This window comes from Rosa chinensis, chromosome 4 (genome assembly GCF_002994745.2).
Source record: "Rosa chinensis cultivar Old Blush chromosome 4, RchiOBHm-V2, whole genome shotgun sequence".
NCBI lineage: Eukaryota > Viridiplantae > Streptophyta > Magnoliopsida > Rosales > Rosaceae > Rosa > Rosa chinensis.
The window spans coordinates 24,106,951-24,179,039 of NC_037091.1; the positions used below are offsets into that span (position 1 = coordinate 24,106,951).

The following is a 72,089-nucleotide window of genomic DNA, read 5'->3' on the forward strand; positions in this document are numbered from 1 at the left end:
CGTATCGCCTGCGCCCTCTCTTTCCGAGGCTCCGTCTCGCTCGCCGCGCCGGTCCTCGCCTGAACAGCGGGCAACCCGTCACCACCAAGGTGGGATTGGTGCGGCATTGGCAGCACCACCGGAACCTCGGACGGGCTCAGCGCCAGCGTCTCCGGGTTCACCACCGTCTTCTGAGCCGCCAGCCCAGACGCATACATGGATTCCAGGAAGTTGTTGATTTCAACACGGTCCATGGCTTTCACGAAGGCGTCGCGGCTCGCTTTGTTCCCCGGCGGAGTTTCTAAAACAAAAAGAGAAGTAACAAACCAATCAGCATGGCAATATCACCAAGGGTGTGATATAGCGAAGGGTACTTACCAACGGCACGAGTCAGTTGCTGATCCACCAACAACTCCCACCCGGTAAGGAGACGGAAGTCCAGCAAGTTGCAATTCCGCCAGCAAACCCTAATGCGTGCTACGTGGCACTCTTCCTCACGAGTCAGGTTGTACCGCAACCCCGCTGCACAAAAACAAAAAAAAAAAAAAAAAGGTCATTATCAGTATAGAGAAAAAAAACAGAAACCCCACCAATCGTGTTCAGCGGAAACGACAAACAACCTCGGATGGACTGAAACTCCGACTTAATTTTAAATGTCGGCTCCCCCTCGTTGGACCCCACTTGGTACTCCCACCCCGCCGTGGCAATGCAGAAGGAACCCCGCCAATACGACATTGAGTCCCTCAGATTCTCGATCAGCTTGGGCGCTCCTTGGCGACAACTGAGGTTTACTTGCCCTCTACAACCCTGGCGCTTCACGTACACCAGTTCGTAGAAGTGTAATACCTCCGCGACGGTCAGTCCTTCGCAACCAGACAACCGCCACAACGAGTTCAACGCCAGTAGTAACCGCCACATGTTGGGGCACACTTGCCCAAAGGCGATGCCGAACTCACACACAAGGATCTGTAGGTTGGGCACCAGCGGGGAGGTCACTCCCTCACGGAATATAGCCTCGTGCACCGCGGCGTGGCCCGCTGGCAGGATCGAAGCCTTCTCCTCTACCGTCGGCGGACTTAGCTTCACCACGCCGGGCAACCGGAACACCCGCTTCAGCCAGTTGACGGCAACAGCGGTCATCCTACCTCCCGCCTCGTCAACAGGGGTGCCGTCCTCGAACAACCAGGCCGACTCCGTATCCTCCCCCGCTACACCTCCCCCCCCCCCAGCGGAACCGCTGGCGGCACTATTGCTTTCTAGGCGCTCTTCGTGCATAGTATGAGCAGTGGCAGCCTCCCCCGCCCTAGAACTCTCCGGACGCGATGCACGACCCATAACTACGTCCCACGGTATGGTCTGTAGCGGCTCGACCTCTAGCGATTCTGGCAGTGAGGTTCCTGCACGGGCAGACGGACGCAACGAGTCAATAAAATTTCTATCCGCCGCGCTGAACGATACTTCAGATCCGGAATCCTCACTGCTCGAAATCTCTATGACGTCGGCCATCCCAAAACCCTAAAACCCAAATCAGTTAGCTCACACAAGATCTAACCTATCCCTATATCAGTCAGTGCCCAAGAACATCAACAACACTCAACCCAGAAAATACCAAAACAAGAACAAACGCACTCAAACCCAGATTCAACCATCTAGAAAATCCCTAAAAACCACAATTCTGTCAAACACAGCAACCCATCCCCAAATCCACTCACACCCTCACAGGACATCAAAGAACATACCACAGGAACACCCAAAACCCAAAAAATCACCATGGCAGACATCCAATGAAACAGGGATATAAGTCAAAATACCAACCTCAACGATGGAGTCTCTGACAGCAGTGAGCACTTGTCTTCGCAGCCGGAAATCATCGGTTCTTCCACGTACGAAAACTCGGCAATATCGCCTCAACCTTTTTCTCCGATCTCAGACGCAGAAAGCTTGAAGACGACGAAGCACTATTCAAAGTTAAGAGCAAAGTGCCAAATATGCTAACTTCCCCCCCCCCTTTTATGTCAACGTCAAACAGTCCTACGCCGTCCATTGAAAAATGACATCAACTGTCAGCCGTACATGTGTCCCACAACTACAGTTACTCTCCAGATTAACCGAGTAGTCGCCTCGGTTACGAAATCCATCATTACTCAACATTAATGGCGAGGAGACGGCTAGGCGGAGGAGACACGCACGCTAACCCTTTAGGGGTTCGCCAGTGTCAACCACCATCAGACGAAGCGTCTGGTAGAAGCCACTACTTTTGGAAGGAAGGCGCCAATCTTCAGCGAAGTCCGCTGAGCGAAACCCCGCTAGCGGAACTTCTCACTTGTCATCTTTCCAAGTGTCGAAGTCCGCTGAGCGAAACCCCTCTAGCGAAACTTCTCACTTGTCACTTTCCAAGTGTCGAAGTCACCGCTGTGTGAAACCCCGCTAGCGAAACTTCTCACTTGTCACTTTCCAAGTGCCTTAGTCCGCTGAGCGAAACCCCGGTAGCGGAACTTATCACTTGTCACTTCCCAAGTGTCGAAGTCACCGCTGAGCGGAACCCCTCTAGCGGAACTTCTCACTTGTCACTTCCCAAGTGTCGAAGTCACCGCTGAGCGGAACTTCTCACTTGTACCTTCTAAGTGTCGAAGTCTCCTATGAGCGAATCCCCGCTAGCAGAACTTCCACTCGTCAACTTGCAAGAGGCAGCCTCAGCTACACGCGACACTGCCGGCAGAACCCCCTCCATCTTGCAAACCCCGTACGTTGCAGAGCGCAACTCCGATCAATAACCACCACCGAACACGTCTACGCGACGCTGTTTCCTGCTACATCCAGCGCGGGGTATCCGCCAGCGGCGAATCCCGAGGCTACGCCTCACTCTGACAACGACCACCACGTGGCTTTACGGTCAAATCGTCCCTACGGGACACGGGGACTTGTCAACAGTCTACGACAACCCTGATCAGGTACGTTGACCCCCGTCACTTGGGTACTAAGATTGGGCTCGCTACCCAACACCCTCTGCTCCGCACAGCTTCCCCTCAACAAACAATTTACCGACCATCCGGAGGTCCGTCTTGGCTAGGGAGTGGGGGACTCCCTGGAGGGCCTAGCAGTGGCCCACCCGGAAGGGTATAAAGCGTTCGCTCAGTAAATCCATGGTTGACAACGCACTGACGCTAATTATGTTGTTGCAAGTCTAGCGGAAGTAACGCTTCACACCGCCGATCAACTCCCCAACCAAGATTGCCCTCCTTGACTGGGGACTTAGGGGACTTGTACCTACATATGCCAGAACGAGCATAATTAGCTATAATGAGCCACGCTTATTGTATTGCCAGAGGTACCGACTCCCAGCAAGGGGATGACCTGCGAAGGCAAGGCCAAGCAGGCTACCGCTTGAGCCCTGGACCGCCCCCAGATCACCTCTGATGCGCCGTCACGCGCCGCGTCAAGATAGCATCAGAAGCTCCAGACGCTTAGAATCGAAGCACATCAGTCCCACATCGGAAACAAGAAGAATATCAACCTCTTCATCAACTATAAAAGGTTATCTCCTCTCTCCTCATTAATTATGCAATTACTACTCATTTATTGTTATGCTGCACATATACAGTGACTGACTTAGGCATCGGAGAAGTGAAGACTGCCCAACGCGGTCTCCCTTTGACGCCCTGTCTCTCGTGTTGCAGTAAACGGAGATCATCTAATCCTCGGAGTAGCGGTCCGCCCACCGGACCCTCGTTAAACAAGGATTCGGCTACCGCCGGACTTGGGCATTAACATGCACTCATCTTCGCCGCTAGGCGCCTCTGCCAGTACTTTCAAGCCCACACAATTCATGTCTTGACAAATCAACTGCTGAGGCAGGTAATGCAAAACCCTGAGCACTCGGGGCGTCTCAGCAAATGGGCCATCGAGCTCAGCGAGTTCAACATTGACTACAAACCAAGAACTGCTATAAAGGGCCAGCCGGTGGCGGACTTCATTGCTGAGCTCACTGAGCAACAGGTTGAAACCAACATAAAGGCTGAGCCCAGCACAGAAATGATAACAGCTGAGGGACCAGCCTCCCAGAAGTTGGACTGGACGACTTCGCTTGTGCCAAGGCTAGTGGCGCCGAAGTCATCTTGACAGGGCCAGGGGGACAGCACGTAGAATACACGTTAAAATTCAACTTTAAGTCCTCAAACAACATGGCGGAGTACGAAGCGCTCATCACAGGCCCTCACCATCGACTCAGGAGCTGACAATGTCAACATATTCAGCGACTCCCAGCTTGTCGTTAACCAGGTTAATGATAGTTTCCAGGCCAAGGACCAACAGCTGGCAGCGTACTTGGGATACATCAAAATACTCCTCAAAAAATTCAAATTTCACACCATCACACAGATCCCCAGAGAAAAGAACGCCAAGGCTGATTCACTAGCAAGCCTAGCAACCGCTCAGCCACACCAAAGTCCAGCGGACACAAGGGTGGAGTGTCTTGACAGGCCTAGCATCACAAAGACCCTAACGGAGATCTTCAACATTGAGGTCAATCCTAGTTGGATGAACGAGATCATCGAGCACAAGCGCAATGGAACATTGCCAGAGGACAAGGTCGAAGCACGACAGCTCAGAAGGAGAGCAACCCACTACAACATCCAGAATGGCAAGCTTTACCGCCAGGGGTTCACCCACCCCAACCTCCAATGTCTAACCCCAGAGGAGGGAAAGGTCGTTCTGGCAATGATACACGGCAGGGAATGTGGAAACTACTCGGGCGCTAGATCCTTGGCCAATGGCATAATGCGACAAGGCTACTTTTGGCCTACGCTCGGCTACGACGCCAGAAGGATATCGAGATCTTGCCACAAATGTCAGCAGTATGCTGTTCTCCTACATGCCCCGGCGGAACCACTGTCGATCATCATTGATCCATGGATTCACTCCAGATGGGGCTTGGACTTAATTGGAAAATTCCAAACCGCCAAGGGCCAGTTCAAATACATCATTGTTGCAATCGACTATAACAGCAAGTGGATAAAGGCGGAGCCACTGATGGCAATCACCACCGCCAAGGTAATTCGCTTCCTCTGGAAGAACATCTATTGCCGCTATGGTGTCTCCCACACAATCATCACAGACAATGGCACACAGTTCAACAACAAGGAACTCATATCTTTCACCGCTAACCTAGGCACCAGGATGAGTTTCGCATCTGTCGCTTACCCCCAAACCAACGGCCAAGTCGAAGTAGCAAACAAGATAATCAAGAAACTACTAAAAAAGAAACTCGACGACGCCAAGGGTTTTTGGGCTGAGAAGCTTCCGGAAGTTCTGTGGGCCATCAGAACTAACCCAACTTCCGCCACTCGTGAAACACCATTCTACATGATGTTCGGAACTGAGGCCATCCTACCCATTGAGGTAACTCAACCTACCGCTAGGGTCGAAGGCTACTGCCCTGAGACCAACGGCGAGGGCGTCAACCTCAACAGAGACCTCCTAGAGGAAAAACTACACAAGGCCCATTTACACAATTTGCAAAACAAGCAACGGGTATTGCGTTTCTACAACGCCAGGGTCAAAGCCCGAAACCTCCAACTGAGGGACTGGGTAATGAAGGAAGTCATTCCACCGCCAACAACACTCCGCCCAACTTGGGAAGGTCCATACAAAATTGTGGAAGTGCACAACGACCCACCCTTGGAATACCAAGCACCTTCGATATTACTACAAGTAGTCATACCGCTACCCTAGAGCATCTTGGCTTAGCTAAATTTTTGACTCAATATTTAACTAAAGGAAGCTACCCAACAGGTACAACCCCGCTTTTTGTAAACGCTGACATATCAGCTATCAATGAAATGAGGAATTATTCAAACCATTGTCGCCAAGTCCAAGCACAAGAATCAACTGGCAACCCCAACAATATTCGACGGACTACGTCCGCTACATCATGCACTTAGAACAATTTTAATCCCTTTAATGTTTTATTGAGTCACAAAACAGCAGTCAAAACTCTAGCGGTTCAGAAATATGCAAACAATGCAATCAGCAAACGCATCCACACTTGGAAAAATTTCAAAAACAAAATACCAATTGCATTTTAGGGGTCGGGACTCCCTGCCCACCCAAGAATATTGTTGAATACAAAGGCCTTAGTGGCGCAAAAAAAAAAAAAAAAAAAAAAAAAAAAAAAGAAGATAAAGGCCTCAGCGGCACTACTTCAGGCTGTGGAGCTATCTTCATAAAGCAGGGGCATCAGCGGCAGTCTCACCCTCCGACGGCTGTTGTTGCTCAGACTGGCAGCTCGTCTGATTGGACCCATGAGCGGTAGGGCTCGGCGTTATAATGGTACCATCCGCTCGTGTGTGGGCGGCCAGAAAGCCAGCACGGGAGACCTCGGACTGAGTAGGAGGCGGGGTTTGCTGAGAGTCATCCGCCGGACGCACACCGCTCTCCCTACTACCTGAACGGGCAACCTCAGCCTCTGCGCGAACAATAACCTGCGCCGGCAGTGCGTTCTGACTGGACAACCCAACATGCTGGGACGCCTTGACCCAGTCAATGGCACCCTTTTGCTGCAGCAGCTGCACGTTGGCAAGAGCAACGGCCTTTGCCGCCTCAGTCAAAGCTTTCTTATACTCCGCCGACTGCTGGAACTCCTCCACAGCGGCAGACGCCACACGATTCCCCTCCGCCCCTAGACGAGAAACCTCATCCTCCAGCCTCTTCACCGCAGCAGACTTAGCGGCTGAATCCCGATGAAGAATCTCAACCTTTTTCACCTTTGCCACCACTTGATCCTTTAGCAGGGCTATGTCTTGCTCCAGCCTGGAGACGTGGTCATTCCGCTCAATGGCGATAGACAACTTGCCACAAGCATCAGCGGCATCACATTCTGCCTTAGTCAGGCGCCGCTCCGCATCCGCCAACCTGTCCTTGGCCTCCACCAACTCCCTTTGGAGACCCTCGACCTCCTCCCTAAGCTGCCGCTCCACCCGGGGCTGCTTTGAGGCTGCCAAGAACATCTCATGTAGCCCAACGGACAAGCTGTAGGGCGACTGCTCAATGGCGGTTGAGCACACGATTCCCTCCAGCCCGCCAAAACCCAGCCACTGGCAGAGGTCGAAGATAAACTCCCGCTCAGGCTCCGTCAGGAATTCAGCATATAAGGCAAATGAGTCGAGGTCGCTCGTATGCACCTCCGGCCCAGCGGTCACAGTGGCCTTCGAAGGGGCCTGCCTTGCCTTCTTCCGCTGGCGGACCCCAATGGTCTCCACATCGGTCGCATCATCCTCGTCGACCGGGTCATTTTGGCAACAACGGGAATGTCACTCCCTGGAAGAAGATCGCCTCATGCACGGCAGCATGCCCCGCTGGCAGGAACGACGCCCTCTCATCCTTCAGCGGCGATCGCAGTTTCACAACGCCTGGCAGGCGGAACACCCTCTTCACGCGGTTGATGGCGACCACCGTCATCGGCCCTCTCGCCTTGTCAACCGCGGTACCGTCGCAGAGAACCTAGGCTGACTCAACCTCTTCCCCGCTAGCCTCTCTCACCCCATCAGCAGAGCCGCTAGCGGCGCTATCACTCGCCAGCCTATCCTCCCGCCTTTTACGACTAGAGGCATCCTCTCCTGCCCTAGAACTCTCAGGACGACCAGCACGACCCATGGAAACTTCCTAGGGTATGGTCTGTAGTGGTGCAATGTCTAGCGGTTGGGACCAAGAGGTTCCTGCAGGGGCAGACGGACGCAACGAGTCAATAAAACCCTATCCGCCATGTTGAGCGACTCGTCAGACCCGGAATCCTCACCGCTTGAAATCTCTATGCCGCTAGCCATCCCAAAACCCTAAAAACCCAAACCAGTCAGTTCGTACAAGATCTAGACTGTCCCTTTACCACTTACACCCAGGAACATCAAGAACAATTGCCCGGAAAATACCAAAATAAGAACAGAGCACCCATATACTCGAAAACCCAGATTTGACCATCCAGCAAACCCCTAAACCCCAACTCTCTACCAAACACTAAAACCCATCCCCAAAACTCACTTTACACACCCAGAGCACTCCGGGGAGGAACAGAGTACCCCAAATCGGAAAAACCCCAGAAACCGACAAAAGCAAACACAAATCCAATAAAACAGGGATGGGATTCAGAATACCAACCTTAAAGATGAAGACTTGGGTGCGACCAAAGACGCTTGTCTTCACTAATGGAGATGTTCGTGCTTCAAGGATTGACAACTTCATGGAATCGTAGCAATCTTCTCCTCGGAACCCAGGGTAAAGCTTGAAGACGACGACACTAAATAAAAGGTACGAAGTGTCAAACCTCCGGGTTTCCCTCTCTTTTATGTCAACATCAAACTAATCCATGTCGTCCGCTGAAAAATGACATCACCCCACAACCGTACACGTGTCCCACAAACGCACTTACACCCTGATTAACCGAGGCAATGCCTCGGTTACAAAAATCAATAATTACTCGCATTAATGAAGAGGTGACGGGCGTGCTGAAGAGACGTTATCACACACGCTAATCCAATACATGTAGGCCACGTGTCGGACCCCATCACATGAAGCGTCTGTCCAAGATAACCATCGAGAAGGAAAATAGTCAATCATCGAAGCACTAAGCTAGATAGTCTCCGCTATGAGCAACTCCACTAGCGGAACTTCACCCTTTCCATCTTGCAAGCGATAGTCTCCGCTAAGCACAACTCCGCTAGCGGAACTTCTCCCTTTCCATCTTGCAAGCGATAGTCTCCGCTAGCGGAACTTCTCACTTTCCATCTTCCAAGCGAGCCAATCTCTGCTAAAGCGCAACCCCGTTAGCGAGAATTCTCCCTCAACGCCGGGGAAGACCGGCACCGCTGACAGCAACGCCATGCACCAGGCTACCTCCAGGCAGGTCCTCGCGACATTTCCGGCCACTTATCATCAGCGGAGGGACTTCCGCCAGCGGCGATTCCCAAGGCCACACCTCACTTTGACAACGACCGCAACGCGGCGTTGCAGTCAAAACATGGTCCTCCGGGACAGGTAGGGGGATGCGTTAACATTCTTCGACTGCCTTGATCAGGCATGTTGACCCCCGCCACTTGGGTATCAAAGATTGGGTTCGTTACCCAACACCCTCTGCTCAGCGCAGCTCCCCTCAACAAATAATACACCGGCCAAACGGAGGTCTATCTTAGTCGGGGAGTGGGGGACTGCCTAGGGGGCCTAGCAGGGGCCCACCTAGAAGGGTATAAAGCGCTTGCTCAGTAAGTCGATGGTTGACAACGCACTGAAGCTAATTATGCTTTTGCAAGACTGGCGGAAGCAACGCTTCGAACAGCTAGGCAACTCCCAAACCAAGATTGTCCTCCTTGACTGGGGACTTGGGGACTTGTACTTACATAGGAATTTGCAAGCATAATTAGCTATAATGAGCCACGCTCATGCTACCACTAGCGGTACCAACTCCCGCCAAAGGAGTGACTTACAGGAACACAGCCAAGCAGGCCGCCTGAGCCCCGGCTTGCCCCCAGATCACTGCTGACGTGCCGCCACGCGCCGCGCTAAGACAATATCAGAAGCTCCAGAAGCTGGTGACTGAAGCATATCAGTCCCACATCAAAAACATGGAGAAGATCAGCTCTCTCCTCACCTATAAAAGGTCATCTCCTCTCTCCTCATTAATTACACATTTAATACCTACCTATTGTTACTTTGTCAACATAAATATATTGACTAACTTAGGCATCGGAGAAGAGAAGACCGCCCAGCGCGGTCTGCCTCTGACGTCCTCTATATTTTACTTGACAGGTAGCGGGAAATGAGAATATCATAGGTAATGGTCCGCCCATCGGACCAGCGTTAACAAAGGTTTAGTTACCGCTGAACTTTAAGCATTAACAGATGTCATATTGATGCCTCTATTTGATTCATAGGGATCTCTGGAAAGAAGCATACTTGGGTTCATAGTGGTTGATAGTATAGCAGAAAAATAAACATGAATTTGGAATATACTAGATAGTAATATTTGCTTATTTATTTAGGTTGGCTACCTATGATCTATCTGAGCTGCAAATTGAAGGTGATGAAAATTAGGTTCAATACCAGACATATATGACACCTCAATTTATTTGTTTGCTTGGATTAAGTCAAACATACTGCACCTATGTTTTGTAATATACTTAGTCAACATGCTACAGTTTCGAGCAATAGCTTATCAGTTTTTCGCAATCCAGATTACCATAAGCATGTTAGAAAGCAGGTATGACTGATCAAAGGCATCTACGTCATTCCTCATTTTAGCTCTTTCCCCTGATAGGCATTTCTTTACCTTGCATTAGTTACTGTTCGGCAAAACTAATACCAGAATTTTCAAAACAAAATAAATAGTCTTTGTGAGCTTAAGAGTTTTACACTATGATGGCAAGCAAACATTTATCAGATATTCGAGTGTTTTTTCACTTATCTCAATGTTTACTTCACCGCTAACAGATCACTTTTAACTTGCTTTCAGACACTGCAATTTCTGAGTTGCTTTAATTTCACATTTACCACACATGTGATTTAACATATATCCATTATTTCAGAAATTAGTGATCAAGACAAGGAACATGATGAGTCTCTCTTTCCCTGCATACGGACTTTTAAGAGAAGATCCATTCATATATGTAAGCGCGCTCACACACACACAGAGACTAACGTGCAAATTTCATCAGTTAAATTATCGCCTTAAGCAGCAAACACATCTCACTTTATTTTATTTCTTGGCAACAGTTTACATTTCAATTGGCAAAATAAATATACATTTACAGTTCATCATACCTCTTCTGATAACATATCTGATTCACATTTTCTACAAGTCTGCTTTTCTAGTTGATTATCCAGGTTTGACGAATCTGTGAATGTCAAGCAGCTTGAGAACATATTGTGATCCATTTCAACTTCCACTATCAGATACCCTATCTGCAGCAAAGCGCGGACACGCTTTCTAGTCACTATTACACAATGGAGAATATTGATGTTGTCCGGGCAGAGTGGGCAAAGTATGTTCTTAAGTTCAAAGATAACTAGTGTGTAGGTTAACTAGTAGTTGGAGATATGTAGTATCAACTTTTGGACATGCATAGTTGATATATACATATATATATATTAAGCCAGATTTTGATTGCAGTACTGCTAGCTATTTTGCTATGTTTAGTTGGTTGCCCAGATTGTGTAGTGCTTCTGGTTTATTAGCAAGCAATACTACATGCATATATTTTGCTGGCTGCCCAGATTAGTAGATATGGGCCATTTAGAACTGATGCTGATGATTAGGTTTGTGTACATGAGACAATGGTGGATTAATGGAAATTGCAATGAATGATTTTGGATGTGGATTTTATGGTTTTAGGAATAGCCAATTTTAATTTCCAGAATGCATGCATACCATTTGTAACACGGGACTACCAAAATGTGTTGTCTCAAATTGCAAGCTACAACAAAAGCACACCAAAATGTGTGGTTGCAGCTGCACAAAAACAACACAAAAACCAATTAGAAGTCTATTGTCTTTTGGGCATTGGGACAACAAAAAATTGTAGTCTAAAAGGCAAAACAACAACATAAGTTAGATGAAAGTATTGGTTAAAGCGTATAACAACAACAAATAAGTGTGATTGGACTTGATCACAGACAATATAAAAGACGTACTATTAGTGGTCCGTTTTATATTTAGACCACAAATGTTTGTCGTGTTAATAATCTCAAACGATAGTAAATTATCGTTGTAATGAGACTGACATAACAGAAAGAATATGAAATCTATTGTCTAAACCATTTCCCAACATCACATATGTATAATTTCAAAACCTTTCACACAACACTTAAATGTCATATAAACCTACACTAGAACGACACTTAATTGTCCTCTGATGCGCTTTACAACCACAGATAATTGTTGTTTAAAGTCAATTTGCACAACATTTAATTGTTGTTGTATGCCAGAAGACACTACATATGAGTCTTCATATTTCTTACTTAAGGGCATTCAGACCACACAATTAACCAGAAATCTATCTTGCAAATACGCTTCACACAATAGTATTTACAAAAGTCTGTGGTTGTTTTGTTTATCAGACAATACAAAACTGTTGTTTGAATGCTTTTAAAGATACAAATCACAATGTTCCCAAAATGCAAAACTCATCAGACAACATAACACTTTTATTTTTTTATGTCATCTGATGCCCCCAAGAGACGACACCGTACTGATGACATATTTTTGTTCGTTCAGACGACAGAACAACTGTTCTGTCGTCTGAAGGCCTTTTTGGCATAGTGCCTGTCTAATGCTTCGTTATGCCTGATCACCGCTGGAGTGTCTCTCGGAGAATGCGATTCTGGTTTGCCATGTTTTCGACCTCTCGTCAAGCTGCCGCAGCTGCTGCATACTCGGCCTCAGTCTGTGCCCCTGTCTCCATTAAATCGCGCATTTCTATTTCTAGTGTTGTGGTTGGATCAGTGGTCATGACTGAGAGAGTCTCGGTGTTCAAGCTTTGGAACTCGAGAATGCGCTGGACCTCGCGGGTCGTTGCCTCGTGAGGCGGATCGTCGTTATTGGTATCGGGAATGTTGGTAGCCATTGGCGGTGTGTTGTTCTACCAGCAAGGAGCGAGGGGAGTCCTTCTAGCGTCAAATGTTTCAGGTGTATCGGCCTGTCACTATCGCTATCGGTCTCGCTTATCTACAAAACAGACGAAGGTCAGAGTGAAGACCGGGTGTGCTGGCCTTCAACGCTCCGATGCCTAAGTCAGTATAGTTAAAAGATAATGATAATGGAAAGCAATAGTAAACAGTTACCTCTTTGGGTTGTTGGAGATGACCTTAATGTAGCAGGTTTGTGGGAGCTTGGCTCCATTTCTTTCGGTGTGGGATGCTCGGGATTCCCGATATCGCCTCGAGGGGAATCGGGACCCTCAGTTGGGAGCTTTCCTTGCTTATGTATTGGCGATACGAGTCGTGTGCTTCCGATACTTGTGCCTAGGAGGTATGTGTATACCAACAGTTCAATAGATTATTAACTATTGAAATGTCGGAACTTAGGACTCTAGTTACCCGAGGAACGGAAGGTTCGCGACTCTCGGAGTACGTGAGAGAAAGCATCGGAATCCAGGTAGGGATTCAGGACTCTCCTTGGTTAGTGGTTTTCTTATATATTGTTATTAAAGTGATGCATGTTAAGTGGTATGGTTTGGTTATGTTAAAATGCAATGCATACTATCCAAATCGTGAGAAATGTGATGACTTGAGAGCTAAAGGGGCACTGACTTCCTTGTGTTCGATTCCCCAAAACTCCAGAGGGTTAGCTATGCCGGTCGTCCGAGTATCAGTAATCATGGGCTCGGTACATGTGTATACCTAGGTAGCAGACGCTCTCGCTACGCTTACCTGGTTATAAATTAATTTGAGGTAAGGTCATGTAGTGGGTCTATGGGACTGGCCATCAGGTAAAACTTGGATTTGGCGCCGTATTTATTTAAGTATCATGCATCAGTTTTCAAGTTGAAAAACATTATAAAGTCTATCGTTCCCTTTAAATACTTGGTTTAAGTACGTTTTCATACTGGAGCTCCAAAAATTTATTTATCGTTTTCAAATCTAGTAGAGTTAGAGTTCTGATCGAGCAGCAAGGACGAAAACTCACCCCTACAATAGTATGGATGCAGGTATTGTGCACAATAGCGAAAGGAGCTAGGTGCACGGAATAAGTTTGGTAAACCGTTGTTTGGACCTTATTCTAAATTCATTCCTCGAATTTCGTGTTTCGGGACTTGTTGATATTTAGCCTTGTGTCAAATTTAGTTGAATTCTCATTCCTTGAGATTTGTACCTCCCGTGTGAGCCTTTATTTCAAGCTGGACGAATGAAATAAATTTTAGCAACTCAAGATTTTCACCTCAATAATATGTGTAGCTTCCGCTGTGTTTATATAAAAAAATTTCAAACAAAATGCCTAGCGGTTCTCTAGGATATAAATCTAGCTTTCGGTTTATGTTTTGGAGACTCGCGGCGTTGTGACATGTTTAAGCTGATGAGGTGCAGCTTAGGGCGTTACAGTCATTAACCCAGGGATGCCCCTGGACAAACCCCAGCCCAAATCCTATAAAACCTAACCCTAGTACGACACCAGAAATATCTGTCCGAAAAGTCGTTTGTCAGTTAGAACCAAATTATATCTACAAAAATTTGATGTAATCAAATCTTATTTCACTAATTAAAATTCACAAAGAAAAACATGTGAATAAGAGCATTAATTGTATCTATTGCCAAAGTTAATTAAAAGAGATTCACACTTTCATGTTTTATTTGAACGAGTTACATAGCATTGAGGTCTTGAAACGTCCTACCGTGTAGCAAAACTTGGCGTAGATCCTATCTATAGTAAAATAAAAAAGCATTATAGGAATGAGATTAGTAAATTAATTCACGATTTCATTATCAACAGCTATGGTGAGAGTACTAGCTATCCATATTGAATTGACTTGGGAATTTAGAGACAACAAGCAATAAAATTGGTGGCCTGGAGAGCAAAGACTTCAACTTTGTTGTGGGACTTGACAGTTATTGCAGAAATCGGTAAGCTGGACAATTTCTTAGAAGACTCTTCTGCCCAAGTTAGAAGCTCTTCACCATACAAACCATCTTTCTCTTTCTCAATATGGATAGTACCTGAAGAACCATTTGATCCACCATTATTAGTCGCATAGGTGAGTACACTACCCCGTGTGACAAAAACATCATATCAAGTGGCTCCCCCTCTCGAATAATGTAGCATCCCTTATTGTAGATCATTGGCTCAAGATGCTCACAGATTTTTTTCAAAACTTCTTCCTCTTTATCTTTAAGCCCATCAACCTAAGGTTAAGTTTACATGTAGAAAAGGTACAGATGATAAAATCTTATTAGGAAAATCATTTTACAAAAATCTTGGAATAAAAGATTGGGAAGTTTTAAATACACATCCTTAATTACTTAATACACACTCCTTACTCAATACATCTACTATTTAATCTACCTATAAAATCTACCTATAAAATCTGATTTGAAATATAAAATAATTGGGATGTGTATTTAAAATTTCTCTAAAATATTTCATGGAAAAATTTAGGGAGGGAAAAAGAGAGAAAGGGGGGCGTGATTAATCTTGTTGCGATACTTCTTTCATGGAAAGAGGCACTTACTTTCTTGAGTTTATCCATGAAGAGACTGCATTTAATCTTCATAGCAAAATTTTCAGCTTCTTCTAAGGAAAGAATTGAAAACATATTCTCCACAATATGATTGTCATCTTCTTTAAGTTTATCTTTTACAGCAAGCTTGATTTTCCTCTCCATCTCATGATTCTCATCAGACGAGCCATATTCATTTAATATGGATCGTATGTCAATCATTTTCATCTTCTGTCGGATAGTATTTGATTTGCTAACCTTCTGCATAAATGTCTATTCCAAAACAAATAGGTTCAATTTAGTAAACTGAAACATTTATGGTGTGAATGTTACATAGCATTCATGGGTTAAAAAAAAAATCAAACAGAATAATTCAGGTGTAGATGTTGTTGTAAAATGAGAGGTTCTTCAAAACACGCGTCCATAAGCCTAACCTCAATTCGTACCAATTATTGTTTCCTCAAAGCGTGAGAATCAATGTTGTCTTCCAAAAGTCTTAACATTGATGATGTTAATGTTTCTTATTGTTGGTTGAAAAATTATTAACCGAATGAGCAGGTTATGCACAATCATGTTTAGACAAGTAAATTACGTGTGGAGATTGTATTATTTATAATTTCCTTAAACTTTTTGCCAAGAAATTTAGGAAAAAGAAATTTACACTCTCAAATTTGCAATCCACACTCCTTTCTTGTTTTCGAATGAAATTCACACTTTGTCAAGACAAAATTTTAGATACGAAAAACAGAAACATAGAGTGTGGATTGTAAAATGGGAAGTGTGACTTTACCTTCCCGAAATTTAATATGATTTCTTTTTTCTTTGATAGAACATTTAATATTATTTCTAGAACCCATTTGCTTTTGAAGAAAAACACATATATACGATATCATCAAGCTTAGGTTATGATTAACAAATGGAACATGATTTGCTAAAGGTATATATATATACGATAGGATAGCACGTTCTCCCTTTGATTTTCTTTTTTTTTGGACAAGTTCTCCTAGCCTTTTGATGATTAATGAATGAAAAATGATGCATACAAAATCTCGATCACTAACTAGGTTCCTTATATACCTTAGTTTTTTTTTTTCTTTGAACCATAGTTAGTTAAAACGCGTATAAAACTTTAGTGCGAGTATAATTGAAAAAACTTCATTACGGTGTATTGAAATTGTAGACTTGGAAGTTGAAAAAAAATTAAAGTGATAGTTAATTAAAACGTGTATAAAACTTCAGTATGCGTATAATTGAAGAAAAAAGTCTGTATGGCGTATTGTAATTCAAGCGCCTGATTATAATTTACTTGGGTGCCATATTCTTTTATCCATGTTTTATCACATATCATAAATGATATAAAATAAAAACAAGAGTTGAGTGTAAATTATTAGTTATTTTCTTACAAAAATAGTGTTTTATATTTCCGTATTTTTGAACCCGTTTTTTCTACTACTTGCCGAATTATACACGTATAACTCAAACTTATAAATTTGCCGTATCACTTTTTTTTTTACCGAATATTTGACCGTATTGTTAGATCAGGTAAACTGAATAATACAAGTACGTTTCTTTGCCGAATTATATGCGTCCCATTTTTTACTAACTATGCTTTGAACCTCACATTTTACCTACTCTTAAAAAAAGTTCATCACTAACCCACCATTCCACCAACAAGCCTTGCCAAAAAAAATTAATATTTCAAGATTATTTTTATAAAATTTTTAGTTTTGGATGACAAATCCTCTTCTCATAATAATAGTGTGTGTATATTTTCTACTTTCAATTTAACTGCATGTACACATACTATGGGCCTCCGTCTAGTGTGTGTGTAAATATAATTATTAGTTTTTTTTATTTTTTATTATGGACGTGTTTAAGGATATCTCTATTTGTGTTTAATCCAAACTCTAGGTTACTTGACCTGGCGGTAATAGGGTTCAATTAGAATAATCTAGAGATTATCTTTCCTTGTATGATTCTATCTCTATGCATTGTAATCCTCTATATAAAGAGGCCCCTATTATCAATGAGAATACACAGCGATTATCTCTCAATTTCTGATTCCCTAAAACACGTTATCAGCACGAGCCCTAACCCTGAAACCCTAAATTTCGTAACCTTCAAATATCAGAAACCACCGCCGCCTACTTTGAAGCTCTCAATCCCAGGAACCCAGAACCGGCAGCACCACCCCCAAAACCAGTCGGAATCAACCTGAACCGGCCACCAGAAGTGTTCAAACCGGCCTCCCAAGAACAATCCAAAGATCTCCTGTGTGGTTCGCCATCTTCCCGTCCACCCTTCACTACCACCTTTTGTCAGTAGCTGCACCTTGTCCCCAGAATCCGGAATCTGAAAAATCACCACCGGAACTGGCCAAAATTCAACCGAACCGACCACCAGCGTCCACCTGACCTGAACCGGCAGAAAAAGAAAAGAAAAAAAAAAAAAAAAAAAGGAGATCCTGTGCAGCCCAAGCCCACCTGCTGTGAAGCCCAAAAACTGCAGCCCACAATCGAGCCCACGTGCAGCAGACCCCAGCGGAGCCCACTTGCATTAGCCGAGCAGCCAAGCCGCAGAATTCCCTGCCACGTCATCATCCAGACTGCCACGTCAGCACCTCCGGTCAACGGCCAATCAACACTTTTCCTGCGACTTTTCTGACAACTTTCCGGCGACTTTTCCGGCCATCTACAGTAACTTCTGGCGACATTTTTTTCGGCCAATTTTTTCGGTTAAGATTTCCGGCCACTTTTTAAGGTAATTTTTCTAAAAGTTCCCGTTTTTGAAGTTTTTTTTTAATTTCTCCTTCTTTTCTCGGGGACTTCCAACATCCCTTTTTCTACCCCCCTTTCTTCTTCATAGGGGAGACCAAAAACCGAACTGTGTGGGTTCGTGCTTACTTCAAGCTTGGAGCTTGTAGTGTCCTCCAAACTTAGAGTTTGTTGAGAAGAAAACGATCGACCACATACATCGTTGTTTCGATCTAATCCAAAACCCCTCTTGGAATCAGATTTTCTTAGAAGCGAGTACGCTCAGAAAATCCCTAATTTCTTGGAAGCGACTACGCTCAGAAATTTAATAACTTTTCGTGGTAGCCCTTTTTCACTCTGAAACCAACCCTAATCTTGTGTTGTTTTTCAAGATGAGTTACCTGAACAAGTTGAACTTTGTTCCACTAGAGACAACTGGAGCAGGATACCATAGGTGGGTCCGAGATGTGCGCCAACATCTTAAGGCTGATGGACTTCTGGAAGCCATCCAAGAGCCTAGTCAGAACGTGCTCTCCATTGAGCAAGCTACTGCTTTTGAAGCAAAACAAGCTAAAGCCATAATTCTCATGACAAGGCACATGAATGACGCGCTCCAATACCTCAATGAGGAAGACCCAAGAAAGCTATGGGTAGAACTTGAGCAGCGATTTGGCAACGTTCGTGACTCCCTGCTTCCTGATTTAGAAGTGTGATGGCATAACCTCCGCTTTTGTGATTTCAAGTCTGTGCTTGATTATAACTCGAAAGCTCTTCGTATCAAGTCTCTGATGGAGTTTTGTGGCCAAGCCATAACTGATACGATGTTGATCGAGAAGACTCTCTCTACCTTCCCCGTCTCTGCACTGATGATTTCAAAGAATTATCGGATTGATGTAAATGCAGGATGTATCACAAGGTTTCATGAGCTCATTGGCGCCATGAACGAAGCAGAAAAGCACGACAATATTCTTATGAAGAACTATAATGCTAGACCCGTGGGAACTAATCCTATTCTGGAGTCTAACTATAGTCGCGCCCCTAATGGAGGACGCAAGGAGCGAAACCCTAAGAGTAAGGACAATTCTGGACATTCTGGTCCATATGTTCGACCTAAAGAGGAAGGAAATCGCCAAGAGAGGCGTGCACGGAACCGTGGAGGTCAACGTGTGAAGAGAGAGAGAGGCGGAGCCTCCGACCATGGTGGTAACGCCACCAAGAGCATAGGTCGTCCAAATCGCGCCCCAAAGGCGCCTCGATTAAGGGAGCCTGACCATAATGATGTTTGTTTTCGATGTGGATCAACTGAACATTGGGCCAAAGCATGTACAGCACCCCAGAATGTTGCAAACGCATACAAGACGTATCGTAAAGCAAGGGAAGCAAATTACATGGAACAAGAAGATCAAGATGGCGATCTCGATCTAAGGGTGGAAGACTACAAGGATCAAGACCCAGAAACTTGCGATTTTGATTAAGTCTTTTTATTTTCCAAGAGATGTAGGCAATTGCCATATTACTTTTGTAGTAGATGCCAATGATATTAGTCTTTCTTCAAAGTAGGCGTACTCAATGTAAGTGTGATGTCTAGGAAGGTTTTGAGATAAGTGGTACTTAAGCGAGCTTTGCTCTACTGACATCTCTCTACTCACCTGGTCACATTTACATTGGAAATACCAAAAGAAGTTAGACGACTACCATTGTTTTGCATTAACTAGTTTATTGGATTAGATTTTCTTTGATCAAAGAAACAATGATGTACTCCGTTGGCTTATGAATAAAATTTCGAGTTCTTTTCATTATGACTTAATTTTGATTCTGAGCATATGACTTTGTGACTACGATGGCTGGGCCATCAGTATTAATTCAAGGACATGGAATAGCCCAAGTTCCACATGCCAAATGGCACCTTGATTACAGCTGTCACAAAAACTCTCTAACGCTCTTAGGGCAAATCGTACCCTATGAATATCCAACGAATTCCATGCGAAAATGCATGTAGAGAACGGAAATGAGTTCCTTTGCAATACCTTTAATGATTGCGAACAAAGACGCATCTTAGAGAAGTTTATGTGTCTCTCTAGTGAACTATATGTGATTATTCGAGTTATTAATCCAATAAAAGTTATGAGAGAAGATCTCTTGGATTTAGACATGTATTGGCTTTGTCACGACAGGATAGATCATCCTAGTCATGATATGATGATCCGTCTACAAAGACTTCACACAGACATCTTTTCTCTCGAGCGAAATGAAGCATGAATCAAAAGTTGATTCCTAGACGAAGTGTGATTGACGCTATTGCCTAGGGCACCACCTCCGTCCACCATCAGCCTAGGGCTGGCGTAGTTCCTATCCATGGCATCCATCATGGTGATGGCGTCCCAGGTGATGCTGCAATCATCAATTTGCTTCAAATAGCGTTTCAGACGCACAGGCCTAACCACTATTCTCATTGGTTGCTTCTCAAGGCTCTCACTCATTTTGCAAAGTCAGTTCCTTCGGAAAATTAGGACTGAGACCGTCCTACGCAAAGGATATGAAATTACTCATTCTGTTCTTACATCAAATCCATGGGGATTCTATGGACTGATTCAACTAATCTGCGGACGTTTCAATATCTCATGATGTTGGTTGACAAGCAAACATGCTGGTCACGTGTCGTGCCATTTTCCACTTGTAATGCTGCTTATTCTACACTCCTAGCACATATCATATGACAACGGGCTCACTCCCCAAATCATCATATTCAGTCAATTGGATTTGACTATGCTGGAGAGTTTACATCAAAGACTTTCGATGGTTATTGCATTGGGATTGATGTTGGACATCATATTCCCCTGTACACACCCAAATGGTCTTGCGGAAACGACTACGATGATAGTCTGGACACTGGTAATGCGCACCACTCTCCTTATATCCGCTTGGGGTGATGCAATATCGCATGCAGCTATGCTACTTCGTCTACGACCCACCGCCACTCAATGTAACTCTGCGTTACAGCTAGCGACTGGGTACAAGTATCGTACTTACGCATTTTTGAGTGTGCCATTTATGTGCCCATTGCACCGCCACAACGCTCTATGATGGGTACTTACAGACGAATGGGAAACTTAGTTGGATTTGAGACTCCAACAATCGTCTGCCACTTAATGCCCTTGCTAGGCGATCTCCTTACCGCTAGATTTGCGGAAGTCACTCTGATGAGATAGTCTTCCCGTCGTTAGGGGGAGATAAGAACACGAATGTTTAGCAGGAACGATAGGAATTGTCATGGTCTGTCCCCACTATGTCTCATCTCGATCCCTATTAAAGTGACGAGATCACACATATCTGCTGCAAATATGCCTGCATGGAAGGACGTCCCTACAAGAGGACGCAGCACCACCCTACACTGATGTAGGCATAACGCCAACACCAAAGAGAGTGACACTCTAGTGTTATAGGCCATGGCCTCAACTAGGATGCGTGGGAGGCTCATGGGTTCGAAGGATACATTGGCACACTCCAATCCTTTGATCATCAAGACTCAAAATCAGTCTCATGAGAATCTTCTGGATTATGGTTGTCGTTGCGGGACGCCTCAACGTCAGAACCTATTCTTGAGAATATAGAGCTCTATGAAAATTACACTAATGTACATGAGACGTGGGATAGAAACTCCATCATAATTGATGATGTAGTCACGCATTTCATTGCGCATGAGTTTGTTGAGTCTGATGACATCGAACCACGCTCCATTTATGAATGAATGCTAACGTAGAGAAATTTGGTCTAAATGAAAAGATGCGATCCAGGTTAAGTTGGATTCTCTAACGAAGAGGAAGGTTTTTGAGTCAGTGATGCCAATACCTCCTAACATAAAACCTATTGACTTATGGGTCTTCGTTAGAAAGCGTGATGGGAAAAAGAGATAGTAATCTCGCCTTATGGCGCAAGGCTTCTCACAAAACGCCCTAGAATCAACTACGATGAGGCATATTCTCTCGTAATGGATGTTATTGCACTCCACTACCCTATCAGTTTAGTAGTTTCCAAATAACTGAACATGCAGCTTACAAATGTGGTCATACGTATCTCTATGGGGATCTAGATACGGAATATACATGAAGGTTCATGGTGAACTCCATTTACCCAAGTCAAGTGGCTCTAGACCATAGAGCGCATTTACAATAAGGTTGAAATGCTCACTAAAGTGACTACTTGATTGGGAAGGGATATGCCCACGCATTTTCATAACAAGTTTTGGATTCTATCGCAGTTCATGTTAGACATGATCTTCATTGGAAACCCTTAAAGAGTTAAGGGAAACCGCTGAACACTTGAAATCCGAGTTTGAGATGAAGGATTTTGGGAGAACATGATTATGTCTCGGTTTGGAACTTAAGCATCGTTTTAATAGATGCTTAAGCATTTTAACAAGGTCAAGCCTTTAAGCAACCCCATGATCATCCGTAATCTTGATCCTAAAAAGGATCCTCTTCATCCGAAGGATGATGATGAAGATGTGCAAGAGGCAAAAGTGCCCTACTTAAGTACAATAGGCTGATTATTGTATTTAGCTCAATGCACAAGACTGGACATCTCATTTCCAATGAACTTGTTAGCTAAGGTATAGCTCTGCGCCAACACGACCCCATTTGATTGATGTAAAATATATCTTTCGGTACTTGAGATGTACGATTGATATGGGCTTGTTCTATCCCTACAGAGACACGATGGATTCGGACCCATCACACACCAGGAACGCCGCCAACACTGGCCTGCGTCCACTATCCTCATCCCAAAATGACATGTGTTTTGGAAGGTTTTGCTGATATTGAGTATCTCTCTAATCCACACAAATGTCATTCCCAGACTGGTTAAGTGTTCACCATGGGTAAAAATCGTGATAGCTTGGAGGTCTACAGAATAGACCCTAGTCGCTGTATCTTCGGACAATGCAGAGATTATTACTCTTCACGAAGTGATTCGTGAATGTATATGGATAGGATCCATAATTACGCATGTTTGAACAATTGTGGTTTGAAGTCTACCACAGATGAGCCTACGAGCATTTAGGATAATGCTGCTTATTTTGAATAAGTGAAGCAAAGCTACATCAAAAGTGACAACACCAAGAATAATCAGCAACAACAGACTCTCCTCAAGATCAAGGTGAACTAGGTTTGATATGAGGATAGTATGGCATACTCGCTCACTAAGTCATTGACTAAAATCCACTTTCGAGAAACATGTTGGTAGCATCATTTGCGGAAGTTATCTAAACTCTCATGACCGTTGTCATCAGGGGGAGATGTCTACATGTATCGTCTCGAAATGTGAAGGGTGTGTTGTGCTCTTTTTCTCCTTCGACCGAGGTTATTTTTGTCCACTGGGTTTTATTACTCGGCAAGGTTTTTAATGAGGCAACGAGAGGAGCACCACATTTGGGCGACACAAGAAGGAGTGTTCAAGTAAATCTAGAATATGTGTCTGGCCCAAAATCTAGGTTACTTGACCTAGTTGCTATAGGGTTATGAATTAGAGATATTCTCGGAGATATTCATAGATATCCGATTAATTATATGATTATCTTTCCTTGTACAACTCTGATTTTATGCCTTGTAATCCTCTATGTAAAAAGTCCCCTATTATCAATGAAAGCACGACTCAATTCTCTCCCAATTTTTGTTTTCCTTAAACAACTTTGGATTTCTTACATAGTATTGTACAATAGGTAAAGTATATACATATTAGGTAAATGTATATAATATTGTAGGTAAATTATATCTGACATAATATAAGTAAATTATGTCTAGTATAGCTGGTATGACCATATGAGAGAAGAATTTTAACATATATCAGCAGTTCTAATTCATCTATGTAATTAGGTAAATTGATTAATTTTATTAGGTAATAAACCAAAAGGACAATAGTAAACCCAACACAACAACAGTCAAAAGTACCACAGACAAACGCAACTATACCAAAAAATTGAAAATAAATCAAAAAGTAAAAGCACCTTACCTATCACACCTTTTTGAGCATACAGCGCCAGGATGCAAGAAGAAAAACATGCACAGTCAACAAAAACCACAGGACATGATAAGCACCTCACAAAAGTTGCCAATCACATATATAGAGTCAGGAAGGACTTGAATCCTAAAAGACATTATGGCATAAAAATTAAAAATTTGATTTTTTTTTTTTTTTTTTTTGGTTAAGACAAAGATAATTGCATTAGTCGGAGGCCAAAAGCTAGCTTGAGAGATACATGCACCAAAATAAAACAGCTAGATCTAGTTCTTCAGGCTAGAAACTCACTTTTAACAAGTAAAAGCAAGTAAAGCTCATTGCAAAGCACAAACATACCTGAAATCTAGGAAAAGGGTATTATAGACATAGTATGATGAGAAAACAGAAAGAACTTTAATTTGTTAAAGGATTGAGCCTCTGAAGAAACTAACCTTTCAATGTCGTCATCTCGTTCAGCGAAGCAGGCCATGACTTGGAAACTTCCTTATACCACAAAGTTCTGAATGTTGACTACGAATTATTGCAAATATATATGGAGAATTTATATGGGGAAAATGTGCTTGAAAGAAAAATGTGATTCATTTGACACACACACACAGAAAATAAAGAGATACAGGGGGAGAGATAATAATTAACTAACTACATTTGCGCCAGTGAATTATACCTAGATGGCTTAGTTTCGAATAGGGTTTCTTCTACAGATGATTGGATTAAAAGGAGGGGAGTTTGGGAATAGAAGATGCAGCAAATCCCTTCGAACAAACTCTGGGACAGAACTACTGAATTTCAAGTTGATCAATAGATATGGTTAGTTTGTAAAATGGAACATACATATATATAATCCAATGGTTCTTTAAGTATGGTTGAAGCTAATCTAGTGACTGTATCAAGAACGCATTATGGCCAGGTCAATCAAGCTAGGAAAGAATAAACATGCATGCTACACGAATACCTTCATTCTATCAATTTCTTTTTGGCAAGGTATAACTAAAGTCTACATCGATTCTTCTGTCATTTTTCTTTTTGAAGCAATAACCAAAAGTGAGGTGAAATTCACACTGTCTCTCTGTTTAAATAACACAAATGAGTGTGAGTAGTAATCCAAAACACAAAATTGAGTGTGAGTATTACTTCTCATAACCAAATGAATTTATTCAATATGGCCTGATTATTATATATATTCAGCCTAACGAAGATCAATCACATATAGAATGAATACAAAATATGTATACGCTTAAATTTGATTATAGAAACATAAACATTAACTAAAGACCATTGAGGCCAGGCACGGGACCAGGAATTAAATTTGAGGTGAGCTAAATTTACCTTATGCTGGCAAGAAATATTATTCTTAAAATTTGGCAGACTCTACTTCTTTTTTATGGCATATCTCAATTGCATATATAACACTTGTCAAATGATCTAAGAGCTTTAGAAGCACTCAAACCTCTCCACGTATTTGTCCATTGAGTCCATTATCTATCATGTTTTTCAAAAGTGAACTAGTTGAGTTATACAAGTTCATCAAGTTCTTGATAGAATAATACCTTGAACTCCACTGAGTAGCTCTAGCTCTTTGCAAATTGCATGTCTGGTTAGCTCCCTTTCCAGTTTCAAGTTCCCCAACAGCAATTTGTTCCACAACTTCAACTTCTTGAATAGATTTTAGCTCAGAAACATGCTTAGAAGATGAGTCAACAATATTAATGATCCCTTACATCAAGATATCTAGAAATACCTTCTAACCTAAATTACATTCTAATTTCATCAGAAAAATTCATACCTCAATAAAGTGGAGAGAATGAGAGCAAAGTGCTGAAGAGAGGAGTGAGTGACTTGGTAGAGAGAGGTGAGAGACCAACGTAGATGTGCAAAGAGAGGTGAGGAGAGGACGATAAAAAAGAGGAGAAAAAGGGGAGAAAAGGGGAGAAAAGGTGAGGAGGGGAGTCACGGGTAGACATTAAAGGGGAGAAAAGACAAAAGAGGAGAAAAGGGGAGAAAAAAAAAAGAGTAGTTGCAGGCTTGCACAATATATATATATATATATAATCATTTTTTTTCTTCCAAAATTTGCAGCCCACCTCAGCTAACCCCTGGTTCCGTGCCTGATTGAGGCAAGCTAAACAAAAGTTTTCTACATGTTCTCTACGGACCGAGTATTTCTTTATGGGGCAACATGCTCTGTATTGTAAAGAGTTCATGGACCTTGTGTGTATAGAGGTTTCATCACATAATCCCTCTTAAAAAGAGAATATTGTTTAATTATATATATGATTAATCTTCTATAAAATATAACAGGACCCGCCCCCGGATTTCACCCTGAAATCCGAAGTGGCCCTGCTGGTCCACCTTAGAAGAAATTCTTCCAAAAATTTGGCAGAACTTCCCCTAAAATAGACTACCCAAAACCTGGAGAAATAAAATTTACACTTCTAAATTACCCATCCTTATTCTCCTGGAGCTACCCTGCTCCCCAAATCACAACATCTTCCAATTCACATTACACAAATCTCAACTTAATAACATTAATCCCACAGGTAATCAGAGCAATTCTAATAAAAATGGTAAACAAAGAAAACCTAATTCGAAGGAAACCGCGGAAGCCATGCTGTTGACTATGCCTCAACTCCATGTACGCCCGATCTCAACTAATTTCACCTGCAAACTCGGCATTTGAAACCGAAGGGCCCAGGGGAAAAGTATTGAAAACACGTCAGTGTGAGTGGACAAAAATAAATAAATAAGATGATTTAAATGAAGCAAACTTAAATACTTTTCCCACTTACCTAAATTTATAAAACTTCGATGCATGCAACGTTTATAAAACTTTATTTCTTAAAATCAGGTGACTGGAAACTGGAAACTGTAGATCAAACCTACTGTGTATCGTAACATCGGACTAGACCCCGCTAGCCCAGAAGTAATATAAAAGTAGGGGAAGAAGATAGCCATACGAATGAGCCTCCCAGGGTCGGGTGATAGCCTCCCAGGCTAAAGTACTCCCATATACTCCCATTATATATCCACACGCCACTAAGTGTAGCGATTAGGATACTGGGCTTCAGCATTACTGTCACAAAGATAGTAACCAGCGCCACAAAGGCGGAAGATCAATGCTAGCAATGATAATAGTCACCCAAAGTATGGCAAAAAGAAAATTCGAAAACCACATAAATACATAAAGCTTCCCCCAAAATCTCACAGTAAGCTGAAAATATCATCGACGTGTCCCACACGCCAACAGTATCTCAAACCAATAGCGGAAAGGCGAGATCAAACAAAATCATAATTCTCAAACCGAAATCGTTGCTAAGGCATTCCCAATGCCAAAACCAAAGATCGATAAATAAATAAGAAAACTATCTCTATCGAAATCTCATTTCGAAAATCTCTTTAAAAATCTCAAATCGACCAATAGAAATATAGTTAAAAAGTATAATTCCGGAAATCACCTCGGAAATAAATAATTCGTCAAATAATATTATAAATCATAACTAACTTCAATCACAAATCATAATTTCAAATAATAATCAATCTCTGAAATCAATTCATATTCTCAAAAATAAATCGTAAATCCAACTCCGAGCATAATAAGTTCATATCCGAAATTCATGAAAGAATCAATGTCAAATTATAATTTAAGACAAAATATCATGCTCGATAAATAAAACGATAATTAAATAAATCAATAATTTCAAAATAAATGCATGCATCATTATTTAAAACAAAAGTCCACTCACAGTACTATTTAGGCGTTCATGCGTACGAGTTCCTTCGTCGAGCAATAGCTCGGTATGTCGCCCTGTACACAAATATATTCTGTGAATAACTATTCTAATTAAATATGATTCTCAAAATCGAATCCTCATAAATCATCTCTCCAATTCTTCTCGAATTCAACCCACATTCTACCACTAACACCAATTCGTTATCTTAAAAGGTTCCAAGTCAGAACCGAGAGATATCCGACAGTCGGATTCTCGTAAATCGATAATCGAAATCCTAAATTTTCAGAAATTCATAATCGATTAAAAACTTCTCCAATTCCAACCAAATCACATATTCAACCTCTACAAAAATTATTGGATTTAACTAGCTAAAAAAAATAGAATTTAAATTACTGTTTAAACGCCACCACTGTTCACGATTGAGACTGTTCATGCGGCGGCCAACTCCTCCTCCGGCCACCAAATTTCAACCACATAATCATCTCAACATTCTAAGCATTTTTTATAACTGTGACCAAGTGAGAAAATACCTTGAAGTGCTCCGATAGTGCCGATGAACACAAACCCGGAAATCTCCAAACCCACCAATTTGGAAATCCTTCAAATTCACCTTCCAAACGTGAAAATTTCAGCTAGAAGTCTTGAGGGAAGATGATCAGTGACTCGAGGCGCTTCTAATAGAGCCAATTTCCCCGCCGGAGATAGCCGAAAACTGGAGAATTTCACCGGAGAAGCAAATTGCTACAGTAACAATGATTTCATAAATTCGGGGTTTTCCGGCCAAATCACCGATACCCACTGATACCATCGTATAGAGGAGGAAGAGACGGTCCAAGGAAAACTGGAATCACGTCAATCGGACGCCGGACGGTGAAGAAATCAGAAAAAGAAAAAGGGAAGGCGACGTGGGGGAAGAGGGAGAGGAGAGAGAGAGGGTCAGGGTAAGTTCTGAAATGAGAACTTACCTCGGTAAGTTTCCTTAGAGAGAGTTACCATGAATAGTAAATTCACCTTTTCACTAATAACTTTCACATACGAACTCCGATTTTTACGTACCACATATGCACGTGCTCGGTTTAATGTCCTCTACAATTTTCATGCAGGAAATTTTCTCAAATTTTGACCCGAACAAAAAGTCAACTTTTAGGGTCACTAAAAGTACCGAAACGATAGTAAAAGTGAAAATAGTTGTCGTTTACAGTCCAAATGACTAGTAAACAGGTAAATTAAGATACGGGACGTTACAAAATAACTCAAGTGTTTCTCCCATACTTGCATATTAAGTTTAATTAACAAGGTATATAATTAAGTCTTCACCAACAAATGACCAGATAACAATCTATATGTTGTAACAAAATAGAACTCATCTATGTCTCTGATCACATTACCCATTCTACATGTTCGAATGTCCTATGAGTTCAGTTGGGAATCAAGCATGTTCGAGAATTAAAGATTGAAGTATTCAAGACGAGTGAAGCACATCTAGAAGCTGTAGACAAATTGTTGTGAGGTAGTTCAACCGGTCTAAAGAAGAGTTTAGCTAGAGGTAACCGAGTCCAAAGTTATCCGAGAGGTTGTAAGTCTACCTTGTAATTTGTTTATGATCTTTTAGTGTGTGCTTGAGCACTTGGCCTTCAAGAGTTAAGGCCCCGCAGTTGTTTACCTCACGTTGAGGGTTTTACTGCGTAAACAATCTTTGTGTTTTTGTTCTCTGTTCTTGTTCTTTGTGCACACGTTAATTTCATTTATTATGTTCTCATTGGTTAGGGATAGCAAGCCTTTTTCAATCCCTCAAAAACGTTCAGAAAATTGAGTGCATTTAGGAGTGACTTGCCTATTCAACCCCCCCCCCCCCCCAAGGCCATTCTAGTACTTTCAACTGGTGCTAATACCTCCAACAATAGGTAACCTGTCAAACTTGCAGTTCTTTACTATGCCAGATAATAATTTAGAGGGAAGTGTTCCAAGTGATTTGGGGCATCTTTCTAAACTAAATTATCTCTCTTTTGCTCGGAATAGCCTAACAGGTGAAATACCTGAGTCCATTTTCAATATCTCCTTCTTAAATACTTTACAAGTACAAACTAATGCTCTTTCTGGAGAATTTCCTTCTCGAGCTATGATTTCTAACCTCAATACCCTATACTGTTATACCAATCACATTACAGGAAATCTACCATCCTATTTTTCAAATTTAAGCCAGCTTGTTGAGCTTGATGTTTCCAACAACTCACTTTATGGACCAATACCCATGAACCTTGGTAGCTCAAAATACCTCGAATTCCTTAACTTGGGAGGAAATCAGTTGTCAGGGGAACCTGGAGTTCCTGAACTTAGGTTCCTTTCTTCTATATTTAATAGCAGTTCACTGAAACATTTATTTTTGAGTAGAAATCCTCTAGACGGGATCATGCCCGATTCATTTGGAAATTTCTCATATTCCCTCGAGGTATTTTTTGCAACTGCCTGCCAGATTAAGGGCCCTATACCCAAGACGATTCAGTTGTTGAAAAATCTGACCTTCCTTGCCTTAAGTGACAACAATATTAATGGGAAAATACCATCATCAATTGGAGCATTGGAAATGTTGCAGAGATTGTATCTTGAAAACAACAAGATTGAAGGGCTCATTCCTAATGAGCTTTGTCTTTTGCGGAACCTGGGAGATCTATCACTAGGAAATAATCAAATCTCTGGATCAATCCCAAATTGCATTGCAAATCTCTGGCGCATTCAAAGACTTCTTCTAAGTTCCAATGGCTTGACATCTGCAGTACCAGTGAATTTACGGAATCTTGAAAATCTTCTGTTCTTAAATTTGTCATCCAATATTTTCAGTGGATACTTACCTCCAAGCATGAAAAGGTCGGTTGCTGTTCAGATAGTCGACTTATCTCACAATGAAGTTACTGGGAACATTTCAAGCATTGTCGGAGCCTTCCCAAGCATAAACTCTCTAAGCTTAGCAAACAACTTGTTTATAGGATCTCTTCCGCAAACTTTGGGTGATCTGAAAGGATTGGAGTTTTTGGACCTATCAAACAATAATCTGTCTGGGCCAATTCCAAAGTCTCTTGAAACACTGAAATGTCTGAACTACTTAAATTTATCTTTTAATCAACTCTCTGGAGAGATTTCTTCTAGTGGAGCTTTTATCAACTTCACTGCCCTATCATTTTTGGAGAATAGAGGCCTTTGTGGGAGACCGGAGTTTGGAGTCCCACCTTGCATGGCTCTTGGAACTCAGAAGTCAAAGATGGCAAATCATTTACTCAAGTAAGTTCTTCCAGGCATTGCATCAACAATGATCTTGATAGCTCTCATATATATACATGGTGACAAAGTGTCAAAAAAGAGATGGAAGGCATTCCAAGTTCAGTACAAGGGTTAACAACAACAGAGAATAGAATGATATCATATCATCAACTCCGTCGTGCTACAAATGGCTTCTGTGAAATCAACTTGCTTGGAGTTGGAAGTTTTGGCTCGGTATACAACGGGATTTTAACAGATGGGACAATTGTTGCTGTTAAAGTTCTAAATTTGCAATTGGAGGGAGCCTTTAAAAGTTTTGATGCAGAATGTAAAGTTTGGCGGAGAATTCGGCACAGAAATCTTGTCAAGATCATGACTACATGCTCTAACCATGAGGTATGAGCTTTGGTGCTGCAATACCTGTCTAATGGCAGCCTTGAGAAGTGGCTATACTCTCACAACTATTGTTTGACTCTTCTGCAAAGAGTGAGCATGTTGATCGACATTGCACTGGCTTTGGACTATCTCCATCATGGTCAATCAGAAGGTGTGGTGCACTGTGATTTGAAGACTAGCAATATCCTTCTCGATGAAGACATGGTTGCACATGTTGGAGACTTCGGGCTTGCAAAAATTATAGCAATTAACAAAGATGCAACATAGACTAGAACTCTCGGCACACTCGGCTACGTTGCACCAGGTAAAATTCAGTTATTTGCATTTGTTCATGTCTGGCTTAGAAAACTAGGTGTTCCAGGGTTTAACTAGATTATAATTACATGCATTAATAACAATCACCTGAATTATAATGACCGTTTTGATTAGAATCTAGAGAATCAATTAAATTACTTTATGTCTTGATAATGCTACTGATTATATTATTTTATTTTTACTATTTTTTGGTTTGTGTGACTATAAAGATGCTACTCTACAGATGAAGAAAATGTTTTATTCATTAGCATGCTAGTACCAGTAGTAAAACTACAAATCAAGTTCTCATAGAGTCTTAAGTCTACTGAAGCTTTTAACATAAGAGCATGTAGCTTTTCTACCTTTATCTTATAGTATAAGAGAAAGTAGCTAGCTATCGTTTGTCTAAGAGAATAGCTCGCAAAACAAGGAAACACGAAAAAAGGAATAGGGGGAAAGTGAAGCTCCATCATGTTTATGCATAAAATGTTCTGCCGTAAGTACATAAACCAGTAGTTGTATTACATAACTTAAGACCATGGTTCTCGAACTATAGATTTATAAATATATACACATTTATACAAAGTGTTTCTGGTGTTCATATATGCGTTCGTCTCTTTCAATTGAATGTGTTCTTTGGTACGTGGAGTACTGAATATTGATATTGTAAATTAGTAATTTCTTTATGATTGATACTTTCCGACAGAGTACGGTTCTGCAGGAGTGGTGTCCGCAAGAGGTGATATTTATAGTCACTACCAGCAAAACTAGCAACCTACTGACTTTCACATTGATTTTTAACCTACTTACTCTCACACTGATTAAAAATCTGTAGAATTTGATTATTAATTACAGATATCTGTATGAACTGACTAACTGGACCCTACATGAGCACATATAGACACTGTTATTTGATTATTAATTACAGATATCTATATGAACTAACTAACTGGACCCTACATGAGCACATATAGACACTGTTACTTACTATCTGTGTGATACAAAATTTCTCACAGATATCTGTGTGTTCTAAATATTTAACAGGTACAGAGAGATCTGTGAGAAACGTTTTACACACAGATATCAATGCATAATGATAAAAATATAATTTATTAAATAACTTTATACTCATCGATATCCGTAACAATCACATTTTTCACAGTCATCTGTGTGAATATTTATAATCTTCTAATTCTCAGTTAACTGTTCATCGGCTTAGTAACAGTGCCGGCTCAAGCCGAGCCGGTACTAGAAATGACGATTTTACCCTTCCTTTGTTGGCCTAATTACGGTGTTCTGTTTGGGTATAAAAGGTGTTGAACTGGTTGAGGTCTGCGCATCTATTCTTGACATGCGATGGGTTCTGCATGTCGTCATTCTGTTCGATTTAGCACTTATTTGTTGGGTTTCTATGAAGGATTGTTGGGTATGTGTCTGATTTGGTCTTTTTTGTGACAGATTTCTGGGTGTGTGACTGATTTGGGCGAGGAGAAGGAAGGCGATTCTGGAGGAAACGGGAGAGGAATTGAATGATTGTATTAAGCCATTAGATTTGATTGTGCATGAAGGAATCCAAAACAAACTAGACCAATGCGCGCGTAATCGAGCTCATTTGGTTTTTTCTCCGTCAACATCGCTACAATGAAGCTTCTGTTTCGACGAAAAGCTTCTGAATTTTGAAATTTTCAGCTGTTCAAAAGGTATATTCACTCTACCCGGACTATATTTTTATTCGACTATATCAGATTGGGTACTTGATGAATCTGCATGTTGATCTTTGCTAGCGGTCAGAGTGCGCATGATTGTTTCCACCTCTATAACTATGTCTGTTACATTTTCAGTTTAGAAAAAAATTGAAAAAGGTATATTCACTCTACTCCAATCATATTTTAACTGGACTATATAAAATTGGCCGCTTGATGAGTCTGCATGTTGGTCTTTTCTAGAAATCACACTACCCACAATTGTTTTCTATCTCTATGACCAGCTCTGGTTGATTTTAATTTGAAAAGAATAAGGAACCCGGGCAAATAGCGATTCAATAGTGTCTGATTATGTTTTGGGATTGGGTCGGTACATTTTGAAATGCATAGGGTGCCTTGGAGGTGAATTGTGTTCTACATGTCAAGTGTGATTGTATGTTGGATTTTATGTTTGAGATTCAACTAACATTGTCAGTATTGTCCAGTTAAAGTTGAGGGTGGTCTACGATTTCAGTTTGAAGGGTTTTTGCTTATTATATTTAAATTTTTCTTTCTGGGATTCAACCCTTGATAAGCATTGAGAATTTTAGCTACTGGGTTCTTCTCTGTTTTTGTGTTCCTGGTTGGATATTGTTATTAGAAGAGTGTAGGAGGATATGGAGTAGTTTGAGAGTTGGAATATTATCCAGGAGGCTCCCTGTTCTGTTACTCAGGATCTCTACCAATTTGGAGTTAATTCTTCAGGTTCAATTCTTTTAGCTTTTTGGGTGTTCTTATTTTTTGTTTTCACGATTTGATGTGATGTGTTTTGCTGTTGTTGTGTGTTATTTGGATATTGGGTGTGTTTTGTGGCTGATAGAACAGAGTAGAGTGAAATTTTGAAGCTTGAATTCGGTATTGAAGAATTTAATGCTTTATTGCTTGGAACTAAATGGAACAATGTGGAGAGTTGGATGTCTAGAGTGAAGGTTTTTAATTTTCCTGGGTGTTGGGATCATTTTTGATGGTGCTGTTGGCGTATAGATGTTAACTGTTTGTTGCTTCAGTATAAATACATGTAAATACATTAGTCTTTATTGAGAACAGCATAATGCACATGATGACGTCGTCCTCATGGTATTTTCTGCATATGTATACTTGAGTAGAAATGGGCAGGTTGCAAGCACTTGAAGGATAGACCAGGTCGAGAACATAAGGAACCCAACAGTGAGTAATAGGCCACCTTTTACCCAATTTTTTCCTGTTGTAGTGGATGGAATAATTGGACCCATAAAGAGAACTACTACCAATGCACCTAATATTGATACTAAAGTGCCCATGACTTTGGCTTGAGTGCTGCTGCTTTTGAAACTTAGCCTTTCCATCCTATTGAATTGTAGGCAGCCAAATGAAAAAAAAAAAAAACTCATATGTACTAATTAGTCAAAGATGAGACATGAAGAAAATAAGTAAAAACCTTTAACTGTTAGTTATTTTTTACAGTGAGTTTTAAAGTTTAAAGTTTCTTTTCGGATTTTGTTGTTCGCCCAGTGTAGAGAAAGAGAAGAGACGAAATAAGTAAGAGAGAGAGAGAGAGAGAGAGAGAGAGAGAGCTCTTACTCAAAACAAAACAATTGTGTTGGTTTGTAAGTGAAACTATAGTACTTTGCGTGAAATTGTGTATATGTGTGTGACTTGATCAATTTGAGATTCTTAATGGCAGGTCCCTGTATGTATTTTGGTTTGAAATAACATAACTATTCACTTCTGTTTCCTTCTAAATGGTTTGAGATAACATGTCTAATCACTTCTGCTTCCTTTAAATTGGTTTGAGATAATGCAGTCAGTGATTAAGCTGGTATTCGTTGAGCTGCAACTTTTGAATTGCCATAAACATTTATTGGAGGAATTGGTTTGGGTTTATTTTGGGGTGTTATTTAATGAAAGCCAATTAAGAACCCAGCTTTATGACAGATTTAGATTGACTATTTTTGTATCTTGCATTATTTACTATACAACTAAGTTTAGACAATTAAGTATTCTGGATTTTGATCAAATACGACTAAATGGATCAAATATATTTAAATTTTGATATATTTAAAATTTTGATATATCAAATATATTTTGATATATTTAAATGGATCAAATACGACAATTAAGTATCTTGCAGAACCCCCAACAATTTGTTTTCTTTGTCTTTTCAATATAACAGTATGTGTTCTTTAAGGGAAAGTACATATAACTTTTAGTTACTAATATTCAGAACTGAGAAACTTTGTCTTTTAGTACTGCCAATTCAAAACTGAATGTAGTAACAGCAATATGCAGACTATTTAAAACTATTGACTATGAGCATATTTATAAACTTGCCAGATGTTTATGATAAAATTCTTTTCTTTGATGAATTTAATACATAATGTGGACAATCATTTACTTTTCTAAGGTGTTAGCCTATTTTGAAACTACATTACAATGCATATATACTTATTATATGTCTTAAAGTGTTCCCTATCAGGTTATCACTATTATATACCAAATGAGTTCATTGCTGTTTTCTTTTTTGTATTTAGTTTATACATAACTAACTGATAAATTTACTGTTTGTATTATCAGCTATACTTGAACCATTGAATCAACTTTTGTCACCAGAGGTGATCAACTTGGTAATTCTCTTGCTTTTTCAATTCATATGTGAACTGTTTAGTAATACGTTTTATCAAAAAGTAAAACGGAAGTAAGAAACTGGCTACAGAAATGTAACAGTAAAGAGTTATATGATTAATTTGATAATTTTGTTGCAGTTTTGTTCGCTTTTTACAGATTTTATGCAAAAAAGTGTACGTATCATTGCAATGCCACTGTTCCTTGGTCTGCTGTTTATCGTTGTCTCCATCTTTTATTCTTATTCAGGTATGAACCTTGAATTTTTGTTAGGTCAGCCAATGGTTTCATTTGCTTTCATTGTGTTGTGTTGTTTTTCTACATTGAGTTTATGTCATCTGCAACTATCGTAACTGTTGTTATAAAGTTTCAATTGTTCCTGTTTTATTTTACAGATTTTGGGAACAGTGTGCTGTCGGATAGTTTAATTTTCTGCAATTCAGGTATATATTTGGCTTAATGTGTTTCATGTACACAAAAGACATTAAGTATTGATCTTAATATTTGAACAGTTAATTACGTTAGTTTTAGTTTTCCACGCATTGATGTTTCAATAGCCTAGGTAAAAGAATTGATATCAACTGCAATATTGGTTTGTCGGTTTCTTTAGATGAGTAAAAGTATTGTGTAGTTTTTTTTTTTTTTCCATAATCTAAAATGTATGGTGTGACTTTTTGTGTAAATACAAATGGAGGAAGCAGCTTTTTGGACAACCTCCACAACTAATCATCACTAGGCTAACAACTTCTCAGCAACTAATGTCACTTTTGGTAGACATCGACATCTCTTTTTGGTACCCAAATGAAGCAACGATTGTAACTAGGTTAGCCTAGGACTATATTTTTGATAAGCTGTTTTAACAATAGTTGTAATATATATTTGAACATTACCCGAACATCTATATAAATGGTAATGTGAGTCAAGCAAGATCTATGTTAGTTTCGAACTAAATTCTCTATCCTTTAAGACTTGCACTTTTTCTTCCAAAATAAATTCTCTATCCTTCAAAACTTGCACATTTTCTTCAAAACCCGCAGCAACGCGCGGGCACGAATGCTAGTGTAACCAGTTCACCACTGCTCCTCCATTTTTTTTTTTTTGGTCGTGAAACTGATATTCATAAAGCCAAAAGGCATATGGAGGCCCAAACAAAGCCAAGGGCAGGCAACAAACCCCTCAAAGTCAGAAATTCATAAGAATTAAGACATGAGTAGGATAACAACTAAAAAAACCAAATTAAAACTAAAAGCCCAAGCAGCCCAACAAAACCCAAGCCCTAATCAAAGCTTCTTCTTCCTCTCCACTTTGCAGCCGCCATAGCAGATTCGTCACCGGAGCTCCGACGGAAATCGCGAGCAAGGATTGGTAACCAAGGGTGGTCTGCAGAGGTGAGGATACGGACAGAGCTGCCATACATTCTCCAGTTGACCGATTACGAAAAGATCTCGCATAAAAGGATAACAACAACCAAACCACAATAGATCTTAGCAAAGAAAACTGAGATCTGAAGAGGTGGTTGCAGAGGTGTACGAAATCTTCCATGACAGGACAAGGTAGACAAGAAGAAGGAGATTTGTTCACGGTTTGGGAATCTTGAGGAGCAAAGGGAGAACAAAAACTGAGAATGACCATGAGAACAAATCTGTCCACATCTAGATCTAAAAACAAATTTGATTTGTGAGGGCTGAAACTCAGATGCAAAGGAAGGGGAACAAACAAGGAAGTCAAGTCACCACTAGGGTGAGGAATCACCACACAGGATGAGGAGTCACCACAGGGGATGCGGAGTCACCAGATGGGTGAGGGAATCAAAGAAGAAAAGTTTGCTGTAGAGATGAGAGAGCTTGGGTTAGAGAGAAGCTCCTACATTTTCGCTTCTCTCTCTACATTTTCGCTTTTCTTTACTGCTCCTCCATTTTGGTCACACATATAATTCACGACGAGTGTTGCAGACACCTGTCAATATCCAAACATGCATGTAGGGAGAGAGAGAGAGAGAGAGAACAGTATGAGAGTTTTACATGTTCGAGCTGTCTCAATCAACGAAGGAAAAGAAGAAGAAAAAGAAAAACATTTTAGATCGATATGCCATTAATAGCCCACGGGATTTGGTTTTGGCCTCCTTTTTGGGAATGTATAATCCATCATGCATTCAATCATTATGAAGAAGGGGCTGTGATCGAGACGTAGTAACGTCCAATAATATGATTCTCACCAACTGAGAGGGCAGATATTCTGAAATCACTTGTGTTTGGGGGAAACACTAGACAGAGCTACAATGTATTACCATTCAATGTAACGTAACGGTATGTGTTGCAATATTTTCTTTTAAGAGTGGTTCTATTCATACCTCATTAAGTAGTATTTAGATATAAATAGTACAATTTTTTTCAATTTTGCCTTGTTTAGTTATTCTCTGTACACCTTTTTTTTTTTTTTTCACTTTGCACCGTCCCTTTTTTATCCGGCAACCCACATGAAACTAATGCCGTAAGAGAAGATAACATCATCAGTATCTTGCTGCAATTAGAAATCGTTTCCAGAGTCAATTATTCTAAAATGTTCCATTTGCATGCAATGTGAGAAGTTTGAATCTTGAGTGGACTGAGTTAAGAATCAAATAGATGGGTCAACCACCCATTTGATCCATGTACTGGCGTTGATTGCTAAGTGTGTTGTAGGAGAATAGAATTGTGTGTTTATTATTGATAATAGGAATCCTTATATAGGGAGTTACAAGGTATACAAAAAGTAAGAGAATCCGAATACAATTAAATACCTATAACACTTTCCTATTACGATCCTAAACCCTAATGTAAAACTATTAATAAATCTGTGAAAACTTGACACAGACATCAGTAGCATTTAGATGATCCGCGTGAGAAATTATATGCGTTGATATCTGTATCAATTGTTTACACATGCGGTAAGTTTTTAATTGTTTTCCAAAATTTTAAAAAGACTTAGATAGAAAGAGAAAGAGAGATTGTTTAACCAAAATATATATCTTCAGAGTTCAGACCAAAGCAGAAAAACAAAATCCTCCGATTTCTTCTCTTTCTTCTTTCCTTTCCTTGTTTTTCCATCTTCTTTTTCTTCTTCTCCAGATCTGCAACATTTTCATACCTAGTTTGTTGTTGAGCATAGTGGATCGGCTTTCTTCCTCTCTCTCTATTATTTTCGAACCCAAATCCGATCCCCAATCTAAGAAAAAGATAGTTTGATATCAGATCTTTGCTTGATCCCTTATCTCGATATTATGCTCAAATCGTTTAGGATCTTGAATTATTTTTAATCTTCTTGGTTCCTGTTGTTTGTTGTGGAATAGATGTGTGGGTTTATGAAAATATTTGCGAGATCTGGGTTTTGCAGAATCTTTGTGATTAGAAATCGGAGGTGGAGGTGGAGGTGAAAGAGAGCAATCCTGGGTTTCAGCGCACGAAAAATTTGAAACACGTACAGGTAAGGAAACTCTGATCTTAGCTCTTTTGGGCATATAATTATTAGCATTCAGGAGGCTTTTTTTTTTTGGAGTAAGTTTTGGGATGAGTTCCATCAGTTTTTGATTAGTGATATGAGTTTTTTATGTTCTATGCTATTGTGATAGATGCTTGATTAGTTACTCTCCGTTTGAAGTTTTGCTTCTTATTTCATCTAAGCTTAGAAGGAGCTAGCCAAGAGGACAAGTATTGACGTGTGGACTTGCTTTGATTATCAGCCTCAGCAAAAGAGCGTTGGTTTTCCAGAGAGTACAACCTCGAAAAGAAAGGAGCAAAACAAAATAGTAGCAGCTACATTTTTCTTTCTTATTGTGTTGTTGTATTATGTTTTTCGTTCTTCCCTTGTAAATATTTACTGGGAGAGGTATTGGCGTTGATCCTCCGCTTCCTCCCTGTATCATTATTTCTCGAATAAATTGGATATTTTGATGATTTCTGGGTATCTTGAATTACTATTATTGTTTTAATTTTCAGATAAATGTTTTAAAAAAAATATTGTAACAAAAGAAAAGAAAAAGAAATGTTTATAATTTTGGCCTCAACTCACACTGATATTTTCAGTTGATTTGATTGATTGCTGGGTGGGTCCCACTCAAAACTTCACACAGACTTTTTTATCCGTACCGAGAGACCAACACCCACCCACCCAAATGCCACAGACAACGAATCTCTGAATGTAGGGTTGGTAATGGCCTGCGCATACAGATTTCAGTGTGTATAGAGCGTTATACACACTGATTAATGGGTTATTTGCTAGTAGTGAGTTTTGGGATAATGTTGGTGGAAATAATTGTGAGAAAGAAACCCACAGATGAAATGTTTGCAACTGACTTTGAGACAATGGATAAATGCTTCGCTTCCCGACAGTGTTTTCGAAGTAGTGGATGCTGGCCTATTGAGCATAGAAGATGAAACTAGAGACATGAATGCCACAGTAAAAACCAGTTTGTCAATACTGGAAATAGGTTTGGGATGTTCTGAAGAAGTGGCTCAGGAAAGAATCAACATTAACGATGTAGTGCCCAAGCTCACGAAAATAAAATGTGCACTAGAAGATAGAAATGGCGGTGTTTATTATCCATGAAAAGCCCTTGGGATTTCTGGTTTCACAACTTTTTTGTTTGTCATTTTACTTTTCTTCTATCTGTAAAGGTTGTATATACTGTGCTTCAGCTCGTCCTTTTTTTTTTTTTTCTTTTCCTTTTTTCTGAATAAAACCACTGGCTTTGTGACAGAGATGTGTTGAACCACATTTTGTCATTTACTGTTTCTATATTTTGATTACATATGTTATGATGGCTGATGTGCCAAGTCTTTAAATCAAGTTTATGCTTAATTGGTTTGAAAATAATTGTATCTTCCTCTCTTCATATTGACACTGAAGATAAATTTCCCGGCTGCCAATTTACTCCGCTTCTTGAGAATAATACAATTGCTCTCACCCTGTAAACTCCTCAAGGCATTATCGATCCCTGTTTATGCAAAGAAATCTCTTAGTTACATCACATTGATAACACTCCAGCGTACTAGAAGGCAATCATCATAATGTAAGAAATGAACTTTTTTAAAAACTGATATTAGAGACAATAGACAACATCGACAATTCATCCCGTGCATTCTTTTATTCCTTTGTAGGAAAGAGTTGGATGAGAGACGCACTGACCTGACTAACAGGTTGGTGAATCTCCAAAGCCTGTTTAAATCTCCCAGGGGCACCAAGGTACCTGCAATAACCACACTAAAGCATGAAAATTAGAGCGCACGTCAAATGCAACCCCACATTTCCTTAGAAAAGAAACTGTAAAGTGGTACAAAAGATAAAAACGTCTACAGCGAGATGATAATATGGAAAATGTTTCTACTTAGATTGGGGAGTCTAGAATCTAGATAGAAGCAATGTAGAGAGTAGGATATAGTACGAACTACGGACCACAAGATGTATAGTGATTCGCCATGTTGAGAGACTATGTCCACTTTATATGGTTGAGCCTTGAGGCCCAAATAGAGAGATAGAGTAAGAAGAGATAGATTTTTTTTTTTTTGGGGTCAAATAGAACTTTCATTAGATGAAGCACATATTACAAAAGTAATACAGAGAAAATGGGAGTCCTAAGCCCAAAAATCCAATAGACAACCCATACCTAAACCTAAAACCGAAGCCCAAAAGTCCAAAATACCAAAAGAACCAAGACCTAACACCAAACTCTTCACTTCAACGCCTCTGCTGGCCGCCATGGTGATATTGTGACCAACTGAACCCGACAGAATCTTGACATCCAGAGGCCAAGTAAACTCTCCACCATCATTCTCCACACCTAAATTGGAAGCACAGGAAGAACAACAAGAACAAAACAAAGAACTTAGTAAAGGTAGTCGTGGAGGTGGAGACCACCATGCATCACAACACCACTGGTCCGGCGATGTCCACAATCTTTGGTGGTTTGCCGGTACTGCTGCAATCTTCATGTATGAAGTTAAGTGAACAGGTCTCTGTCGAGACATCAAGGGTTGAATGTGAAGATGAGGTTGTGGAAAAAGAGAAAATTCGAATGAAGATGAGAGGGTGAGGTGTTTGAGATGGAGGAGACTGTGAGATTTGATAGTAGATCTGGAAATTTGATGAACAATTGGGCAAGAACAAGGAAAGATAGAAAGAAAAAGAGACATAAACAGATCTAAAGCTGAGACCAAACTCAAGAAACTCACCACAAAAGGGTGGAGACGCACCACAGAGGGTGGAGAAACCGGAGACTTGCCGACTCTCAAAACAGCAGAGGAGAGAAGAAAAGTCCACTCACTTCTATCTTACCCCCTTCATATAGTAAGAAGAGATAGATAGATACTAACTGGGAGGACCCTTTTATAAGTAAGGGGGTCCTTTAAAAAACTGTAAAGTGGTACAAAGAAAAAATGTCCATAGCGAGATGATAATGGAAAAAAAAAAAAAAAATTTTATTTTTATTTTTATTTTTTATGGGTATGTAATTCATTTATTGAAAGCCCAAAGGCAAAAAGGTTAGGCCATCTCCAGCTATTTTAGCCCCCGATAATCACTATTAATGCAAATATTGTAACTCTTACTTTCTAACATGTCCAATCCTTAGGGCTATAAGTTTAAATGCCATATTATTTTATTGTTTGCCCTTTAATCTCAGCCATTTGTTTTGTTGATCAGAATTTTGGGTCACCAGCATGGTCCCCACGAAGAAGAAGCCCAAGGGCTAAACAAAGCTTGACCCTTTTAGCACCCAAAATCAGTCTTTTGTTATAGTATAGCCTTGGGTTAGCGATGGAAAATGGTGATTTTTGGGCTATACCAACCCCTTAGCCCAAGGTTGGAGATGACCTTATATCCAAATACAGAGAACAACAAAAGTTTCAGTGTTTATGACAAAAGAAGTCAAGACACAATAGATATACGTGCTAAGAGAGGCAAGGAAACTTCATGGAGGTTGGAGGACCATTAGTCTAATACACAGTGCACAACCTCTATTTAGCTAGCTTGGTTGCTGCATCAGCCTGCGCTTTAGCTTCTCTTGAGGGCATCTTCCACCATAGGCTAAAGGCCAAACAGATTTAGCCTACCACAAAGGGAATATTCCCTCCAAGATGCCCATTTGGCCTATCAACAAAAAATAGTACTGCCACCTTAAATCAAATTCTATAAACTAAAAATGAAATATCATCATCTACAACGGCTATAATTTGAAAAGGATAAGAAAAATTGTTACGTCCTGAACGTAAATTTTCAGGTTTACTAGTCATTTGGACGATAAATGACAATTACTTTCACCTTTTACTTCGTTCGATACTTTTAGTGGCCTTAAAAGTTAACTTTTTGTTCGGATCAGTTTTTGAGAAAAACTTCCTTCATGAAAGTGGTTGAGGACGTTAAACCGAGTATGTACATATGTAGTATGTAAAAATCGGAGTTCGTATGTGAAAATTATAACCGAAAAACTAAAGTTAGTATTCATGATAATTTAGTATAAATATGAGAAGTTACTGTGGTAGGTTGGTCAAAAATTTCACTCTCTCTCTCTCTCTCTCTCTCTCTCTCTCTCTCTCTCTCTCTCTCGCGTCGGCCTTCTTCTCATTTTCTTCGATTTGTCGCCGTCCGGCCACCAATCGACATGCCACCGGACTTTTGGAACCATCTCTTCCTCCTCCACACGCCCATAGCAGTGGGTCATCATGATTTATCTGGAGAAGAGAGAATTTGAGCCGAGAACATCACTGTTGCAGTTTGGAGGTCAACGCCGATTTCTCCCAAATCCAGCCACCTTCGGCGACGAAACTGGTACAAGCAGAAGCGCCTTGGAACACTCGTGAATCCCTCCAAGTTTCATAACTCAGATCGAGCTATGGAAGGAGAATCGAAGCTTGGAAGTTTTTGGCACTGTTCACGGTGGTTTACTCATTGTTCAAGGTGTTTTCCGGCCAATGAAGTATATTCAAGCTTTGTCACAGTGGAAAAAGTTGTTGCAAATGTTGAGATGTGCTTGCTGGTAAATTTTGGTGGCCTGAGGTGGAGTTGCCGGCGGTGCGTGGGGCTGGCGCATGGAGGCTTGTAGGGCAGGATTTTAGTTTCTGTTTTTAGCTGGATAAATTACTTGTGAGTTATAGAATCTATGATTGCGAGTTTGGTAGAAATAGGAGGAGTTTTGTTTCGATTGTGAATTTTCCGGAATTCGGATTTTCTTTTAGCGATTTATGAGAATTCGACCGTCGGATTTCTCTCGGTTCTACCCTAAAACATTTTAAGTATTAAATCGATATTAGTGGTGAAGATTGGAGGCTTTAGGGCATAAAGGCGATGTTAGGATTTAGTTTTCATTTGACGTAAATTTAAATTCCGTTCTGTACTTAGTTATTTATGAGTGCTGCATTGTACAGGATGTGAGGAGGATTCTCAAGAGGAGGCTTCGGATCGACGGCAAGCTTAGCCGTATACTGTGAGTGGACGTTTGATTTTAAATAATGCATTCAATTATTTTCTTAATTAAGAATTTATTAAATTATCATTTTAAATTATTGAGCATATTAATTGATTTTAAATATTGAATTATTTTTATCGATTGGACTTTTGGATTGGAAATTGTTATGCTTGATTTTAGACTTGTGTTTTTTATTGAATTTTGGCAAGTCTTTCCGAGGTGATTCCAAAATTATATATATTTATTATTGGGCTAAATACAAATTATTACCCTCTGATTTAGGTCCAAAATCAATTCAGTCCCTGAACTTATAATTTCATCAAAAACACCCCTGCACTTTCAATTTTGATCTAATAGGTCCAATTTGTTAGTTTTCTGACAATTGAGTTATTTAACTTGTTAATGTGGCTCATATATGGCCTATGTTTTATGATGTGGTGTAGAGGTGGTCTGCATAATCAATTTAGGAGTGAGTCCTACTATTAAACATAAATAGTTTTTCAACAAATAATCCAACTATATAACTTGAACCCATAACAGAATATTAACGAATTGGACCTATTAGATCAAAATTGAAAGTGCAGGAGTGTTTTTGATGAAATTAGAAGTCCAGGGACTGAATTGATTTTGGACCTAAACCACAGGGTACTAACTAGTATTTAGCCATTTATTATTTCTCGCATATTGATTTATGAATTCGAGAATATTTTGGCATGCGGGTTCATGTCATTGTTATATATATTTTTTCTCGTGAGATTTTGGGGAAGCCTTACTGATTTTCGATTTTCGTGGATTTTAAGTGTCACGCCCCTGATTTTACACACATGAAAATCGATATATAACCCAATAATTATATATGCGTGAACGTCTAGTCATCAATACAAAATACCTGAGATCTTTTTCCCTTAAACTTACACACATATTGATGCCCTGAACCCTCAAAGTTAATATACACTCACTCCAAAGAGTTATATATTACACAAGCTTACGAATTAAATTGTCAACAACAAGATAAAACGTAAATGCTCCTCAGAGCTCACTACAACGGAAGTCCAAACAATGGTAAAGTCACAAAAATGGCTTCCTACCGTAAAGCTGCAAAGGCGCTATCTCAGCTTCAGCACGATTATCCTAACCTGCAGGATTAACCCCTACACCGTTTGAATGGCGCACCGGGTTGCCACACAACAAACCCGGTAAGCTTTTGCAAGCCCGTATGAGTAACTCAAAACCACACATGCACAACTCGCCCAACGAGGAAACCCATCAACTCGTAAAAAGAAACACACACCCTGTTTTCCCAAAACAGCACATTCTTTTCCCAAAAGAAACGAATATAAGTCACCCCGTGACAAAGTCATATTAATTTAAAACTCTGACAATTCAATATGCATTTCCCAAAAATCACAATAAAGGTCACACCGTGACCAAATCATATAAATTGAAACTCTGACAATTCAATATGATACACAAGTCCTCCCATGACAATTAAAAGAAAGAATCCCCGAAACTCCCTTTTAAAAACACATTCCCAAATCAACACAAGTCACCCCGTGACAAAATCATAATAATTGAAACTGTAACAATTAAATATGATAAACAAGTCCCCCCAGGACATTTAAAAGAAAGAATCCCCGAAACTCCCTTTTAAAAACACATTCCCAAATCAACACAAGTCACCCCGTGACAAAATCATAATAATTGAAACTCTGACAATTAAATATGATAAACAAGTCCTCCCAGGACATTTAAAAGAAAGAATCTCCGAAACTCCCTTTTAAAAACACATTCCCAAATCAACACAAGTCACCCCGTGACAAAATCATAATAATTGAAACTCTGACAATTAAATATGATAAACAAGTCCTCCCAGGACATTTAAAAGAAAGAATCTCCGAAACTCCCTTTTAAAAACACGTACTCATGAGCATCAGATAGCTCCCCACTACCCCCCATCACTATAAAAAATAATTGCAACGGCTACCCTGTTTGGCGTCGGCATCCTTTTGCCGTCGCAAAAAATTGACTTTTCGCTTTGGCAAAATCACGCCGTCGTAAAACTTGCGACTGAGTTGCTATGCCGTGGCAATGGGGTAGCCAAACTTTAATATTTATCTTCGGCGAACGTTTGCAGTCGCAGACTTCCAATACTTAGCGACTGCGTCTAAAATGTCGTCGCACTAGTTAACAACTATGAGCCTTATTCTCTTATTAAATCTATTTTCTCATGAAAAAACCCTAGCCTATTTCTCTCAATCCCTGTTCTCTATCGCATCCCTCTCTCTCTCTCTCTGTTCTCGATCTAACTGAACAAATTGAGCATCGTAGAACTTGGTGGCCACTGTGTTGATCTAGATCCAGGGCTTACTCTTTTTGCGTATTTCATTTTGGCTTACTCTTCAGTCGTTCCTCTCCTCTCTCGTTGAATCTAATTCGACTCAGATGCTTCCAATTCAATGGCGGGGTCATTCATGCGAGTTTCTTTCTGTCCGAGCCAAATTCGTACAGAATTTCGATTCAACTCAGATGGTCTCTCTTCTCTGTTCTCTAAAAGCTCGCGTCTTAGGTCAGTTCTCAACTCTCTTTTTGCTTGGTTTCTGTTTTGGGCTTCTTGTTTTTTACTGGTAGATTCAATTTTATGTTGAGATTTTCAGTTATAATCTACTAGAAATTATCTGTGATTTAATTCATTGTGGACTGAAAGCTTTAGTCATTGCTTGTGTGAATTTGCTTTCTTGCACTTCTCTGTTAATTTGTATACAAAATGTAAATGCATTTAGAAGGTAAAGTGAATTTCATTTTAGAATTGAGGATTGACTAGAAGGAACAAGGCTCAAGCGGTGAAATGACAAAGGCAAAGTTTTTCTGTTCTGATTTTAGTACATCAGTATTACTTACTAATCTTGAAAGATGTAGGGACAAGGGACTGGTGTTATCGTACATACAATACTGGTGTCTGGTTTTTGGTATCGATCCTACAATGAAGGATGTTGACAAGTATTCTTTTGTTCCAGGTAAATTTCCCTCTCCATTTTCTTCTCCTTTTCCATCAAATTGTGTTTACCAATTGCACAATTATATTTTCCTTTTCATGTCATTGCGATTATGATTTCCACTGGTTTGATTCATTTTTTCTTTCGAAGCTATTATTTCTGTTCAAGGAGCTCCAAAGATCTCCTAAGACCCAACTGCAATCGCACCGAGTATTTTCTCAGTGCAATTATCAATTACCATCTTTATAGGTAATATTATTTTCTCTAATTCTTCTTCTTCTTCTTCTGTGGGAACTATGGTTTTTCCTCTTTTGAGTTTTAGGGGTAAGTGAACACGTTGATAGATGAGAAACTTGATGTTAACTTTTTACTTTTCATTATCAGAGAAACAAAAGTAAATCTACTCACCGAACTTATGAATCCATTAACAGATATTGAGGAGCGGCACGAATTGTTGCAGGGCTAGGTTTCCCAAGTATATCATATATATCTTGTAATAAACTAAAGGGATCACTATATTCCAGTTACAGATTCCATTTAATGTTTGGCGTCTGAAGCTTGGTAATTGTATTTTACCAGGAGAAGAGATTTGTAGATGCAAAATGAGTAAAACGTAATGGTGGTCAGAAGTTGGAGCTGCACGATTTTGTACGATGGTGGGTTGTTTCTTTTTCTGCAATCTGTATCTAGAATTGTAATAATATTGGTGCAAGTTTGTGAAGGAGATGGGGCTTAATCATCGAGCTGCACTTAGCAATATCACCAATTTCAAAAGAGAGGCTTTTGGGTATGTGATTTTTTCTTAGAATCTGAATCTATTTATGGGTTTTTGTTCTGGCATAGACCCATTACAAAGTTTTTTTTTTCGTCATTATTTTTTCTTTTTGTAAGTTGAATTATTGATTTTGATTCTTGTTGTGCTGTTTGGATTGTCAAATTGATTTTGTTCTGTTTTACTTAATATGTTTTCAGAAAGCATGCTTCTCAGTCAATATTAGAAGACTCTCTGTAAGTCAATATTTCATTGAAGATCTGCTTCTACTTATTTACAGTTTTATTGAATCTTTGTTATGTTTTTCTTAGTACTCAAGTGTGGTGTAAAGGTATAACATGTTTTCATTTCAATAATTGTAACTTGTACACTTATAGATCAATTATTGACTCCTACATATCTTTTTTAGCTTGGTGAGAAGTCCACTACGCTCTTTGTTAAAGTCAAAATTAAAAGACCACACAGGTTGCTCTATCTAATTGTTTATGATCATGTCCTACTCAAGTATCTGATGGTAGAGATTGACTCATTGCTCAAGAAAAAGTATTGCCATGCACTACTTAGTTTGGATGAACTTGCCAAGTTATTTTCTGCTAGTATATGCTGTTTTTCATGTTTGATGATTGGTAATTAACTTTGCTATAGATTGCTACAGATGATTGGTGATTAACATCTGGTTGACTCTGTGAAGCAAAATTTAGACACAGAAATTAGATATTGATGGGAAAATAACTTCTGTTCTTTTTCTCCTATACAGGTTGGTGGACAAAATTAATGTTTCTTTCTCCTGTGCAATTTCGAGCAAGTCTCTTTTGCTTCACAAATGAGAAATAGCTGCAACATTTCAATCAGGTATTAGTTGATGTAGACCTCTTTTGCATTCTCTATTTTTATTTTTAACTGAGAATTTTTGCTCTATGTTTTAAAGTTAAGTTCTTGTGGGTGATGTTTTCAGCATGTTTTTACATACGAGTTTCTGGTCACATAAACTGGTGGAATAATTGCTTTTCCTCAATGAAGCTTGGTAAGCTAATATTCAGACGGGTACACTTTTGTTCAGTTGAGGTTTCACTCTTCCATTATTCGCTATTTTGTTTTGTTCGGAAATGCTGAAGTATTAAAATTTGGAAACCTCCTTGGTTTAATATCTCTATCTGAATGTATTTTCTTACTGATTATTAATTTCTGTTTGCAGGTGATGAGACTGGGGAAGAATGGTGTGGAGGAAGTTTCGGAATTGGGTCCTCTCTGAAACTTGGCTTTGCAGCTCCGAAAGTGACCATACTTATAGCTAATTAGCTCACTTGCAACATTTGATGTTTGTAGGAGAAAGATATTGAGGGGTTGAGGTTACTGACCATACTTGGCTTGAGTGAATCATACATGATGAGGTACTTTGTGCTAATGAATTAGTGTTTATCTCCTTTTTCCGATGAAGGTTGGACCAAACAAAATACTTTTTTTTTTTCCAGACCAATAGCTTTGTTTTGTTGACTACCCCCACTCGCATGAAGAGAAGATGGCCATGCATTTTCCAAAGCTGTTAAGATGCCCCTGTTTCTTCACTTCCATCCATCACTTTATTCTCTTTTAAGTTGAGGCAAGTGCAAAGCAAAACTAAAATTAACTTGTGGCGTTTTGGCATTGAGATTCTTGTCCTCCTTGCTGTTGACTACTTCAGTGGCCACTGTCTTTTTCATTAATTAAGTTTCACTCCTAACTGTGCCTATACAGTTTGGGTTTGGACTTTGGAACTCTATTTCAAAATTTCCACATTATTTTATCTTACGATTTCAACATAGTTCGTTGAGTTCTTTACTGCCAGAGGCTTGAGCCGACTGTCCTTGTTTCTTTCTCTATATTTATTTCTTTATTAAGAAAATTTATTATTTATTACTATTAGTTTGTTTCATGCAGATAAGGAAGGAAGCACTCTGGGCATGCTTTGCAGTGGAACCTGATTTTGAGGCAATGATTTCGGTTAGTTCATATCACTGGATCTTGATTATTATTCTGGAATATATTTCCATTTATTAGTTTGTACTCTGTAGAAAAATAATATGGTTAGCAGAATGGAAGGATCTCTAAACATCTACTTTAAGAAAATAACTGGTGGATACCTTAAGAAAATAACCTGGTGGTGCAGACAACCTGGTGGATACCTTAAGAAAATAACTCAATTCATCATTTGAGTGACTAAAGAGTTTAAACTGTTTTCTAAATTAACTGATTCTCTTCAATTAATATAATGCATCATTGTAAATCCAATGAATGGTTTAGGGTTCTTAAAGTTACACTTTCTTGTGGTTGCTTCCTCAAGTCCCTAGTATTGCTTCAGTTGCCAAGCAACTAGATCAAGATATTAATAGCTCATGTTTATTGAACTGAGAATCAATACTGAAATTTCAAAGGTTGCTTTCAGTTCCTATTTCTTAATAGTTCATGTTTATTGAATATTGTGAGTTCTGACTGAGGGTGCCTATTGTGTATTATAGACTTTAGCTTGTTATCTGTCTATTCAGTGAACCAGAATTACTTCAAAGTTAGAGAGAAGGGGTTAGAATGGCATTGTGAAAAGTATAACAGACCATTGTGGACAATCACTGCATTAGAATGGCATTATGTGGCAAGTCACTTTGTCATTATAGCTTCTTAATTAAAGTTATTGTTCCTCATTTGATTTCTCTTTAGTCAGTTAACCAATGGTACTGGTTTGTACAGTGTTCAAGAAATTAGCGTGTCATCAACCAGTGTACTGGTTTGTACATATATACCTTTATTAATTTATCAATGATGAATATACATACTAGTATCAACTTGTAAAAGAAACACTAGCTTTGATGACACTTGGTTTGAAATTTCCTCTCATACTGCCATTCTCTTTGTAATATGATTATAAAGAATGGTGCAACCTGCGATGTTCATTATTGAAATTGGGTTATGGTGTGACATTGAAAAAGGGTGATATGCAAAGCCATACATGATATATCAATTTCCTTTTTTTGATGTCTTAGGTTCCGGATGCAACTAGTGACCATGAAATTCGGAGGGAATCTGTAGGAGAAGAAGGGAATCCAGATTCAAGCTATGATAGAGCAATGGACTGAGTTTCAATATGTTCATATTCTGATAGTGCAATATTGGAATTTTTGTTAAGTGTTACTCTTGGTTGTCTTCATTAGGTGCTTGGTTTTGGGCATAACTTTGTATTTCTTCTAATTACATATTTGGATGAATGCATCAACTTAATTACATTGCTATGAAATAGATGAGTTAATGAACAATATATGTGTTGTATATTGAGATTTTTATCCCATTTTTGGATGTTGCAAAAATACAGGTTTTGTTAAAAAAAAAAAATTGCTGGTTGGCTACTAGCATCGGTGAATTGCCGTAGCCAAGAATATTTTTCTATATAACACCACACCGAAGCTATGGCAACGAGACCGTAGCAAAATTTGCTATTGAAAAATTGGCGGAAAGCAAATTAGTTTGGCAGCAAAAAAGAATGGCGGGAAACAAATTTGGCGGGAAACAAATTTGTTAGGAAACAAATTTTGGCGGGAAGTAATATAATTATCTTAATATTAATTATGCTGCGACGGAAATTTGCCGTAGTATATTTTGTAATGGCGACGGCATTAGGGGTAGCATGAAACCGTCGCAGAGTAAGTGTCGCAAAGCTCTTTGCCGTCGCAAAAGTAGTCTGCCACGGCATTTTGTCGTGGCTAAAGATATTGGCGACGCCACCAACGGCGTCAGAAGCTTTGCCGTCGCAGAGCCGTCGCAAATGCTTTTTTGCGACGGCAAAACAGCTTTTCGCTACGGCAGGGCACCGTACGTGGCTATTGCAATTTTTTTTTGTAGTGTGTGGCTCTCATACTCTCCCTTTTACGGTTTTTATCCACTTGTAATTGAATATCCATGTTTTTATTTGTTGAATTGAAGACGATGTGTGGGAAGTTACTTTTTGTTAGGGGCGAGGTTTGAAGCCGCAATTATGTAGAACAATTGTTTAGTTTTAATGTAGTTTCTTGATCTTTGGTGTGAATTGGTTGTTTATTTCTGATTGATTGAAAACTTTTGCATATGTTTGTTTTATGGTTGCGAACATAGGATTTATGCATGTAATTGGAGCTAGGTTTAGAAAATAATTCACATAATCCTCTTGTTTTCTAATCCACAAGTATGCAAGGCTTTGGACAAAAGCTGATGTTTAAACAACTAGAAGAGCATGCTAGGTAGGCATTCCACACTAGACTGCAACTCTATAACCAATCATTTCCATGAGATCTTAATGCTTCAAATATGTTGACACTATATGTGTTGTTGATAGGATAACGTTCTATACCTTGATTACATGTTTGATAGGCTTAGCTATTGTGCGTTCACGTAGACTAAGTAATTAGGGAAACATTAATAAGGGACATGATCTGCTCCGACTTGTTTCTTGGTTGGTTTCTATTCACACCTTAGTAATTGAATCTAGGTTAACTTAACATTGTTCGAAAGTAATTGGTGGTGGATTTCCGAGTCTCTAACATATTCTCCATCTTATTTTCTCAAAACCAAAAATCAAATTCGTTTTCCTCTTATTTTCCTTTTATTTTCGTCAAAAACCAAAAACCCCAAATCTGTTTAACTTAGGATTGCAACACACCTTTTTATCCCCTTCTGTTTCCTGCCATCTTTTTCTCTCTTTTCTAGTGTTTGACGATTTTGTTTTGTTTAGTTTCAGATTTTGTTTGTTTGATTTGTGTTTTAGTTAGTTTAAATTAGTTTGTTTTTATTTTGTGTGATTAATTTGTTACCCTCAATCTCTGGCATCGAACGATCCTTGCTTACTCTATATTACTAACGACTACATCTTGTAGGGTTAAGTTGAGCGTCTAATTTGGGTGTATCAAAAAGCTCTATCTTTCTGCTAATCAAATTACTGGAGCTATCCCAGCATACTTTTCTAATTTTACCAAGCTTCGTTTGCTTGATCTTATCCTAAATTTACTTTATGGAGCAATACCCATGAGTCTTGGTAGCATACAGAATCTCCAAATGCTTGTTTTGGGCATAAATCAATTAACTGGGGAACCTGGAGTTCTTGAACTTAGATTCCTTTCTTGTATATTCAATAGCAGTTCACTGAGGCTTTCTGGGTTTGGAAGAGAATCCTCTCAATGGCATCATGCCTGATTCTTTTAGAAATCAATCTTATTCCTTCCAGTACATGTATGCCCCAAGTTGCCAAATCAAAGGCTAGATACCATCATCAATTGGTTTTTTGAAAAACTTGACCTCCCTTGTCTTGTTGGACTACAATGTGAGTGGAAATCTTCCATCATCAATTGGGGGATTGGAGATGATGTACAGATTTGATTGGAGTAATATTCCCAGTCAACGCAGGAATCCTGATGAGGCTAGGAAAACTGAAGGCATTAGGAGACCACATGGCTTGAAGATGACGTGGGAGATATTATGGGAGATTAAATATGATTTTTGCATGGGAAATGATGGAGATAATGTGAAAATCAAGGAGATTACGTTGAGAAAATCTTGGAAGAGTTTCATGGGATTGTGCAACAAGAAAAGGCTCAAAACAAGTCCAGATTCATTCCTTAATTCCCTCAAGATATGTTGGCTGAAATTAGAGAATAAAATCTTCAATTTTAATGTGAAAATCAAGAGAAAATCAAGGAGAGAACATTAAGGATAGAGCCATGGAGAGATTTAAGGGAGAAAAGGTCCAAAATGCATCCAGATACATTGTCTCGGTTCATGCCTAGATATTTGGCCGAAAATTGTGAATAAAATCAGATTAAATCATTGGAAAATCAGCAACAAAATATTAGGGATTGATTTTGGAGCTTTTTGATTGGTTGAGTGACATGGCAGAACTGACGTGGCATTATTTGATTGGTTAATGCTGTGCGGATCAATCTTGAAGACTTGGAGACTAAGTTGCCATCCTCCTATAAATAGGAGCATCAACAACGACCACTGGACACATTCTCTCATTAAAAATATCATCAAACCCTGAATCAAATACGCAATCCTCCCTTTTTCTCTCTCAAAATTTCATCATCCTCTCTTCAAGTCAAGAAGTCGTGATCAAGCTCCATCAACATCTCCTTGCCGTGGTCCTCATCTTGCCTCCACCACCTTTGAAGCTTTCTTGCGTTCTTGAGATCTTCAAAAGTGTAACCATGTCATTTTCTAGTTTAGTTTCGGTTTTCTTTTCTTATAATTCAAAACAGATTTCTGTTTTGTTATTTTGGATGTTTCGAATTCTTGTTAGATTAAAGTTTGGATGTTAAAGATTGATTTCCAATAACCATGAAGCATGTTTTGTTTTAGGTTTTTCAGATTATAATTTTCAGTTTCATATATGTCATGATTGTTTGTTGATTTTGTGCTTCAATCCCACCTTTTATGTGATTATGTTCTTTGGTGCGCAACTTAGAATTATAAGCATGTAATTGCATCCAAATTAAGATATGCTAGTGTTCTAGATCTTAATTGCTAAGTGGAAAACCTATAATTCCTTAGGTAAATCAACAATGAGCTTTGCATGATAAGATTAGCGTTCTAACTTGTCGTCTTTGCTTAAATCAATCAAACTTCCACATGTTCTTAATGCGTTAATTGTGTTTTGTTGGGGAATTGATCACTCACTAGCTTTGCATGATTAATAGGGTTAATTATGATGCGTTCATCTAGTTAATCTAATTAAGGGAAGTAATAAGAACTTATGCATGCGTTCATGGTTTGTTCTTGATTGATTTCTTTCTATGATATGTTTGATTCGAAATTATGTTTGATAATCTGCTTAATGTGTTAATGGTTGTTAATTATATCTCTACTTCCTCCATTCATCTACTTCTACTTTGATTTAGATTTGTTTGATGACTTGTATAATATTTAGTAGTTAGATTTAGACACAAACTTTCTAAATCCCCTCTTAATTCTTTGTAATTTTCGTAGATATTGTATTTCTATAATTAATATTCTTTTCTTGACATATAAATGACAGGAGCACCCTCAATCCCCGGATAGAACGATCCCTACTTGCTATATACTAACAACTGTCAACAGGGTTAATTTTGAGAACTCATTTCGAGCTCATCAAGATTGCATCTTGATAGTAACAATATATAAGGGCTCATTCCAGATGAGCTTCGTCTTTTGAGGAACCTAGGAGAGCTATTACTATCAAATAACAATTTCTCAGGATTGATCACAAGTTATGTAGAATCACTATAAATCTGTATGTAATTAGGATTTTATTTAATTAGGATATCCTGTATGTTACACCCCATATCTGAGATACCCTTTTTACTGAGTTGCATGAAATTCTTTTTGGTTACCGTTCGCGGTTATAATTTTAACGTTTAGGGGGTGGTTAAAAATTGACTTTTTGTGAGTTAATAATTTGAGAAAATTTCCTTCATGAAAGTTGTAGAGGGCGTTAAACCGAGCGCGTGCATATGTGGTACGTAAAAATCGGAGTTCGTATGCAAAAGTTATGAGTGAATTACGAAAATTACTGTTCATGGTAATTTTTGGATAAAAATAGAAACTTTCCAGGGTAGGTTTCCAAAACCGGAAACCCACCCCTCCCCTTCTCTCTCTCTCTCCCCGACTCTTCCTCCCCTCTCGACCGGATTTCTTCCCCTTCGATTTCTTCCTCTTCCGGCCGACTCCGGACGTAATCCGGCCACCCCCAAGCTCGGTTTCTTCCCCCGGTCACGTCTGTGGAGGTATCTTTGGACAATTTGGCCGGAAAAGCTCGGATCGAAGGAAATTCCTCCCCGGTTGCAGTTTTGGGATTTTGCCGATTTCCGGCCATTCCGGCCACCTCCGGCCGCCATATTCCCATCGAAGGTACGGTTTTTGATGGTGATTATTTTCCCTAAGGTGGTTCGTTCCAATTTGCATTGTAGAAGCCGAATTGACAATTTTCCATTCTAGGGTTCTTGGAGCTTCGGGGCTTTCCTTCACCGGCTCGATTCGGCCACTTAGAGGTAAAATTGATCAATGTTGTAGTTGAGAAGTTGATTGGGTCTGTTGAGATGATGTTGTTGCCTGAATTTGGTGGTCATCGGAGAAGGTCGCCGCCGGCGCGTGGGGACACTGTAGTTAGCGTGTGGTGGCGCGTAGACTTGTGTTTTAATTGTCGTTTTAATCCTATATACCCTATAATGATTGTGGAATGTAATGCATGAAGTTTGGTGGAAATTGGAGGATTTACAAATTGAGTTTAAATGATTAATTATTGATTATCGTGAATTCGATCGCCGGATTCCTTTCGAATTCACTCTAGGTATTGCATCAATGACAGATTAATGTTGGAGCATTAAGGATGGATATTGCAGAGGGTTGAGGAGTCGGATGTTAGGAAGGGGATGTTTTGAATTTCCAATTAAGTATCGTGAAATTAAAATTCCGTCCTGTGGATTATATATATATATTTATGATTGTTATTCGTACAGGACGAGAGGAGTCTCCATACGAGGAGAATCACGAGCGACGTCAGGATTGACCGCTTATTGTGAGTGGACCTTTGATTTTAATTGATGCATGCAAATTATATTCCGCAAATCTTGAGTTTATCGATTTATCAACTTATTTATCGAGCATTTTATTTTGGTTTGGATTATTGAATGACTTATTGGTTTGAACTTTTGAATTAAGATTCGTTATGCTCGATTTGAGGATTTTGTTTTATGCGGATTCGGAAATTTATACTATTGATTTTATATTTATATTCAGCTCTTTGAGCTTTTTATGAGATTTACGAAATAAGAATTCGAGGAAGCAAAACTTTATACTTCTTTATACCCTACTTATATTGGAACTTGAGATGATCTTGGCGTGCGGGGTCACGTCTTTATACACTTGGATTCTTATTTCGTGAGATAAGTGGGGAAATTATACAGATTTACTGGCTTTGGACGATCTCCTTCCTCACCATACGCGGGTCATGTGAATAGGTCTCCTCCTCACTTACTTTGTGTTTGTGAGTGGCAGTGAGGTAGGTTTCTCCTCCTCACGTGGGTGGTAGTCGAGGTGATATTCTCCTCCTCACACAATCTATGTGTGAATGGAAGTTGAGGTTATTAGTTCTCCTCCTCGCACAATCTATGTGTGAGTGGCAGTCGAGGGTAGGTTGAGCCTGAGGGGCTCCATTCCCGTATGGTGAACCCATTTTTCCCCATGTTCTTTTATTGTTGTTCTTGACTAGCGGGGCTAGTCGGTTTTTTTTTAATTATCGCATGCATCGGGAGTTTTATTGAGATAAGTGTGGAAAAGTATAAAACCCTTTTTCTTTCAATTATTTATTTTTGTCCACTCACGCTAACGTTTTTATATACTTTTCCCTGGGCCCTTCGGTTTCAAATGCCCAGATTGCAGTGTTGTTGCTCGGTGTACGAGTGTGAGCCACAGTGACTGCACCTGCTTCCGCCATCACCTTCTGTAGGTTACCTGGTTAACCTACTGTATTCCTTGTCTATTTATATTCCTAGAATGCTCTGATTACTAAGGGATATGTGACCCAACTTATATGTATTATATTTGAGGTCGATGACCTAACTTTGGTGATTGTAGTAACTTGTACCCTTTGGAGATTATGTATGATGATATTAGCTTTGGGATGATTGTTTGAATTTGGGAGCAGGGTGGCTCCAGGAGTTGTGGTTGGATAATTAGAAGTGAATTTTGGTTTTCCGCAGGTTTTTGGGTTAACCATTTTTAAGGGAGGTTATGCCGAAATTTTTGGTAAATCTCCTTTAAAGGTGGGTCCCGCAGGGCCACTTCGGATTCCAGGGTGGAGTTCGGGGTGGGTCTTGTCAGTTGGTATCAGAGCACTAGGTTTCTAGATTCTGTAGACTTCCTTACTTCCTTACTACTTTATATGCCTAATGACGCCTGGTACCTCCCGAGTGATGGCCCGACCGCGGCGGATCCCCATCGTGTGCTCTTCGGTACTAGTGTGTTATGATGCATGTAAAGTAGATACCTTGTTGTACTGATCCTTGAACTTCTTAAATACTTTCTTCAGGTACTATGGCTCGAAATCGCCGAGCACGTGAGAGAACTCCGGTTGGGGAAGATGAGCCGATACCTAGGGGGTTTGCTGATTCTTTTGGACAGTTCTTTCGGCAGATTGCCGCAGCACTCCCCGGGTCACGTACTGACTATACTGTAGAGCGTGCTAGGAGGCATGGGGCTCAGACTTTTGCTTCTGCCGCCTCACCTGTAGAGGCTCAGCGGTGGATTGACAGGATGGAGAGAGTTTTCTCCCAGATGGATCTTCCTGAGGATAGGAAAGTGGATTTGGCAGTACAGTTTCTTGAGGATACCGCCTGGCATTGGTGGATTGATGTTACTAATGACCCTGCAAATGTTGGCCTCATGACATGGGATATGTTCAAGACCCATTTCTATGGACGGTACTTTAGTGATGCCCACCTTAATCGGATGCAAGACCAGTTCTTGAGCTTGGTGAAGAGAGATGAGCAGTCACTGTTGGAGTTTGAGCAGGAGTTTCTCTCCTTGGCCCATCATGTGCCGGATTTGGTTCGTACTGAGCAAAGTAAGATTCGTAGATTTGTCTTGGGACTTGGAGGAAAGTTTAAGGATAAGATGTTAGGCACACCGTATCGTAGCTTTGCTGAGGCAGTATCTTATGCCATGGACATTGAGTCGGACTCACCTGCTGGATTTCACCCTAGGGATCCTGGTGGCCCTAGCCAGGGTCCATCTAAGAGGGCTACTTCCACATCTGGTTCTGGTTCTTCAGTTGGTAGTGGAAAGAGCAGTGGTTCCAGTTCGAGAACCCGTACTAGATTCAGGGCACGTGACAGGAGATTCTCTCGGGGTCAGTCTAGTGGACGACAGTTTGGACAGTTTGAGAGGTCCAGGAGTTATCATGGTGGTTCGAGTGGGGCTTCTGCTAGCCAGCCAGCCCAGTATGGGCAGTATCAGACAGCTGGATGTTTTATTTGTGGTCAGCAGGATCACTTCAGGAGGGACTGTCCCCTTGCGACTCAGGGAGCTAGATCTACCCCCACTCAGACTGTTGGTCAGTCCTCTGCTGGTGGTTCTACTAGCAGCGCCCGCACCAGCTCGGTAGGCCGAGCTAGTTCTCAGCAGGGTAGGGCTCAGCGAGGTCGTCCTATGATAGATGCTAGACTGCACGCCATGACCCAGCAGGAGGGCCGTGATTCACCGAAAGTTATCGTTGGTACGTTGTTTATCTTTCATCAACCTGCTTTAACCTTAATTGATCCTGGTGCGACGCACTCTTTTATGTCCAGTAGATTCACATGTTTTGCAAATGTGCCATCATCACTCCTTATTGGTGAGTGGTATGTTTCTTTACCTGCGGGAAGGGCACTTAAGATAGAGTGGGTTTTTAATGGTTGTGGTGTAATGGTTGACGGTTTTTGCCTAGAGGCCAACCTAATTCCTCTAGACCTTGTGGAGTTTGATGTAATTCTGGGGATGGACTTTTTGGAGACACATGGTGCATTGGTTGATTGTTTCTGTAAAGAAGTAGTGTTTCGAAGCCCAGGAAAACTGGAAATCACCTTCCGTGGTGAGAGGAACATTCTCTCCTCTTGCCTGATTTCGGCCATTACAGCTGAAAAGCTTTTGAATAAGGGTTGTCAGGCTTATTTAGCACACATTGTGGATACAAAGAGGGAGGTGTTGAACATTGAAGATATTCTTGTGGTCAGGAAGTTTCCGGATGTGTTTCCTGACGAACTACCTGGTTTACCTCCAAAAAGGGAAATAGATTTTACCATTGAATTGCTCCCTAGTACTGCACCTATATATCAGGCACCCGATAGAATGGCCCTAGCGGAGTTAAAGGAGTTGAAGACCCAGTTACAGGAGTTGTTGGATAAAGGTTTCATTCAGCCAAGTGTGTCCCTTTGGGGTTCTCCGGTGCTTTTTGTTAAGAAGAAGGATGGCACTTTGAGGTTGTGTATTGATTATAGAAAATTGAATAAGGTCACAGTGAAGAACAAGTATCCATTACCACGGATTGATGATTGATTTGACCAATTGCGGGGTGCCAAAGTCTTTTCTAAGATTGATTTGAGGACAGGTTATCACCAGCTACGGATAAGAGAGTCTGATGTACCCAAGACCGCATTCCGATCACGTTATGGTCACTACGAATTTGTGGTGATGCCTTTTGGATTAACCAATGCTCCTGCAGCCTTTCTGGATCTCATGAATCGAGTATTCCGCCCATACTTGGACCGTTTTGTGATTGTGTTCATTGATGACATTCTGGTTTACTCCAAGAGTGAGGAGCTTCATATTAAGCATTTGAGGCTTGTACTTCGGACTTTGAGGGAGGCTAGACTGTATGCTAAGTTGAGTAAGTGTGAATTCTGGCTTAACAGCATAGGATTCTTGGGTCATGTGGTATCAGCTGAAGGTATTAGTGTGGATCCTCAAAAGGTGGAAGCGGTTTTGAATTGGGGAAGACCCATCACAGTGACGGAGATTCGTAGTTTCTTGGGTTTAGCCGGTTATTATCGGCGGTTCGTGCAGGATTTCTCTAAGCTTGCAGCCCCCTCACTAAATTGACTAGGAAAGGTGCTAAATTTGTTTGGTCGGATGAGTGTGAGCAAAGTTTCCAAGAACTCAAAGGACGGTTAACTCGTGCCCCAGTTTTAGCATTGCCTGATGATAGCGGGGAGTATGTGATTTTCAGTGATGCCTCAAGACAAGGTTTAGGTTGTGTGTTGATGCAGCATGGAAATGTGATTGCTTACGCATCTAGGCAGTTGAAACCTCACGAAATGAACTACCCGACTCATGACCTTGAGCTTGCTGCCGTAGTTTTGGCACTTAAGCTATGGAGACACTACCTTTATGGAGCACGATGCCAGATTTTCACGGATCATAAAAGTCTCCAGTATCTACTTAACCAAAGGGACTTAAATTTGAGGCAAAGGAGGTGGTTAGAGTTGATTAAGGACTATGATTGCACTATCGAGTACCATCCAGGTAGGGCTAATGTGGTAGCTGATGCACTTAGCCGAAAGCCCTCTAGCTCTTTAGCCCATTTGAAGACAGTTCGAGTCCCTTTACTTTATGAATTGCGATCTACAGGAGTTAATTTGGCGATTGAAGAAGGGTCTGGAGCATTGTTAGCTAGCTTCCATGTGAGGCCGAATCTCATTGATAAGGTGCGAGAGGCACAAGATGAAGATGAATATTTAAGACAATTAAAAGAAGCAGTGAGTGATGGCACTAGAACGGATTTTATTCTTAGAAGAGATGGAGCCTTGATGTTTGAGAATAGGATATGTGTACCTAACCTTCCTGATATCAAACGAGAGATTTTGGAGGAGGCTCATAGTTCTGCTTACGCTATGCATCCTGGCGGGACAAAAATGTATCGAACTTTAAAACCTTATTATTGGTGGCGGAATATGAAAAGAGAAATTGCAAAGTATGTGAGTAGGTGCTTGGTATGCCAATAGGTAAAAGCAGAAAGACAGAAACCTTCAGGATTGCTACAGCCGTTGCCTATTCCGGAGTGGAAGTGGGAGCACATCACCATGGATTTTGTTTCAGGTCTTCCACGAACTCGCGATGGTCATGATAGTATATGGGTGATTGTGGATCGACTCACCAAGTCTGCTCATTTCTTACCTGTTAACAAGACTTATGGGATGAACAAGCTGGCGGAACTTTATGTAAATGAAATCGTGAAACTTCATAGACCACCCGTTTCCATTGTCTCTGATCGAGATCCTCGTTTCACCTCAAAATTTTGGAAGAGTCTGCATGAGGCTTTAGGTACTAGATTAAGTTTTAGCACGGCATTTCATCCACAGACTGATGGGCAATCTGAGAGAACTATCCAAACCTTGGAAGACATGTTGAGATCCTGTGTTATGCAATTCAAAGGAAGTTGGGATAGTCATCTGGCATTGATTGAGTTTGCTTACAATAATAGTTATCATTCCAGTATTGACATGGCTCCTTACGAAGCTCTCTATGGAAGACAGTGCCGTACTCCTTTATGTTGGAATGAAGTGGGAGAAAGAAAGCTCATAGGTCCAGAGATTGTGCGGATTACCACCGAAAAAGTTAAGTTGATCAAAGAGAAACTCAAAGCTGCTCAGAGTAGACAAAAGAGTTATGCGGATAACCGCAGGAAAGACTTGGAATTTCAAAATGGTGATTGGGTATTCTTGAAATTGTCCCCTTGGAAGGGTGTTGTAAGATTTGGAAAGCGAGGGAAGCTTAGTCCCCAGTTTATTGGACCTTTTATGATTAAAGATCGAGTTGGCCCAGTTGCATACAGACTGATTCTACCTCCGAGGTTATCAAAGATTCATGATGTCTTCCACGTGTCCCTGCTCCGCAAGTATATTGCTGATCCCTCTCACGTCTTGGAAGAACAGCCCATTCGTTTGAAGGAGGATCTTACTTATGAGGAGGAACCGATCCAGATACTAGACAGAAGAGAGCAGGTTCTTAGAAACAAGACGATTCCTTTAGTTAAAGTAATGTGGAGTAATCATTTGGTGGAAGAAGCCACTTGGGAACCGGAAGATTTAATGAGACGACAGTACCCCCATCTGTTCTGACAGGTATGTGAATTTCGAGGGCGAAATTTTTTTTTTAGGGGGGGTGAATTGTTACACCCCATATCTGAGATACCCTTTTTACTGAGTTGCATGAAATTTTTTTTGGTTACCGTTCGCGGTTATAATTTTAACGTTTAGGGGGTGGTTAAAAATTGACTTTTTGTGAGTTAATAATTTGAGAAAATTTCCTTCATGAAAGTTGTAGAGGACGTTAAACCGAGCGCGTGCATATGTGGTACGTAAAAATCGGAGTTCGTATGCAAAAGTTATGAGTGAATTACGAAAATTACTGTTCATGGTAATTTTTGGATAAAAATAGAAACTTACCAGGGTAGGTTTCCAAAACCGGAAACCCACCCCTCCCCTTCTCTCTCTCTCTCCCCGACTCTTCCTCCCCTCTCGGCCGGATTTCTTCCCCTTCGATTTCTTCCTCTTCCGGCCGACTCCGGACGTAATCCGGCCACCCCCAAGCTCGGTTTCTTCCCCCGGTCACGTCTGTGGAGGTATCTTTGGACAATTTGGCCGGAAAAGCTCGGATCGAAGGAAATTCCTCCCCGGTTGCAGTTTTGGGATTTTGCCGATTTCCGGCCATTCCGGCCACCTCCGGCCGCCATATTCCCATCGAAGGTACGGTTTTTGATGGTGATTATTTTCCCTAAGGTGGTTCGTTCCAATTTGCATTGTAGAAGCCGAATTGACAATTTTCCATTCTAGGGTTCTTGGAGCTTCGGGGCTTTCCTTCACCGGCTCGATTCGGCCACTTAGAGGTAAAATTGATCAATGTTGTAGTTGAGAAGTTGATTGGGTCTGTTGAGATGATGTTGTTGCCTGAATTTGGTGGTCATCGGAGAAGGTCGCCGCCGGCGCGTGGTCCCCACGCGCCGCCACTGTAGGTAGCGTGTGGTGGCGCGTAGACTTGTGTTTTAATTGTCGTTTTAATCCTATATACCCTATAATGATTGTGGAATGTAATGCATGAAGTTTGGTGGAAATTGGAGGATTTACAAATTGAGTTTAAATGATTAATTATTGATTATCGTGAATTCGATCGCCGGATTCCTTTCGAATTCACTCTAGGTATTACATCAATGACAGATTAATGTTGGAGCATTAAGGATGGATATTGCAGAGGGTTGAGGAGTCGGATGTTAGGAAGGGGGATGTTTTGAATTTCCAATTAAGTATCGTGAAATTAAAATTCCGTCCTGTGGATTATATATATATATTTATGATTGTTATTCGTACAGGACGAGAGGAGTCTCCATACGAGGAGAATCACGAGCGACGTCAGGATTGACCGCTTATTGTGTGGTGACCCGAGATAGGGGTCCCACAGCGCCGCGACCCCGAGCCAATGGGAAACCGACACGTCACTAACGACATCCCGATGACTCATTAACCCGAAATCACAAGGCCTTTTTGGTTCAGGTTGTTGGTTTACAAAACACTTTCTTGGACAAATGTCTCAAAACGTTCTAGCAACCGAACAACATATTTTCAAAAGCGGAATTTGAAATGGGCTAGGAGTTTTGGGCTTACAATCGGAGTCCAATTTGGAAAATAACAAATCACGAAGTGAAAACAAGTATGAGAGACGCGCCCCAGGGTTACGGGTCTCTCGAAATTTTGTGAATGAGCGAATAGAAAACAAATAAATTAGTGAGGAAATAAATAACCAAATTACTCAAAATCCAATAAGGGACCAAAACCTTCCTTTTGATAAAACTAAAGAGAAATGCGCCAAGTCGGGCCATGTGCCTCCCCTGTACGCTTCCCGACCACATGCTCGAAACCTGCACACTATAGTAGGGGTGAGCTTTCGTCCTCGCATGCCCAATAGGGGCCGACCCAACCATGCTAGGTTTGAAAACAATATACTTGAAAATATTTACTACATAATATTGTGCACGTTTCTCGAAAAATACTTTTAATAAGAGGCGACCACAAACATTTATTTTCTTTTATAAAGCATATGCAGTATGCTTCACACAATTTGGAGCTCCGAGATACTTACCTGCCGACTAATATAAAACAAATCTGTGACCGACCTGGTTCGTCCTGAATTTGAGAACCGGCCAACTACTCTGTAGTACTTCTGACTACAAATAGCGAAAGTGTCCATTTCCTGGCCCTGAGTCTCCTATGACTGGTTCACTGTCTATACTTATCTTTCCTCGACAAACATAGGAGCACGGCCCCCTTCGGAGGTTCACGGTTATCGACACCGTGGGATCCCTAGGAATCTACGCGTCTAGGTCCCATTCACTTTCAGGTCACAAGTATAAACATACAAGGGTACAGTATCTCAACATGCAAGTCTAGCCTCGGTTTTCGTAATTAGCAATTATCAGTTCTGAAAAACACATGTATCACGAGGCATCGACTAATGAACAACCAAAAACGCACTTGCAGGCAACATACTATCTTAGTATAGCATTCCACATATATCGAAAACCTCTAACAAGGAAGGGACAGCTCACCCTACCTGGAATTGGAGTGCTCGTCTACATTCGGGTTTGTTCCCGACTTTCAATCATTTGTCCAAATCCAAGCGCATACGCCCGAGTCCTTTAACAAAAACTAAATCCGATAAGTACTCAATTCATAACTCAGTTGCTTAATTTCTTTATGAGTTACCAATTTAACTTAATCGATATTTAATAGTAACCATTCCCGAACAATTCACTTAACGTAGTAAGCTCATTCGGGAGATGGTGATCATACTTCTTTCGATAATATAGTTCGGATTAAATATTCGATACCATTGTCTAGCATTTCTCTCTTAAGCAACCAATACATTTACCATTCCCGATGGATTACGATTTTTGAGATATGGTAACTTTAAAATACTTCACTTGTAATTTACTTAATTCATCGATACCAAATATCTCAATTTCACTTATTCACAGAAAGGTCACCACTTTCGCTACCCATTCCCACTCGATATTGCTATTACTCAAATTCCTCACTTATTACCAACTTTCAAAAACTCACCAAATAAGCCATTCATCTTCTCATCTTGCATAATAACAAGTCCTACATTGATAACAGATTCACTCCTTTTTAATTAACAAAGCCCAGATTCTATAACATTCAATTAATTCATACACGTCAAGCAACAACTCAAATCTCATTCCATTCCGTAACAAACCACTACAATTTTACAATCACCTCGCCAAAACCCACGGTTTGACAGGGACCAAACTTACCATTTCTTCTTTTCCAAACAGAGACCCGCTTCACCGGCCATAGCTGCTCTCCTCCACCAACACTCATTCCAAATCCTGGCAGTCACGACAAGTTAACAACACTTATATCCAAAACAGAGTCGGGTTCTTACCTCAACCAATTCCAAAATCATTCGGATTGAAACAACAGTTTCTCCCTTCTCCAATTATCCAAAAACGCAGATTCTCCAAACCTCACACAATCCAATTTGAGCAACAGAAATTAGGTGTTAAATCTAAATCGAATTGGAGGCTTCAACCCAGACTAGGATGACGTAAATTACCTAACTGAGACGATCTAGCGACCGTGAGCGGCGGAGCTACGGTGGTTGACGCGACAGCGGCGGCGCGTGAAGCGCGTGCGGCTGCTCTGGTCGGAGTCGGAGGTCGGGAGCTTGGGTCTCGAAGGGTAGTGTAGCTCCGACTTCGTTTATGGAAGTGTAGAAGCTCGATTCGAGCTGTAGACCGGAGAATGAAGACATGCAGAGCCGAGAGCTCCGATGAGGTTCGAACGGCAACGTCGGGTGTCGGCGGCGAAGAGGAGTCTCTGGGTCTTTCTCCGCTTTGCTTGTTGAGTAGAACGACGGTGGCAGAATGGCGTGGAAATCGCCTGAAGAGCGATGAGGGTCGAGGAACAGTGACGCGCAGTCTTGGGTTGTCACGTGTGAAGGAGGACGATGGTGCCTGGCCGTGATTTTGGTGAGGTTTGGATCGGAATTCGGTTCTGGTTCGAAGGGTGGAGGCGGTGTGGTGAGATGGTGGCCGGAGCTGGGGTCTCCGGTGGTGGCAGAGTGAAGGAGAAGAGAGAGTGAGAGATCGGGGAGAGAGAGTGAATGCGGCCGAGAGGGAGAGGAAGGAGAAAAATGAGCTAGGGTTTCCACAATTTCCTATTTATACTTGCGTATGCGAAATGTCCATTTTGCCCTTGCGATGAATTACGGAATTCTCCTTGCTGATTCCTTTCGGGTTTTGGGCTCGTAACTTTTCTTTTACTCGTTTTTCGTCGAAAACCTCCTAATTTATTTCGCGACTTCGCCCTGGGCCCGAATGAAAGAACATTGGTCCAAAGTTTGAATTTCGGCCTAATAGGTGGTCTCGACACCAAAACAATTTCCGAAATAGATTTCGTCACTTAAATCACCTTGTGAAAATCTTATTGGCGAAAATTACCTTCTACAAATTAAATAAATTTTCGGGGGCTCACACTCCACCCCCCTTAAAATAAATTTCGTCCTCGAAATTTGCCCAATGCATAAATGGGAGGTTACTTCTTTTCACCTCGGACTCGAGTGTTCACAAGACATAGTTTCATTTTCCCTTGACATATTTCGAACCTTTTCCTTTCACATGGTTCATCTTACTTCACTCATGAGGATGACCTTATCAAACTCTATAACCACTTGTTTTTCGCAAATTGCAATTTACCTTAATCCCATTGTGTGTGTATAGGCATACATTTGATTTCATTATCTCATCCAACTCCTCTTAACTCAATACCATAGGCAATGGCATTATTGCTTCAGCATTTCTGAAAAATTCAAAGAGCCGTAAAACAAATCGGGGACTAACACTTAGTCACCCACAAATCTCAATAACAGCATACTACAAAGTAGTGGTAAATCCACTTGTCAACCTCGTTTCCACAAGTAGATGACCAACACATTAGAGTAAGAATTTCTCAAGTGTTACTTGTAAACAATTTGCCTGGAATGCCCCATCACGCATCAAGTTACGCAACATGATGACATTCGTAAAACTTCCACAATTTTGTGCCTCCATTGGCCACATATCCAAATTTCAGGGCTATTCTTTCCACTTCACCAAGTGTTCCTATCATACATTTCATAGGATACACTTCTCTCCATGAATCATGATTCTTTTCGATAGGTAACACGCCGAATAGCACTTCGTTGCAACCATGCGATAATCACTTACTTTTCAAAATAACCGGAAACAAATTGACGTCTACACCAAACTTCCACTTCAATGAGAGTAGAAAAAAAAAATTGCTCGGAATTAGAACCTTATACATGAGTAGTGACCGAGAAAGAAAACAAAGCTTTCTTTGCATGTCTAACATAAATAAGTTTCGTAGAACGTCACTACGAATGGCACGTCAACGATGTCATCACTGACGTCAGCCTCGTAGTTATCAACGATCTTGGTTGTCAAACCTCATACACCCTTATTCGTAACTTAGCGGATACTATTTACTCCTTGAACAAACAATTGCGACAGCTTGTCCATATGACATCGAAACCAAGCACACAATTCAGTAGACTTGATGTCACATTGTAAAATCGCGACATCTTGGTATATGCTACACATGATGAGACATCAATCGATAGGTTGCTTGGCATTGACCGAACAAACCGTCCAATGCTCGAGGCGTCAAGTTGCAACAATACTTTTCGATAAAGCTCAACGAAATTCGAGGATCACCAATCGAGGTTGACTCCTCGGAATTTGCAAAGTTTGTAGCATTTCCTTTCATGGTCCCAACCTTGAACTATCATTTTTACCCTTACGAACTCGTTTGATGTCAAAACTCAGAAATTAAATCATAAGCGCTCCTTCAACTTTTGGTCAAGCCAAAACAGTTGAATCGGTTATAAGCACTTTATTTCCTTGTGTCCTCGTTTGACAACAAGAAAAAGGAATTTCTAAATATTCTCTTCTAAAGTAACCCTTTACTTTCGAAGTGGGTGTCCTGAGTAAATTCATAGGTGAACAAACATTCTTTCAACCACCAGTTTTACATAAAAAGAATAACCAAAGAGAAAAGAAAACCACAACGAGACCAACATTTCAAGTTTCCAAGAAGTTGGAAAATAATTTGGAAGTTCACGACTAAAATTTTGGGATAAGCAATTTCAACCAAATCCCTAGATTCAAATCTAGAAATACTGACTGAGACCGTAGTAAAATCTCAGAAATTTAAAAGTAGTAGAGGTCGGATAAAACTAAATTTCAAGTAGTTGAGGAGACAAAATAGTAAAATTCTCGGAATTTCAATTTTGCTTGAAAACAGATTTGGGGAAATTTTAAACTCTCCTACTTTTCGAACAAGATTTGTTGGCACGACCTTTTTGGTAGGTAAGGAAATACTTTCAAATACATTTTGCTGAAACAGCCTTGAAGATAGTTTTGAGTTTGTTTTCAAAGTCTAGGTTGTAGAACTTCTAAAAAGAACCTAGAATGTTCAGGCTTCGTAAAACAAAAAACTTTAGTAAGGAAAACTTGATGGTTTAAGGTGTAGTCTCTTGACTTATGAGGAAAACATTTTGAGTAATGCAAGAGACGAAAATCAACTTTTGTAGTAAGGGGCAAGAATGTAAAACAGCTAATGTAAACTCCTGGTGTGGAAGAAATGTTACGAATACTTTGTCTCAAAAGTGAACGCATGGGGTAAATGCGTAATTTGTTGCCTCGATTCTCGAGCTCGCACTCGTACTCGTCTTTTACCTTGTCATGCCTCGAATCCCGGTGTAGTGGATTTCTCCCCAAGCAAACTAGGAGATACTTTAATCCTGGAGAGCTACTGTTGACTTGTGATTTCTTCTTTCAATTCGAGTCTACAAAGGTTCGTACTTAAGTTCCTAATTAGGGTATACCTCTTCAAACAATTTCCCTACTAAGGTATCGAACCGAAGCTTTAGGCTCATCCACGCTAATCATCGTCATCAAGAGGAAACTAACTCGAACTTCAATCCCTTAAGGTAACGAAACCTTTGGAACGGTTATCCCAATAGTAGACTCATGAGCTCGCCAATTGCACACAAGTATTTGTGTTCAAACCTTTCTTGACTTCTTTTTTTTTTCTTTTTTCTTTTTTTTTTTCTTTTTTTTTTTTTTTCTTCTTTCTTTCTTTTTTTTTTTTTTTTTTTTTTTTTTTTTAGGGCGAAGCCACAACATGTAGTTCTACATGGCACGTTGACCGTCTTTCTCCACATCCCTGTAGAATGAGATCTTAAATCGACTTTTGAATTTTCAAATACTCCTTGACGTCACCATTTCAACTTCATTGTAACCACGTATTCGAAGTTGTCTTTCAAGAGTGCGCTACCAATTCGTCCACGTTCCGAAATTCGTGGCGGTAGTGACTTCAAAGAAATCAAAGATTCCTTGAAGTAAAGAAAACTGGCTACTAAAGTTATAATCCTTTAAAGATCTTTTCTTGACCACTTTTAGAAATGTTGCTAGTACCGCAATCATTTATTTTCCCAACAATTCTCCAATTATAGGGAACATAATGGTAACCCAAGAATAGTTTCTGTGACTCTACTAGTCTTTCCTCAATTTCTTGTGTTTCCCAACAAAATAATTTTGTCAACACAACAACACTACAATAGATTTCTCCCAAAGCAACAAAGTTTCATATCGTTCCACCAATTAACAATAAGATTGGGGAGATGCCGAGCTCAAGCTATACTCAATTTTTATGTTTGTGTTGCCATTACAAGTTTCCCCGTTAGTCCACTACTTGGGGAACACTTGAGAGGTGTTTACCGTACTCAAAAATCACACCTTCTTTCGTAGAGCATCGATGGGGAACCGCTGCAGTCGGGCCATCACTCGGAAGAAAGAAGAGGAAATCGAGCAAAAATACGAACACCACTGATCCAAATGACTACATAGGGGTCATGATCTCACTTTTTCCTCAAATTTGTTTATTTATTTTTTTTTTTTGGATCCGCCCAACACTATATTTTTCAATACGTGCAACAATATATGTAGTACAATAACTTTAATCCATCAATAAAATTCACTATATGACGCTAGCATGGGGGTACACAAATATTCCTTTCAACCTCATCTCGAATCTACTTCTCCGAGTATCAACTAACCCAATATAATATCGTTAACTCCTTAATGCTCAATCCCCTAATAATTTACCTAACACTTTATCCAATCTTCACACTTACTACCTTTGGAGCGTTTGTGGTCGAGTGGCATCATGACTGCATTGACAATTTAAAATTTAAACCAAACTTTAAAGCACCACAAGGAAACAAACAAAATTCTTTTTCAAGGAACCTCAAATGTACCTCTACTTTTTAAATCCATTGGAAATTCTTTTAACAACTCGGAAGTAGCCTCAATGAAAAATATTTGCAAGTGAAATAAGGCAATAGGGTATCCTCCAGGAAGAACAAAATAAAGGAGGGACGTCGAAAACATATTTTTGCAAACATACTTTAAAATGTCCAAGAAATCCGAGCGTTTTGCCCAACCAAATTCGACACTTGAAAAAATATGAGAAGGGTTGCTAGTTTTGCAAAAACGATTTCAAAAGTATTTCGGAACCTAGGGCTCTGATACCACTTTACTGTGGTGACCCGAGATAGGGGTCCCACAGCGCCGCGACCCCGAGCCAATGGGAAACCGACACGTCACTAACGACATCCCGATGACTTATTAACCCGAAATCACAAGGCCTTTTTGGTTCAGGTTGTTGGTTTACAAAACACTTTCTTGGACAAATGTCTCAAAACGTTCTAGCAACCGAACAACATATTTTCAAAAGCGGAATTTGAAATGGGCTAGGAGTTTTGGGCTTACAATCGGAGTCCAATTTGGAAAATAACAAATCACGAAGTGAAAACAAGTATGAGAGACGCGCCCCAGGGTTACGGGTCTCTCGAAATTTTGTGAATGAGCGAATAGAAAACAAATAAATTAGTGAGGAAATAAATAACCAAATTACTCAAAATCCAATAAGGGACCAAAACCTTCCTTTTGATAAAACTAAAGAGAAATGCGCCAAGCCGGGCCATGTGCCTCCCCTGTACGCTTCCCGACCACATGCTCGAAACCTGCACACTATAGTAGGGGTGAGCTTTCGTCCTCGCATGCCCAATAGGGGCCGACCCAACCATGCTAGGTTTGAAAACAATATACTTGAAAATATTTACTACATAATATTGTGCACGTTTCTCGAAAAATACTTTTAATAAGAGGCGACCACAAACATTTATTTTCTTTTATAAAGCATATGCAGTATGCTTCACACAATTTGGAGCTCCGAGATACTTACCTGCCGACTAATATAAAACAAATCTGTGACCGACCTGGTTCGTCCTGA

At 40.3% G+C, this 72,089-nt stretch overlaps 2 protein-coding genes and 2 long non-coding RNA genes across 26 annotated transcripts; 3 read left to right on the forward strand and 1 right to left on the reverse strand.

Moving 5' to 3' along the window:
- Positions 1–14,245: 14,245 nt before the first annotated feature.
- Positions 14,246–25,936, reverse strand: LOC121052512 (putative cyclic nucleotide-gated ion channel 13). 21 transcript variants are annotated; one of them, XR_005809288.1, is made up of 8 exons: positions 25,722–25,936; positions 25,486–25,619; positions 24,603–24,717; positions 24,370–24,448; positions 24,227–24,281; positions 23,930–23,938; positions 15,183–15,443; positions 14,246–14,856 (listed from the first exon to the last, which is right to left on the reverse strand). XR_005809288.1 is itself a non-coding variant. In XM_040517714.1 (7 exons), the coding sequence occupies exons 4-7, from the start codon at positions 24,405–24,407 to the stop codon at positions 14,617–14,619; spliced, it is 534 nt and encodes a 177-aa protein (XP_040373648.1). In that variant the 5' UTR covers positions 24,408–24,437; positions 24,603–24,717; positions 25,486–25,619; positions 25,722–25,928; the 3' UTR covers positions 14,246–14,616. The 21 variants fall into 21 exon arrangements, 5 of the variants coding, with proteins under 5 accessions (XP_040373648.1, XP_040373651.1, XP_040373649.1 ...); XR_005809286.1 differs by having other exon boundaries at positions 24,227–24,274; positions 24,370–24,437; positions 25,722–25,935; XR_005809287.1 differs by having other exon boundaries at positions 24,275–24,281; positions 24,370–24,437; positions 25,722–25,934.
- Positions 25,937–29,917: 3,981 nt separating this feature from the next.
- LOC112199026 (putative leucine-rich repeat receptor-like serine/threonine-protein kinase At2g24130) lies at positions 29,918–30,946 on the forward strand. The gene has a single exon (XM_024340093.1). The coding sequence runs from the start codon at positions 29,918–29,920 to the stop codon at positions 30,944–30,946; it is 1,029 nt and encodes a 342-aa protein (XP_024195861.1).
- Positions 30,947–38,911: 7,965 nt separating this feature from the next.
- On the forward strand, positions 38,912–39,887 carry LOC112195845. Of its 3 annotated transcripts, none has more exons than XR_002934824.2 (2): positions 38,912–39,416; positions 39,562–39,887. It is a non-coding gene; the product is annotated as an uncharacterized LOC112195845 (long non-coding RNA). The 3 variants fall into 3 exon arrangements; XR_005809255.1 differs by having other exon boundaries at positions 38,916–39,416; positions 39,614–39,887; XR_002934826.2 differs by having other exon boundaries at positions 38,917–39,416; positions 39,619–39,887.
- Positions 39,888–49,150: 9,263 nt separating this feature from the next.
- LOC121052566 lies at positions 49,151–50,186 on the forward strand. Its single transcript, XR_005809482.1, has 3 exons — positions 49,151–49,180; positions 49,352–49,505; positions 50,074–50,186. It is a non-coding gene; the product is annotated as an uncharacterized LOC121052566 (long non-coding RNA).
- The last annotated feature ends 21,903 nt before the right edge of the window (positions 50,187–72,089 follow it).

Excerpts from the sequence above, each read along its gene's own strand:
- LOC121052512 (XM_040517715.1), bottom strand. The coding sequence starts at position 24,407 with ATGGCCTGCTTCGCTGAACGAGATGACGACATTGAAAG. Across the intron at positions 14,857-15,182 it reads TCATGGATAAACTCAAGAAA|GTTGATGGGCTTAAAGATAA; the intron begins GTAAGTGCCTCT and ends ACTTAACCTTAG.
- LOC112199026 (XM_024340093.1), top strand. The coding sequence starts at position 29,918 with ATGAACCTTGGTAGCTCAAAATACCTCGAATTCCTTAACTTGGGAGGA.